This window comes from Carya illinoinensis, chromosome 1 (assembly GCF_018687715.1).
Source record: "Carya illinoinensis cultivar Pawnee chromosome 1, C.illinoinensisPawnee_v1, whole genome shotgun sequence".
NCBI lineage: Eukaryota > Viridiplantae > Streptophyta > Magnoliopsida > Fagales > Juglandaceae > Carya > Carya illinoinensis.
Genome location: NC_056752.1, coordinates 27,339,932 through 27,412,020, shown reverse-complemented (window position 1 = coordinate 27,412,020; position 72,089 = coordinate 27,339,932). Strand labels below are relative to the sequence as shown.

The 72,089-nt window shown below is 38.8% G+C and overlaps 1 protein-coding gene and 1 pseudogene across 1 annotated transcript; both read left to right on the top strand.

Annotated features, from left to right (window-relative positions):
- The first annotated feature begins 17,936 nt into the window (after window positions 1-17,936).
- LOC122314436 (probable disease resistance protein At5g66900) lies at window positions 17,937-22,585 on the top strand. Its single transcript, XM_043130053.1, has 5 exons — window positions 17,937-18,748; window positions 19,334-19,734; window positions 20,319-20,698; window positions 21,070-21,281; window positions 21,416-22,585. The coding sequence occupies exons 1-5, from the start codon at window positions 18,121-18,123 to the stop codon at window positions 22,267-22,269; spliced, it is 2,475 nt and encodes an 824-aa protein (XP_042985987.1). The 5' UTR covers window positions 17,937-18,120; the 3' UTR covers window positions 22,270-22,585.
- Window positions 22,586-30,804: 8,219 nt separating this feature from the next.
- LOC122279089 lies at window positions 30,805-35,260 on the top strand (annotated as a pseudogene).
- The last annotated feature ends 36,829 nt before the right edge of the window (window positions 35,261-72,089 follow it).

The following is a 72,089-nucleotide window of genomic DNA, read 5'->3' as shown; positions in this document are numbered from 1 at the left end:
GCTCATCTAGGTGAATGATTAGATTATCTTCTAAGGCAGAAGACTGTGGAGTGGGAATCTGAGATTGGATATTCTTGATGGCTTGGTTAAGGGTTTTGATGGAGGTTTGGATGTGACCAAAGGAGTTAATATTCTAAATCTTTAGAGCAGTCTTGGTGGCTTTGAGCTTAGAGGAGAGAATGAAAGCTAGAGTACCTTGGTAGTTGAGATTCTAGGCATTTTTTACTACATCAATACTAGCAGGGTCTCTAGTTCAAAATTCTTCAAATTTAAAAGACCTAGGTGCCCTATGAGGATTTACTAAATCAAGAATGATAGGGCAATGGTTTGAAGATGTCCTAGAAAGGGCTTGAAGAGAGGCATTAGGAAAGAGATTATTCTAATCTAGATTGCAAATAGCTCTATCAAGTCTTTCTCGAATGTTTGAGGAGCCATGCCTCTTATTAGACCAAGTAAATTTTGGTCCAGAAAAATCTAAATCTAGAAGCTCAAGACTAGCCATGAAGTGATGCAAACCAGTGGGAATGGAAGAGCTGTCAATAGGTCAGACCCCATGTTTTTCTAATTAGTTCAAGACTAAATTAAAATCCCTTATAGCATGGGACCCAGGAAAGCAACTAAAAAAAGAGACTCAAGTAGATTCCGAAAGGCATGTCTTTTTGTGAGGTTTGTAGGACAGTATACAAGATTCAACAGATGGATTATGACTAGGGTCTAAGTAAACCAAGATAGAGATAACATTTGTGACGCCCCCAAATCCCCACATACGGACACGGGAAAATCGAGGCATCCGGATGATAACAACATGGGTCACCACCCTATCGCCAAGTGCCAAGTGTGTGTATAAGCAACAAGTGTACAAAAGAAACACGCAGCGGATAGCAAAAGTCTCATAACTAAGTACCAGAATTTTTCTTAGTTTTAATACAAAACCGTTCAAAACATACATAATAAAATATTACAAACCACAAATATAGTTTCAAACCAACTACAAAGCAAAAACTCCAACTCAGTACTACTGCGGAGCCACCTCCTCGGGCTCAGCCTCCTCTTCCTCCTCGATCTCTGCACCAAAATCTACGGTACCAAAATGGTGTTGCAGGTAAGTAAAGATCCAAACGCCACAAGATAAAAACATATTAAACTCCACAATATGCATGAAAGAATGCAAACGCACATGTCCCATAAAAAACCACATTTTTTCACGCACGCCAAAAATCTCATTTTGACCCAAAACATATCCTTTAAACATAACCTCGCCATTATCCCAGATAATGGCCCAAAAACCAGACCATCAGAGCACTGTAGGCGGGAATCGCAAGCGGGACTCTATCATCATCCCTGCTCACCACCGTCCCTACGAGTGCGCCGTAGGCGGGAATCACAGGCGGGATTCTACCATCGTCCCTGCTTACCACCATCCCTACGCGTGCACCGTAGGCGGGATTCTACCACTGTCCCTGTTTACCACCATCCCTACACGTGCCTCTGACTCAAACCAGTCAAACCAACTGTTCACATATACCATAAATCATTTCTCGCTTACAAGCCCAGTTTCCATTTTACAAATACATGTACATGCATGCAACTACACGAAAACCCGGTTTTCCCTTTTTAAACATGAACATGCGTGCACTATACAATGCAAACATCAAGGCACAAATATCTCAAACAAATATCAATATCAACCAAACAACTTCGTCCTCAATCCATCCGACCCCCGAACTCCTCGGACTCAGTCCGAAATCAACCAACTAATCCAATAATTTATTGTAAGAGCAAAATATATTTAAATCTAAAAGTAGAGTTTGAAAAATACTTACAGCGCTATAAGGTATTTTTCGAAAGCTTATGGCGTTGCAAACGGCTGAAGAAAAGCAACGTAACAGTGTATTTTACACTGTGGCCGTGGGTAATAAATTACCCACTTTCAAACGGGGACAAACCAAGACATGAAATTGATAGGGAATGGCCTAGAGATGTTTATGAAGCTAAAGGAAGTGAGCTTTAGCTGTGAGTGGAGGTGGAAACGGCGGTGGAAGTGCAAAAAGGGGCTGATCGGAGTTGAGCTTGTGGGAGCTGCTCCGACAACGGATCGAAGCCGAAAATGGGTGAGTTAGGACGACAATAGGTAGGGGATGAAGTGGTGAAGAGATGGTGGCCGGAGGTGGAGCGACGGCGCCGGAAACGGCTCAAAACCGTGCGGCTTAGATGGGCTGTAGGGGGTAATCGGCGGCACAGATGGGGCTGAAAATTGGTGGGGGTGTTCACCGGTCGGAGGGGGACCGAACGGTGGGGGTGGTTTCGGCCACGCCGGCTGGCGGCAGCGGGTCTGGGTGGGTAAACTGGACGGCAACGGGAAGAGGGAGAGAGGGGTGCAGCGCGTGGGGAGGAAGGAGGAAAAAGAAGAAGAAAAGAAAAAGAAAGAAAGAAGAAAAGAAGAAAAGGAAAAAGAAAAAAGGGAAAAGGGAAAAAGAAAAAGAGAAAAGAAATGAAATGAGGTCCAATCCTCAGCTCCAGAGTCCAAAAACTAACCCGACGAAAACGATTTTAAAAAAACATAAAACGACTAAAATAAATTAAACACCACATCAAATAAAATAAAACCAATTTAAATAAAAGAACCAATATATAATTAAATTAAAAAACTCCTTCAGTGAAAATACACGTAAAAACGGGGTATCACAACATTACTGCAAATACGAGTAAGTTCAACATCCATACCAACATGCCAAACAAATAGCAAACCACCCCACTTTCCTTCAAGAGGAAAATGGACAAAATTGAAAAGCCTATTCTAGACACAAAATTAAAAGTGTTTTCATGTGGAAGCAAAGTTTTAGAAAAGATAATGGCATCAAGGTTATGAGCCCTAATGTAGGCCCTTAGGGATCTGATTGAAAGGGGACAACCTATTCCCCTGTAATTTCATGCCATAAGCCTCATGGATTCTCTGGTGGTAGTTTGGACCCTACCATAGTGGACATTGGATTAAGGGGGAAGATGGGCATTTCTTGGATTGAAGATACATTACCAATGATGGACTCGTCAACTTTCCTGTAAGGAGAGAATTTGGTATTTTGTGAACTCTTTTTTGTGGCACCTTTGGTTTTTGTGGGAGGAATAGGGTTGTCCTTTTAGAGGTCATTCGGTCCTTTAGAAGAGATATGCTTCCCATTTTGGTTGAGAGTGGGAGGATTGGATTTTTCTATATCTTTAATCGGAACTAGGGTGAAACTTGATGGTGATCTCTCCAAAGTAGTCCTCCTCTTTCTCATGTAAGATGGGTCAAAGAAGGGGAATGGTACGGCTTCAATACTTGTTAAAGGGCCAGTAAAAGGTTTAGTTGGGGGAGTAGGCTGTTGAGAGGGCGAAGTAGACTGGGTTGGGAAATCAGTGGAAAAAGGATTGATTGCTATGCAGGCTCTTCCAGATGGGTTAGAAGTAGAGACAACTTGTGATCTTTTGCGCTTGGGCTTTGCCAAATGGGTTGATCAATGAGGCCAAATTGGGTTTGAAAGTGCGAGATGATATGCTAGTATACAAAATTGCTCAGATAATTGGTGAAGGATTTTTCTGTCTTTTCCTCTGTTTTAAGGCTGGCAAAAGAATGGTTCGTGTACAGGGGATCCAGGAGCTGAGGTGGCTACAGAGGAAACTGGGAGTTGGGATTGTCCTGTAGCGCTAAGTATTGCATGGGGATTGCTTGAGGATTGCTTGAGCTGTGGAAAATGGTTGACGTAGGAGATTTTGTGGGACAAGGCTTTTATGGTTGGCAATAACCAGATGGTGATTCGACTCCAAAAGATGGATCCCATTTGAGGACTCTGATTTTTTCTGTTGCAACTTTGGATCATCGCCCCATGTTGGGGGAGATCTACATGTGAATGCCATTGCATGGCTGGTTCTCAGAGTGAAGGTGCATCGGGGTGAACCTCACCATTGAATTGCTACTGGCAATTGAGGTTTTCATTGAGCTAAGACTTTTTGGGAGGAGTTGAGCTTCCTCTGCTGCCTGAAGATGTTTCTTTCCCTTTTCGTTCGCATTAACTACACTAGATAACTGAATCCCCCCTTGAAATTGGGAACTTGGGGACAGACTCTGTGGGTTAGGCTCCTAGATCCAAACCGAGGTTAGGGCTGGAAACACTAGTTGATCATTACGAGCAGCTTCAACAAAAGGTTCCTCACGTCTATGATTTCTGCATTGATCTTGACTTTCAGCTCGTAGACCATTTCCATACATCAATTTAGTGACATTGCTGTGAGACAGAGGACAGTAATGGTGCACATGACCAAGGCATCCTCGTAAGTAACAAAAATTCAATAGATGCTCGTACTTGAACTTTACAGTCGCTAGAATTATCACGAAACAAAAAGCAAACAAATCAAGAACAAGCAAGTGGGACATGAGGACACTAAACATCAAGGCTGCAACTCACAGAGCAGTACATGCAGCAGCCAAAGCAGACCTGCAAGAGCCTGCAACACTCAAGGAAAGCATGTAGCTGAAAAAGTAAATAAAGTGTGCTGCAAAGCACAAAAAGAAGAAAGCAACAAAAAGCAGAAAGTGTTGACACAGAAACACAAAACATCAATTGAAGGAACACATGACTGCACAGAAAAAGAAGTCAGGATCTCGATGCACAAGGCACTGCATACACCATGCTGAGATTTACAATCTGCAATGCAGTAGCAGAATAGAAAGATGTATTTTGGAAGTTTTCTTTTTGCATTTTAGTTCTTGTAACAGTGTATATATATATCAGTTCTATGTAACATAAATGAGAATGAGAAAAGAGTTTCTCCACACCACTTGTTCATCTCAGATTTTATGTTTTCTATTTTAATCCATTGTGATATATGGGGCCCATATTCCCAAGCATCGATTCAGGGTTTTCATTATTTTTTAACTATTGTGGATGATTATTCAAGAATCACATGGGTTTTCTTAATGAAACTAAAATCAGATACAAGGCCTATTCTACAATCCTTCTTCCAATTAATTCAAACTCAGTTCAATAGCAAGGTCAAGAAAATCAGAACTGATAATGGCCTTGAATTCGACATGAGGGATTTTTATAAAGAAAATGGCATCATACACCAAAAGTCATGCGTGTATACCCCTCAACAGAATGGTGTAGTTGAGAGAAAACACCAACACCTCTTGAATGTTGCCAGGTCACTCCTTTTTCAAGCTGGACTTCCTACTTCATTTTGGGGAGATGCCATCTTGACTGCAGCCTATATCATCAATAGGCTCCCCACTCCTCTCCTTTCAAATAAAACTCCCTATGAAAAGCTCTTTGGATCACCTCCTTCCTATGACCACCTTCGGGTTTTTGGCTGCCTAAGCTATGCTAGCACTTCTAAGCACCAAAGAACCAAGTTTGAACCTCGAGCTAAGCCATGCATTTTTTTAGGATATCCTGCACACATCAAAGGCTACAAACTCTATGATATGGAAAATCACACCACTTTCATTTCTAGAAATGTAGTGTTCCATGAATCCACCTTTCCTTTTCATTCCTCCACTTCCACTCCTTCTTCTCAAACTTCTTCAGACCTTCATGCTTCCTTCCCTCAGAATTTGGTTTTACCTCCACCACCACCAGATGATTCTTTTTCACATTCTCCTATTCTGCAGTTTGACATATCGCTTCCACCTGAACTACCATCCGAGCCACCTGATCTTGAATCACCCTTAGCTGCCACCTCCCCTGATACACCTCCTGCTTCACCTCATCCTAATGAAATGCATACCACCTTGCCTCTTCGAAGATCCACCAGAGATAGGCACCAACCTGCCTATCTCCATCAATACCACTGTCAGGTTGCAGAAACTATGCCTCTACAAGCAGCCTACTCACATTCCACATTTCACCCACTTAGTCATCATCTCACCTACAAAAATCTCTCTTCATCTCATCAATCTTTTTCAGTTTCCCTCTCACTCTCTTCTGAGCCTAATTCCTACAGTGAAGCTGTAAAATTCAAACATTGGCAAGATGCCATGCATGATGAACTCAGTGCCTTAGAGGAAAATAACACTTGGACTGTTACTTCACTTCCTCCCAATAAAACTGCCATTGGTTGTAAGTATGTTTATAAAGTCAAGCTTAAATCAGATGGCTCTCTCGAGAGACACAAAGCCAGGCTTGTTGCCAAGGGATATACACAAAGAGAAGGGTTTGACTTCCAAGAAACATTCAGTCCAGTGGCTAAACTCACTACAGTCCGTGTCTTCCTTGCATTGGCATCTATTCATAACTGGTCCTTATCTCAAATGGATGTCCATAATGCCTTTTTACATGGGGATCTTGATGAGGAAATTTATATGGAAATGCCACCAGGTTATCACACTCCAAGAGAGCAGATTGAGGGGGAGAAACTTGTAGGCAAACTGAACAAGTCTCTTTATGGACTTAAACAAGCTTCAAGACAATGGTTTTCCAAATTTTCTAACTCCCTCACCTCTATTGGTTTTCATCAATCCAAGTCTGACTATTCTTTGTTTACTAAGGTTAGTCAAAAAGGATTTATTGCTCTCTTAGTATATGTTGATGACATCATAGTTGGAAGCAACTCTCAAGATGAAATCGACTCAATCAAAGCTCACCTTCACAGCAAATTCAGAATCAAAGACCTTGGACCTCTTAAATATTTCCTAGGCCTAGAAGTTGCCAGATCATCCTCTGGAATCAACATCTGTCAAAGAAAATACACCCTTGAAGTCTTGGAAGATGCAGGGTTACTTGGCACAAAAGCAGTCTCTACACCCATTGAATTGAATCACAAGCTAAGTCACAACTCGAGTGAGCTTCTACAAGACCCTACAGCCTATAGAAGGCTTATCGGAAGGCTCATTTATTTGACAATCACTAGGCCAGACATCACTTATGCAGTGAATGTTCTGAGCCAATTCATGGATAAGCCCTCACAGACTCACATGCACTCAGCCTATAGGGTTCTCAGATATCTTAAAGGCTCCATTGGCCAGGGAATTTTCTTGTCCTCAAAATCATCCTTGCACTTAAAAGCATATAGTGACTCTGATTGGGCTGCTTGTCCCGAAACTAGGAGATCTGTCACAGGTTTTTGTGTGTTCATTGGAGACTCATTGATAAGCTGGAAATCAAAGAAACAAGCAACTGTTTCTAGGTCCTCAGCTGAGGCAGAGTATAGGGCTTTAGCCTCCACAAGTTGTGAAATCATATGGCTCATTGGTTTGCTAAGAGATTTCAACATCAAGCATGAGCAATCTGCCCTCTTGTTCTGTGACAATCAAGCAGCCATTCACATTACAAGGAATCCTATTTTCCATGAGAGAACTAAGCACATAGAGCTAGATTGTCACTTTGTTCGAGAGAAGGTCCTAGCTGGAATCATCACTCCAGTCCACATAGCCTCAAAATTCCAATTAGCTGACATTTTCACTAAGGCTCTCACATCTTCTACTCTTCAGTTCCTATTGTCCAAGATGGGAATCTTAAATATCTATGCCCATCTTGAGGGGGAGTATCACGAAACAAAAAGCAAACAAATCAAGAACAAGCAAGTGGGACATGAGGACACTAAACATCAAGGCTGCAACTCACAGAGCAGTACATGCAGCAGCCAAAGCAGACCTGCAAGAGCCTGCAACACTCAAGGAAAGCATGTAGCTGAAAAAGTAAATAAAGTGTGCTGCAAAGCACAAAAAGAAGAAAGCAACAAAAAGCAGAAAGTGTTGACACAGAAACACAAAACATCAATTGAAGGAACACATGACTGCACAGAAAAAGAAGTCAGGATCTCGATGCACAAGGCACTGCATACACCATGCTGAGATTTACAATCTGCAATGCAGTAGCAGAATAGAAAGATGTATTTTGGAAGTTTTCTTTTTGCATTTTAGTTCTTGTAACAGTGTATATATATATCAGTTCTATGTAACATAAATGAGAATGAGAAAAGAGTTTCTCCACACCACTTGTTCATCTCAGATTTTATGTTTTCTATTTTCTGTTTTAACAAGAATGTTGTTTATTCTCGGCAAGCTAAAACCATCAGTTATGGGTGTAGTAACATGAATTTCCACTCGAATACGAAGATATGCTTTTGTAGAAGTACCATCTTTAATCACCGGTTCAATCTCCAGGAGGCTACCAAGGATGCACCCGATTTTTCCAGCATTTTTCTCAGAGATACATTCCAGTGGGAGGCCATGGATTTGGATCCAAAAGGCCGAGTAAGTGAGATCAATTTCATTCAGACTATAACCTGAATTCCACTCTTTAAGGACCATATGAAAACCCCGAAAGTTCCAGGGGCGTTGAAACTCCAAACTGATTTGATGTTCGAGTGGAAAGTATGTTTATTTAAAGGCAATCTAAATATTTTATTATTGGACTAGAATGTTAAAACGTGAATAAAAATTATATAAATTAATTTATATCCATGAATTTAATTTTTATTTATTTTGAGATACTTCTAAGATATCATTTTATGTTTAATCTCGAGTCCATAAAAGAGGAGGACACGGAGCAAAGGGCAACGGAACCGCACATTGACTTGGAGCAAGACGCACGGCGTGGGACAAGGAGCCGCTGAACAAAACGCATGTAACGAGCCTTCTGGATTTACTCGACATGCAAGCTGGGTTGCTGGGATACGAAACGGACTTTGGTTTTTGGGTTGTAGACGCAAAGGAGTCTGGGCAAAAAAGAAAAGGATAAGGCTAAAGGAGAAACAGCAGGTTTTGTCCTACTTTTTGGGGGGTTTAGAGTTTAGACGCAAATTGGATTTTACTTCTGGGGGAAAGGACGGCAGATCTCAGAAAGAGAAAGAAAAATACATTTTTATTTTTACTTTTAAGTTTTCTTAAGGAAAATTAAATCTTAGATAAAGTCTACGGTAGATATTGATTGGTAAAAATACTTTAACTTTATTTCAATTCATAAATTAAGTTTTATTATTTAAGATTATAAGATTGAATTCTTTATTTGTTTTAGATTTTTATAAATTTGAGACAATTATATTAAATGTGATACCTCGTATTTACGTGTATTTTTAATTAAAAAATTATTTCATTTATTAAGATTATGGACTCTCTTGTTTTAAATTTTAGATGATTTACATAGTATTATTTTACAACTTCTAACTGTGAAATTTAATTTAAAGTGTTTTCTTGTTATTAAATATTGATCATTATTTAAATTGCTCTTTATTCTAAATTACTTTTGTAACACCCGTCCTTATGGTGGGACATTCGGAAAAATGATTTTAAGAAAGGAGACAGGAATTACCGTTCGTTTAAAAATTTTTACTTTCATGTTAAGATACGAAAGACTCAATATTTATAAAATACAACGTGATTCTTAATTTAAAAAGAGTTACATTGCAAAATATTAAACTTTATAATTAAAATTCTTTCACATAAAACATTATGCCTAGCCTTCTGTGCTCTTCCCCTTGGGCTGTGTCCGTCTAACGCTTACTACTCGTCTTATCCCTGGGAGGGCACACATAAAAACTAAAATGAGTCGAAAACTTGTAAGCATTACTTCATATAGTTAAAATACAGTAACAAAGGTTTTCAGTCATGCATTCATCACTCCATACATACTATACATGAGACATTCGTTCATTTAAAACATTTCGAGGTGGGGTTTTTCTTGAAAAATATTCTCTTTCGTAAAACATTTATCCATGTCTCGTGTCTTCATTTCTTAAAGAGTCTAAGCATAAATGCATTCTTTCTTAACATATATATATATATATTCTTTCTTATCACCTTCCACTGGCCGTTACACACTATTATGTCTCGTGTACGAGGGTTAGCGGTCTTCTTTTGGACTTGGACTCCTCTCATGGCCACTGGTTGGGAATCCCTTTTCAATCAGGGGCAACATTAGGTACACTACTAGTATTACTTACCTAGCATTGCAATCTGCCCAATCCTTTAGTACCCATTCATTCAGTTGTGATCATTATGTATTTTCATACATTAAAACTTTTAGCCATTTCATTCATTTGTTCAGTTCATTTTGCTCTTTTAGACTTTTCGTTCATTCTTTTCAGTCCATTTATTTCATAAACATCATTTAAAAGCATAAGTTTAAATCTCGACGTTTAAAACATCCTTTAAAATATCAGTCCATAGCATCATTAAACATCGTCTTTCATGGCCTCATTTAAAAGTATCAGTTCATAGGGGCATTTTAAAACATTTTATTCGTGTCATTTAAAACATCACTTAAAGCATAAGGCCTGAGCTTCACATTTCATTTCATAAAAATACATACAATACTTAATACGTATACTATCAATTCACATGCATATACTTAATACTTTGTAGTACATAAAAAAGGGTTGCCAAGAAGGGCCGTTATATACATATACTTGAAAACTTAGCATATTTTTTAAAAACATCTTTCATGTCATTTCGTAAAGGAAAAGCATTTTATTTTCATTTCTTTCATTTATTTAGAAAACTGTAAAAGGGTATGAACATAATACTTACTTGAACTTCATGCCATACTCATTTCATGTAGTCCATTCGTGTGTGTGTTAGATAGCAACCTACATGCATACATATAACCTTAACGCCATTCTCTATCTAGTACATAAGCAACTAAACTAGAAACACAGACTACATTTCACTTAGACACACTATCCTTCTATCCTGTCTTCTATGTCTCCCTTAGCACGTTTCCTCTTTTTGGGAACCACTTGGGTCACCTTTTCCAAATTTAGCATTCTACTTCAAGGTTTAGTAAAAACTTATACAGACTACACTTCACTTGGAACACTCTCCTTATATCCTATGCTTTTACATGCCACTTACTATGCTAAAATTTTCGAGATCCACTTACAGTCAATACCTCTTCCAAACTCAATGTTCTACCTTGAGTGCTCATTCACTAAAGTGAACCCTCATGATTCACCTTAGGGTTAAGATACTAAGACTTTCGTCTTATTCTCCTATTAACCATGTTTCGATGCATCACTCAGACAGACGAAGTCACGCATCCCAATCATAGACGGTGCACCCGTAACTTCCCTCACGCATCCTAGCCCACACTAAATCCTCATTCCCATCCATACATGCCACATGACTTTAAGCCAACTCTGAGGCTTAAATATCGTGTAACCATACTTAGGACAGATTACCCATTATATATGGTAAATCTGTCCGATACATGTGTCTCACCAAATGCACATGTACCTTGCCTCCTTATTACCTACGATCAATTTATAACCCATTGAACGCCTGTTTGTATAAACAAGCTCCATACTCCGATACCAAAATCTACTCAAACCTAATCAGTAGGACTTTCCTACTTCCCGTTCCTTTACAAGGTTCATCCCCACACTTACGCGGCAAGACCCCATTTACACTACACCTACGTCTTGTCACGTAGCTCAAGGCTAATCCCAAGCTACACTGTGACACCCATCACTACTGTAGGGTTATGTTACAACTACTTCCGGACATTGTTCCATAGTTCTTGACGCTACACAATGTGCTCTACACTCCTCAACTATGTCATCCAAAACTTCGTGACATGCCATCCGATGCATCACGACACCACATAGAGTACACTCCACATGAACTTTCTTCTATCCACACTAGGCCATACACCATTATGACGCACGCCAGACGGTGCATCGCTACACAACATGGAGTGCACACCACGTGTACTCCATTCACACACTATGCCACGACACTACTACAGCACATACTTTACACCCGCACTTCACAGCACATTCCACAACACTTCATAGCACACTCCATGGCACACTACATAACTACACCCAACACTTCACCACACAGGGAACTCCACAATCAACCACTAACATCTAACATAGATAATGAGGGAGAGAGAGTTATACCATTGTTGGGATTAACCCGTGTGTTGTTCACTACCCTTCATAGTCAATGGCATCGGAAGGGTCGTACGTGGCGGTTAAACCACGTACGGTGGCTGTCCACTACGTAAGATGGTGGTATGGGCTTAGGGAAGGGCTAAGAGTGGTCTTGGGAGGTTCATGGTGGCTGGGGTGGCGGAGCACTACAGAGCCATGGGTTTCAAGGGCTAGAATGTGGCTTGTGGGTGAGGGAAACGGAAAGGGAGAGCTACGGGGTTGCTGGCTAGTCATGGAGGGTTGAAAGAGGTCCGGTGGAGCTATGGTGGCGAGGAGGAGGTAAAACGGTGGCCCATGGCAGCGGATCTAAGCCGGGGGTCATGGAAGACTCGTGAGAGAGAGTGGGGGAGAATGAGAGGGGTAGGGATCTCGATTGGGCTTGGGGATGGCTAGGGAAAATCGCCGATGAGACGAGGTGGCTGTTGGTAGTGGTGCAATGGTGTGCTGGTGTGGGCAGCCATGTACAACGATGTGGGTGGAGAAACCTGTATGGGTTTTGTGCGATGGAGAGGGGGAGTTGCAATGGAGGAAGAGACCATGGGGGAAAGGGAACTAGCAGTATGGTAGAGCCAGTGAGGTGGTGGTGTAGCTGGGTGGTGCAAGGCGGCTCTAGGCTGAGCTGATGGAAATCGCTGAAGGGGAAGGGGAGGCTGTTGTGCGAGCTGAGGGAGAGGGAGGAGAGAGACGGAAAGGGCAAAAGGCTGGGATTTGGGTATTTAATCTAGGCTCTTCATCTTAGGATTTCCAATCTAATCCAATTGTGGGGAATTAAACATAAAATTAACTAACTTAAAAATAGATATTTAAAGATATATACACATTAATACTAATTTAAACTCAACTTTAGTTTATAAAAAATCTTCATCATTAATTAAATTATAAAGTTTTGCTAATTATTTTTAAGAGAATAAAACCATTTAATTAATTTAGAGTTTTCAACATAATTTAAATCTTATAATATTTTTAAATGACTAAAATCATTTAAATAAAATGATTTTTTACAATTATAATATTTTTGGAGCTCTTCAAAAATATTATAATTGTCTTACTTCAAATCAGGCTTGGTTCAATGACATTGGAACAAGACTCGTGAACATAAGAGAGAGAATGAGTGGGATATTACAATTTTATTGTTTTATTATTGGATTTTATTATTTTATTTTAATTAGTTACTGCGTTTAAATTATTTTATTTAAATTGCCATTTTGAAATTTTTTTCGTTTGATCTGTTTTGAGATTCCGAGTTGAAAGGAGTGGATCTTATTTCTTTCCCTTTCGTTTCTTTTTTCCTTTCTTCCTCTCTCTTTCCTCTTTTTCTCTTTCTCCCCCTCTCCCTTCAGCCCGTGCACTGCCCATTCCGAAACTTGTTTCCCTCTCTCAGCTCAACTAGCCCCACAGCCCACCACCCAGCCTCACCATTGACCACCAGTAGTTCCCCCCACTCTGGTGACCACCTACCTGTCAAACCCAAGTCGCGAGCCTCTCTCTCTCCTCCTGTGGTGGCCCACCCTGAAATGGATTTCATCCATGTGTTCTCCACCCATGCCGCCACCGTATGCCAACTTAGCCACATCCACCAAGCCGCACGACCTCCTAACAACCTCTACCATCAAACCTAGCCCATGGCAACCACTCCTCTGTCTCCCATTGCACTCACACAGCCCCTCTATGAACACGGGTTTCTCCTCGTAACGTTGCAGTGCGCCACCATGCCACCTCACCTCTATTGCCACCAACTTCTCCTCTCACTAGCAAGTCCTTCCCTAGCCTCCCCATACCTAGTCGTGCCTTCACCTTCCCCCTCTCTCTCTCACTCCCCCACGATCTCTCTCCACTTTTTTATGGCTACTCTCCACCATGGGCCACCACCCATGGCGACCAACGACCACCATCAACTCCACCGACCTCAATAAGCCCCTCCATGGCCAACCCAAGCCTCCTGTACCTCCCTTTTAAAATTCTTAGTTTGAAACCCATGACCATTGCTTGGAAAACACTGTCCTCTGCTGCTCCCCCACTTTTGGCATGGCCTTTGACCTTCAAGAATTGTCTTTCATCATTATAAGTAATTTTTTAAATAACTTTATGAGATTTAAATATATTTTTACGCTAATACCTTTTCTACAGTTTATTTGGTTGTGCTGGACCTTGGGTTTGAGTATAGGGTTCAGGTTGGATTGGAGGATGAGACTTTGTGGAAATTGGTTTATGCTTGGTATTTTTGTGATGTGATTGGTATCATGATATTCACTACATAATTTCATGCATGTTCATATGTTGTAACTGAAAGTTGGGTTTTCATGTGGAGAACTGATTTTCGGGTGGTGTATATCACGACCTCAAGCCGAGATGAGGCAATATCTTGGTGGAGCTCCTCTGGTCACTCGAGAGTGTAATATACTGAGTGATGTCCCCTGGATTAATCTCTTAAGAAGAGCATCATTTCCAAATCTTTGTAGCATTGATCCTAGACTTTTCATTTGGGGAATGATGTCATCCACAATCATATTGAACCCTCTCCCAAAAAATATCATAGCAAATGAACTCGTTCTACCAAGAAAATTTTGAAGCTTGGATAAAGAAGAAGGTGTCAAAATCCGTGAATATATGGCAGCATCACCCCCCCCCCCCCCCCCCGGGTGGCGGTAGGAATCATTTTAGTATCTCTTTTGATGTAGCTGTTAGAAAATCATCTTTAACAGCCTCAACAATTTGTAGAAACTCAAAAGGAGAAACAATCGAGATATGGACAGAGGAGAACCATTCTACCATGCCAGATTTCACGGAAACTCTAGCAGCAAAATTTGCAAAGCACCTAAATTTTCCTTCAATCTCCCTGGAAGGTGATGCCCAACTAGTAATTTCATCTATTGAAGGAGAACTCACAGAATGGAGAATCCCTATTATTACCAAGGATAGTGTATCAACACTGTCTTTTCACAAATGATAGTATTTTAAAAAAAAATGATTGATCTCAAAATTGATTTGCACACTCGATGGCGCAATGGCCCGCAACTAACTTTAAGTTTGGTAGCATTCCTTTAGCTAATATCCCTTCTAGCTATATGTATATTGATAGTAAGGAAGACACTCCTTAGAATATTAGTCTGTATCCTTCTTTCCTTCAATAAAAACTTGATTAGAATTAAACAAAAAATAAATAAATAAATAAAGTCAAGTAAAAGTCATTAAATTATTCTCAAACTCATATTATTGTACATGATTAATTATTTAATAGAGTTTATGAACTAATTAAAAGCATGCTTTGTCTTACTTGTCATTACGAAACAAAACAGGTATGTTCAAATAAATTTGGGAATATTAAAATATAATACACCTACTCAGTTGATGAAATTCTTATCCCTTCAACGGCCACTTCCCCCTATTTACATATATACAATTTAGCTCTACAAGATTGCTTCTAGATGAGCTAAGCTAAAAAAGACAGAATGAATCAAGACAGAGATTGCTTCAAAGAAAGATGGAGCGGCCTTCAGTTTTAAATTTGATTAAGGATAATTATAATGATTAAACAGAATTATTCACGTGGATGCGTGGCGTAATGGTAGCGCGTCTGACTCCAGATCAGAAGGTTACGTGTTCGCTTTGACTTTCCCCTTAAAAAAAAAAAAAAATCAAAAAGAGGAAGAAGAAGAAGAAGAAGAAAGTTGATCCAAGGGACCAAAAGGTGCCTACGTCGAGAGAAAGTAAAATAAAGAGTTTTATTACATACAAGCACAGTTATGCACTAATCTGTGTACTAATACTGATTTATTCATACTTAAAATTTAAATTAACACTGTTTTCAATAAAATCTACTTTTTGACCAATCATATCATATTGGTGCACAGATTAGTGCACAATTATGCTTGCAACTATATTTTTCCTAAAATAAAAGATAAGTATAATACTTTAATAATGAAAAGATTATATTAAAATAATAATAATCTTATAAATTGATATAATTTGATGTAGTTTGTTAGATTAAAAAATTATTTTTATTATATAATAGATCTAACAGATTATATAAAATTACGTTAGTTTATGAGATTATTTTAAATAATTATTTTATAGATATAACAGTGTTTAAAAATAAAATATGAGACCTTAGTTTGATATAATATAAAAATAAATTTTGAAAACGCAGGTAATTTTATTCTAATAAAAGATAGAGTACAAGAGTTTAATACATGAGAGATAGATTTGTATAAAATTTAAATATAAAGTTCTGCGTAGGTTTTTCTTCTAAAAAAAAAAAACAAGAATTTTTCTATGAAAACATATAATAAAAATTATTTTATTTTATTTTAATGGAACCTACATTTTTATTAAAAGATATGTTTTAACTATAAAGAAATTTTATAAAAATAAATTCACAAATTGAGATATTTTAATATAATACATTATATTATAAAATTGTTTTTGTTATAAAATAAATTAATACTACAGGAAATTAATTTTATAATTTTTTTTTTTTTTTATTTATAATTATAGTCTCTCTTATGTAAAAGCTGACGTATCAAGTATCTAGATAGAGTGGCACTGGCGCATGCCTAGTCGTTGTTGTCGGAGTGCCGCTGCCAACTCATTCAACGAAAGTTTGAAATACGAATCAGTAAACAGAAGTCTTCCAGAAAAGTGGTGGTTATCGCTACCGATTCTTCCAGAAAAATCGTCGCTTTGCTGCTACGCAATCAATCGTATACAAACGAACGAGTCAACGCGTTTTGTGCGTTTCCCACCACCAATGATATGGACATTTGCAACGAAATGAGAGTATCGTGTGGGCTCAATAAAATTTTGATGTCTAAATTAGATAAATAATCTTAATATAAATATATAAATAAATATGTGTTATATTTAGATGTTATTTTTAGAGATATGGTAATGATAATAACAACCAACCTCTAGTATACATTAAATGGAATGATCATTTTTCTGATCAATTGAATGCGTTATCTATTATTTACAATTTATATCAATAAAATTGATTATTTTAATATATAAAATGTATGGTATAGAATGATGTGTAGCATTCCACATAATTGAATAATAGAAAAAGAAAGTGTCCATAACACATGGACCTTACGAATAATCTAAGATGCTGCATGCTATGAAGCCAACCAAATTGTTTTTTTATTTTTTATTTTTATATTTTGAAATAAAAAGGAGATAAGGTTCATGTTAGAAAAGATGCAGCTATAGCAATGGCTGCAGAATGTTTTTTTATTCCTTAAAAATAAAAATAGTATTCACGAGGAAAAAAAATTGAAAATGCTAGTTGAAACAATAAAATTGATGAATAGAAATGACCGATTGAATTATTTATTTATTTATTTATTATTTAATAGTTAAAAATTAATGAATTATTATTTAAAAAAAATTTAAAATTGTGTAAAAAATGATTAAAATAGAAGAAGAAAAAAAACATTACTTTTGCACGTATCGGTTCACTTTCATCGATTATATATCGATTCCCATATCACTGTCCATTTAGATAAAGATAGCGTACAAGAGTCTAATACATGAGATGATTTGTATAAAATTCAAATATATAAGTTTGATCCTTTATATATATATATATATAATAGATTCTACTATTTCTACTATAAAAAATAAAAAATATATATATTTTTTATTATAAAAAGATACACTTTAATTATAAATTTTCTTTAGAAAAATAAATTCACAAACATAATTTAATGTGCTACGATATATTATAAAATTATTTTTATTATAAAATAAATTTAATTTATTAATTTATGAATTTATTTATATATATATATATATATTTTAGTTATAGGATTTCTTTTCTATAAAAGCTGACGTCTCATGTGTGACGTATATTAGGTGATATTAGTATATCACCCTGGATAGAGCCGCTCTAACGGGCGCATGCCTTTACGTGGTCGTCGCCGCCAACTCATTCAACGAAAGTTTGGAATACGAATCGAACAGATGACTCTTTAAAAAAGACGTCGCTTCGCTGCTACGCAGTCAATCGTGTACTAAAATGAACAATTCAACTCGCTTTGTACTCGTTAAGTTCGATGGAGTTTCAAACTTTCATATCGTGAGATTCACATGCTTGCTCAATAGCAGGAAAACATTATAAATTGCTCCGTGGTTGGCAAGGTTGAGTATTGCGTGTCTTTATTTCAGAGTTTCACGTATTGGAGCTTTCGATTGGTTAGCAAAGCAAAGTTATATATGGCACTAGCGTTTGTCGGATCGGCTGCTCTGGGAGCAGCATTTGGAGAGGCATTTGCTGTGTTGTATTCAGAAGTTAAGGATGTGATAACCAAAACCATTGCATCCAAATCCATTCTCCAACAACTGAAAAGCACGCTAGACGTGTTGGATCCACTGGTTAAAGATATACAACAATCAAACAGAGAATTGGGTCGGTCAGAGAAGGAAACACATGACCTGATCCAACAAATGAACAAGGGCGTGAAGCTCGTAGGTAAGTACTCGAACCTTACAAGGTGGAAACACTTCGGGAGATACCATTATGCAAACAAGCTTTGCAGTTTGGACGAGGCCCTTCGCAGGTTCTTTCAGATTCATATACCAGCATGGGGTTTGAGGAATGGGATAGAGGTTTTGAGGGGGGTGAATGATCTTTGTGCGCAGATGAATTCGGCTGGGATAAACGGTGTGTTGCCATGTGCGGTTCCTGAACCCCCTGATTTTACTGTTGGGATGGATGTGTCTTTGAAGGAATTGAAGATGGAGCTGCTGAAAGAAGAGGTATTGATGTTGGTGTTGACTGCTCCCGGAGGATGTGGGAAGACCACATTGGTTAAAATGCTCTGTCAGGATGAGGATATCAAAGGTACTTCATTTCAATTTCTTTTGGATTCTTACTTGCTTAATGTCTTTTGTGTGTGGAAAATACCAAAAAAGGTTTGAGAATATATATTTTAATTTCCAAAACTATTTGCGTATTATCAAACTAGTAAGTGCAACCTTCAGTGTGACAATAACCATTAGGTATTTGCCAATGAAATGAACAAATTGCACTCACACATGAGGAATCGTTCTAGTGTTGTTATGACCAAATCTTTGTCTCATTAGGTGAAACATTTTAGGCTGCAACTATGTTGGTTTCTTTCTTTCTTTTGGTATACCCTTTGAACAGTCTTAGCATAATAGAAATCTCTTGAACAAATCACACTCCGAAATTATGGCCTTGGAAGGATAAAGAAAGAAGAAAATGGAAGAAACAATTGTCATATTGCGATAATTGGTGGCACTGTCTTAGAAAGTTGCTTTTTTGCTCATATTTGTATCCTTTGCTGGGATTGTGTTGGTAATTTGATTCATATGGCTTGCCATTATCTATATTCCTGCATAGAAATGTTTTAAGACATTACGCGTACTTCACGGGCAGATTTCTTACCACATTGTGTTTGGCTAGGCAAATATGAGATTTTGTTTGTCATGGTTACAAAAACTCCAAACCTGAAGGACATTATACGAAGGATTTTTCGCCATAAGGGTGATCAAGTTCCTGAGTTTCAAAGTGATGAAGATGCAATTAACCATCTGAAGCAACTACTGAATCGAATTAAGCAACAAAATCCTATATTGTTGATCCTGGATGATGTCTGGTCTGGATCAGAATCCCTCCTTGAGAAGTTTATGTTCCATATGACAGGTTTTAAGATTCTAGTAACTTCAAGAACTGCATTTCCAAGGTTTAGCTGTAAATATAAGTTAGAACCTTTAAGTGATGAGGATGCAACAAAACTTTTTCGCCACTCAGCAATTCTGCAAGATGGGAACTCTTACATTCCGGATGATGATACTGTCAAAAAGGTATTTTTGTTACTATGGATATTTGTTTGAAATACGAAATATATATTATTGTAAGAGTAAAATACACAAATCCCCTCAAACTCTCACTATTGATGTTATGTTGTTTATTGTTTAAAATCCTTTTTATTTTTAATTAGCAAGGGGGGGTATTTTCTTTTTTGAGAATTTCAAGACATAATTTAGTTTTTTGAAGGGAAAATGGTGCATTGCAATTTTTTGATAATTTTTCCTGCCCCGGATGGGTATGTATATTTTCATCTAGTTGTACTTTTGCCTTTCGGGAAAGATAAATTTATGAGGGAAGCAATACATTATAGCATTTTCTGTCTTGATAAGTGCATGATGCATACCTAACAACCAAAATCATGTTTGCATCCTTGTAGATGTCTTTCTGGGAACTTGTTTTGTTTTTTATGCATCAATTGTCCATTAAGACTTGTATATGGAGAAAATGCAGAGATACAAACCATGTTTTCTTATGTCTAAACTAGTAATGTTGTTTAGATACCTACAGCCTTGGACAATGTTACCCCTTTAAACAACCAATAACTGATTTCTTCCTTTTTTGTGGCCTTGAACCGCAGATAGTGAAATTCTGTGGGGGGTTTCCACTAGCCCTTGAAGTGATTGGTAGTTCCCTTCGTGGCGAGTCTGCAGCAACCTGGGAAAACAGAATGCAGAACTGGACTTCTGGTGATTCTATTCTTGATTCTGTGCCGAAAGATGATCTCCTTAAATGTCTCCAAAGCAGTCTAGAATTCTCAGATAAGAAGGTCAAGCCCAAGTATGAGGTCATCATGAAGGAGTGTTTTATGGACATAGGTTCATTCCCAGAAGACCAAAGGATCCGTGTTGCTTCACTCATTGATATGTGGGAAGAATTATATGAGCTAGATGAAGTTGGCACCATTGCCAACCTTCTTGAAATCAGTTCCCGGAATTTGGCTAGTCTTGTGGTCACAAGGTATGCTGGCTTTTTATATTTGTCCTATTATTTTTTTGGGGTTTGATTTCTTCAGTATTCACTTCTAGTTGCTAGTTGCAATATGCCATATATACACGATCAATATATTCTAATTTCTTACAGTTAGATAAACTTTGAAGTTGTGTTAATAAGAGGAAAAAAAGGAAAGCCTATTACAAGAAAGAAATTCAAGAAAAGGAAAGTTGTTCCAACAGGAACCAATGAGGGATTTACCCCTATCCAATTCATCCTGTTACACAATCTCATATTGTTAACTTCTCTCCAATATTTTTAGTCCTGGAACTTATATTTTCTTGTGTGAAGACAGAAGAACTTGAATATCTTCTAAGCATCTATTTCTTATTTACCAGGAGAGATGCAAGTGAGGTAGGCAGATACTATGCTGAAGACTTTGTCTTACAACATGATCTTCTTAGAGAGCTAGCTAACCATCAGTGCAGACAGGAGCCAATAGAAAAGAGGAAAAATTTGATTTTGGACATTAGTGGAAACAATCTTCCCAAGTGGTGGACTGAACAGAAGCAGCAACATATCAGCTCCCACCTATTGTCTATCTCAACTGGTCAGTTCATTTTTCTCACTTTTAAATGCTCCCACACACATGAACACAGCCTTGTTTGGCAGAATCTTGTTTTTTTCTTTATTTATCAGAGCATTTTTGGTTCCTTATCACGACATATAGGATGTTGTTTGCAGATGAAAATTTCTCATCAAGTTGGTGTAATATTCAACCACCTGAAGTCACGGTTCTAGTTCTGAATTTTCAAACAGAGAAGTACACCTTGCCCGAGTTTATAGAGAAAATGGAGGAACTAAAGGTTCTTATAGTTACCAATTATGGTGCGTTTCGTGTTGAATTAGGTAACTTTCAGCTACTTGGGTCTGTACCCAATCTAAAGAGAATCAGATTGGAGAAGGTTTCAATTCCTTCCATTGGCAAGACTCTATCAGCATCAAGGAGTTTGGAGAAGATATCCCTGTTTATGTGTCATATTGGTCATGCATATAGGAATTCCAGTATCCAGATCTCAGATGCACTGCCAAATCTAAGGGAGATAAACATTGACTACTGCATTAATCTGGTGGAATTGCCCGCTGGGATCTTTGATATTATCAGCCTTAAGAAACTCAACATCACCAATTGTCATAAGCTGTCTAAATTGCCAGAGGGGTTAGGAAAGCTAAGGAATTTAGAAGTGCTAAGGCTTAGGTCATGTACTGAGTTGTTGGAGTTACCAGAGTCAACTGGAAGCCTCCATAACTTGGTCGTTCTTGACATCTCTGACTGCCTAAGCATTAGCAAGTTGCCAAAGCACATTGGCAAGTTGTGTAATATGAAAGAGTTCCATAAGAAAGGGTGCTTGGCATTGCATAATCAGTTGCCACCATCAATTCTGGATCTTGAGCACTTGAAACTTGTGGTATGTGACGAAGGGATGGCCAAACGATGGGAGTCTATTATCAAGGAGATTCCCGCGCACCACTCTGGTCCACAGATAAAAGTGGCGGAAAAAGATATCAACTTGAAATGGCTTCGTAATCATTTCTGAGAATGGTTTCCGAGAAAGCCATAGTTTCAATCCTATTCCTGCTAGGCTATGTGTGAGCACCCTGTTTCAAAGTCAATCTTGAGGAATAAGTTGGTTTTGTAAATGCACGCATTTTTCAATAATATTATCACCATATGATGATTGAAAGATAGAAAAAGAAAGTGTCCATAACACATGAATAACGAGCTGCAAATGATTTTGGCCTTCTCTTGTAGAAATATGCATTCTTTCTTACTATGAAGTTTGAACAATACAATTAATTTGATCTCGCAAATAAAGAGGAATTGAATGCAATAAACGGCTACTAAGCTCAGTTCTATGCCATAGAGGAATGATGGTAGTTCCAAGATGTATAATTTTCAAAAGCACGATGCCGGAGATAGGGGTGTAATTGTTTCCTCTGGGATTATTTTGTTTGGAATTTCTGCTCTGCTTGCTTTCAGTTTAAAGAGAAATGAAAATGAGAAGAAGCTGAAACATAAATTGTTTCCACTTTTCGGTTAGTTGGCGAAGCAAAGTTATGGCAGGGGCATTAATCGGAGAGGCTGCTTTGGGAGAAGCACTTGTAAAGGCATTTTCACTGTTGTTTGGAACAGTTGAAACCCGTCTGTTCGAACCCACTCTGAAATGCTTCCAATCTTTGATGCCAATAGTCGAAGACATAATACGATTAAACAGAGGTCTGGAACACTGTGAAGAGGAAGCGAAGAAATTGATTGATCAAATGAAAAAGGGTGAGAAGCTGGTTAGCAAGTGCTTGAAAATTCAGTTGTGGAACTACCGCAAGAAACTCCATTACGCAGGCAAACTCTTGGAGTTAAACATGGAAATTCTCGGGTTCATTCAATCTGATTTGCAAGTATTGAATTCGAGGACTCAGTTGAAGACTTTGGTGAGGGTGAACAATATTAATAATCACATGAATTTGCTCGTTAAGATTTCTCGGTTGAGTTGCGCCGCTCCTCTGCCCCAAGAGTATAGTGTTGGGTTGCATGTGTCTTTAAAGGAGTTAAAGGTGCAGCTGCTGAAGAAGAAGGTGCCGGTGCTTGTATTGACTGCTGCTGGAGGATGTGGGAAGACCACTTTGTCAGGATGAGGAAATTAAAGGTACTGAAGATCCTTTTGGTGCCATTTTTGCCAAGGGAAAATATTATATGCGCAATCTCTAAACTAAGTTTTGGATCTTTTATACTAGGAGTGTACCGTTGGTTTTACCATAAAGAAAATTTAACTACTCTCCCTATGCATCTTTCCAGAATCAGGCTAACCTTTTGCACACACGTGCACACTCGATTGTCAGAAATAAATCTTTATCATTAGGTAAAACATTTTCTAGTTGGCTAGGCTCATTCTTTTGTTTTACTTCTGTAGCAATCTTTCTAGGTTTTTTCTTTTCGCAATATATTGTACTTTGGAATTCGTAAATTACTGCCTTTGAAGAGTAGCAATAGGAAAAGGGGAAAAAAAATAAAGCAAATGTCATATCTTCATAATTGGTTTATTGTCTCATAAAATTGCTTTTGCTCATCTCTGACTCTATGCTGGAATTGGGTTTGGGAATTCCGCTCAATAGGGTTTTGGGTTTTGTATATTTTTGTTTGCAAATGTTGAAAGAGATGAAATATGCTTTTAGTGGGAGCTTTCTGACCATATTGTATTTGGATAGGCACATGTAAGGACAATATTTTCTTTGTCCCTGTTTCAAAAACTCCAAACCTGAAGGTCATTATACAGAGGATATTTTCTCATAGGGGTGAGCAGAAGCTTGAGTTCCAAAGTGATGAAGATGCAATCATCCAGCTACAGCACATGCTGTGTGTTGAGGGAAAAATGAGCGTATTGGCATATTCTTGTGAAAACCTGTGTAAAATAGTGTTGTAACAAGTATTGTTGCGGAAAGGCTTGAACCGTGCTTGAAGTGTGCTCGTTATTGGTCAAAGCAGATGTCTTCGCTCGACCCTCGCTCAACAGGGCGCTCGAGCGAACTGTGCCGCTTGACACTCGCTCGACATTGAGCTCGAACGAACTCAAGCAGAGTGGGCCGCTCTACACTCGTTCGACACTGAGCTCGAGCGAAACTAGGCAGAATGTGTCGCTCGACACTCGCTCGACTCTGAGCTCGAGCGAACTCAGGCAGATTGTGCCGCTCGACCTTTGCTCAATACTTCGCTCAAGCCAATGTTCCAGATCACTTACAATTTAGGGTTTTGAAGCGCCTCCTTTGATTGGAACTATTAATAGAACAACTTAACTTATGTTCTAGTGTGGTAAATCAGAGCAAAAACCCTAAGGGCCTCCAACAACTTCTTAGAGCAACCTCTCCCCCATTTGGTTGATTCTCTCTTGGATAAACACTTCTTCACCACAATACACTCAAAATCAATTCTTACATGAGTCCATTGAAGTGGACATATTTGTTGGCCGGAAGAGTCCGGAGCTGCTGTTGATGCAGAGATCGACAGGTTCTCGTGGGAAGCTATAGAAAGGTTGGAGTTCCGCATTACATGCATGTAGAGATCGAGTGGGTCACTCATGGTATTGCAAGCCAAGCTTAGCTACTACAAAGGTTTTGTGAGTGTCTCTAAATTGGTTGTAACGAACTAAAATTTCTATAGTGGATTTGAGGTGGTGTCTTACACCCAGAGTGGTTTTAGATTTTGAAGATGTTCTTCAAATGAGTTTCCCCTCCGTAATCAAAATTATGTGTTGATTATTTGTGTTATTTGATTCATTTACTAACTGCTTGTTTGACCAATTTTCAAAGGGCCATAAAAATTGGTTTACACCTATTCACCCCCCCTCTAGGTGTAGTGTTATGTTGAACCACTGTTTTTTCAATTGGTATTAGAGTGGGTTCACTCCACTAGGATTTAGTTCCTGAGTGTGATCCTGCTGTAGTGGTCTAAATGAATAGGTCTCAATCACTCACATCTCCACCATTTTTTGATGGAAACAACTATGCGTATTGGAAAGTTCGAATGAGAGCTTTCCTTAAGTCTGTGGATGAACGAGTGTGGGCTTCTGTAACAAAGGGATGGAAACAACCGGTTGCAGTCATTGAGGGAGTCCAAACCCCCAAGAGTGTGGAAAATTACTCTAGGGATGAAGTCAACGAGTGTAGTTGGAATAGCAAAGGCCTGAATGCGATGTTCATGGCCGTGTCCTAGGAGGAGTTCAAGAGAATCTCCATGTGTGAAAATTGCAAAGAGGCATGGGACATTCTTGAGGTTACCCATGAAGGTACCAAGGCTGTAAAGAATTCTAAACTTCAAATGCTAACCACCAACTTTGAAGAACCTAGGATGAAGGATGATGAAACTTTTGATGGCTTCTATGGCAAACTTAATGATATTGTCAATTCTCGTTTTAATTTAGGGGATAGAATTCCTGAGAACAGAATTATGAGAAAAGTCCTTAGATCTCTTCCTGAGAGGTTTCGTCCCAAAGTCACTGCGGTAGAAGAAAGCAAAGACTTGGACAACATGAGGATTGAAGAGTTGGTGGGTTCCTTACAAACCTATGAACATACTCTTCCTGTGGATAAGAAAAACAAGTCCTTAGCCCTCAATGCTATTAGAGAGGAGTCTGGTGAATCTTATGATGAACTTGCAATGAGTGACAAGGACATAGCTTTTTATGCTAAAAAATTCAGGAAGATGTTTGCTCAGAAAAATCCAGGACAGGAAAAGAGAAGGTTCAAAGGTTTCAATGGGGGTTCAAGTTTAGAAAACTGAGAAAGGAGCTATAAGCAAGACATTAGAGCTGCCAAGGACAACATTCAATGCCATGAATGTCATGGTTTTGGTCACATTCGATTTGAGTGTGCAAATTACAAAAAGGCCAAATAGAAAGCTAATGTTGCTTCCTTGACTGATAGTGAGTCTGAGTCGAGTGACTCACAAGAGAATTCTTCCATGAAGAAAAATCTCAACTACATGGCTTTCCTTCCTCTGTTGTAGGGAAAAGTCATAGCAGTGAATCTGTGGTTGAAATTGAGAGTGTTTCTGAAAATGAATCCGGGAATGAAGATGACTTGCAGGAAATCTATGAGAAGTTGTATAAGGAATGTGTGAAATTGAGGAAACTCAATTGAAGAAATAGATTTATGCAAAAGAGAAAATGAAGGACTCCAAGGCAAACTAAGAGAAGCCATTGGTCTAACAGATGAGTTACGAAAGAGGAATGTAACTTTGGAAGATAAAGTGACAACTCATGAAAGTGAGTTAACTTTGTTAAATACTAAGTTGCAGAAATTCTCCATTGGGACAAACCAGCTTGACAAACTCCTAAGTTTAGGAAAGTCCTCTAGTGATAAGAGTGGTTTAGGCTACTTTGAAGAGAATCCTGATGCTCCTTCGAGCTAAAAAGCCTTCTATAAAAATGTGAGAAACACAATGTTTGTTCCTGAAATGATTGAGAAAAGAAAGGCTCATCCATCTGAAAAGGGTAAGAAGCCTTTGCAAGTGCAAAAGTCAGTTCCTCCTCCCAAAAGACAAGGAGCTCGCAACATGAGCCCCATATGTCATCACTGTGGAAAGATAGACCATATTAAACCAGACTATTTTAAATTAATGAGTCACTTTGTGCATACTCCTTCATTCGTTAAGAGTAGAACTGCTTATCCTTCTAGAAGGGGTAAGAATTACATGAATGGCCCTAAGAATGTCTCAACCTTCTTGAGATAAAGAGTTCACAAAGCAAGCCTCGTGTGTCATGATTGTGGTAAGATTGGTCACATCCGACCAAACTTTTTTGAGCTTAGGAGGCACACCAAGAGAATTGAAAAGCCCTACTCAAGAAAAGGGGTACCAAGGTGGATCATCCAAAAGGAAAAGACGCAAGCCACACATGATTTTGGTGCTGTAGACTGACAGACATGCATTACATGCATTTTTGTTTTATTTTGTGTTGATTTTTTTGTTGTCTAGTTTCTTTGTCGTTGTTTGCTGCTCGTACATGGACTCCATGATTGCGCTATATAATAGTGGGGTTGTTAATTCTAAAATCGAGGTGCATGTGTCTTTTGAGATTTGTATCATATACCTAAGTTTTACAAAGGTTTGGAACATGAGTATCTCTTGTAATCTGTGACTGGCATCACACACTTCACTCCAAACTCGGTCAATTGACATTTCGCCACTTGTGAGTTTATTGGGGAGGCAATCAAAAGTGGTAGGAAGCTCTACCTACATATAGAATTGACCACGGGTTAGATGACCTCATCATGGTTCACTTGTGCAAAAATATGGTATATCAAAAGGAAAAGAAAAAGTGATGTGTTATAAATTAAAAAAAAAAAAAAGGAGGGTGAAAAATAGAATAAGTTCTTTGTTTTCTTGAACATACTGAAACAAGTATTTAAACAGAAAGATTCAGGTCCTAGTAGCATTGGGTTTGACTTTCTGTGTTTTGAAAGAGCTTCCCAAGCACTTATGATTTCATGTTCAACCCAACCCCGCTCATGCTTTACGGTTGAAATTTCTTGATTGAGCAAGGACCGCTTTAAACACGCACGTCTACATTACTTGTGATACTTTGTTTTTACTTACGTGATTTATGAGAATATGATGCTCCTCTACATTTGATATGTACTCTTGGTGTGAAAATTGACATTTCCAGTATTTGTCCAAGTCATGTGAGTGTTGTGTGTTTCCAAACTGGGCAAAATATGCATTTTTGGAGGTCTCGCTCGACCCTCGCTCAACACCGCTTGAGTGAAAACCGCTCGACAGGCCGCTCGAGGGTTTTAAGTTCGCTCGAGCGAAGACCTGTTATAAAAACCAGCGTTGCTCGATCAATACCCAGTTTCTTGTTTTTTCCTTCTTCCCGTGCGTTTCATCTCCCTTTCTCAAAAATATTCATTTTAAACTTGGTTTTTCTTCCGAAATCACCTTCAAATCAAGGTAAAGCCCTTTCTCTTTTGTTCTTTCATGATTTGGTGAATTTCTTTTGGGTATATTTCTGTTTGTTTTGCATATAGGTTTTGGATTGGGGTTATTTGAGAAATTTCTTGAAAATTTTCATTTCTTTTGGTTTATTGAAACTCTTTTGGAGTTATGGTTGCGTATTTGGGTGTATTAAGGAGGCTTTTGAAACTCCCATGGGTTTTTGCCCGAGTTTCTCACTTGGATGCACTCCAAGTGTTTGGTAAAATGCCTCAATGTTTTTTTTTTTTCCCTTTTTCATCATGCATTGGCATAGCATTGTTCCCATACCTATTTCATGTCTATCCTAGAGTTGGGACGTCGTTTGACTTAAGAGTGCATTATGTTTGAAGGTGGTTTATTTTAGAAGAGGCATGGGTCATGCATATGGGTTGGCATTGGCATGCATATGGGTCATTTTGGACTAGACATGTATCATTGATTTGAAAAATGAAGAGTGAGACATGGGCATGCACCGAGTCTTGCATTGTCGATTGGCATTGTTGTGTTAGCATGGTTGGCATGCATTCATCAGGTCTTCACATTGCCTTAGCTTTGTCTAACGTCATTGACTATGTCTACAGCCAAAACCATGTTTCAACGTCTTCGTCCTCGCCACAATTGTTAGGGACCCCAGTCAAGTCCCTAGACAATAAGTCATCCACGCCAATGGTGGTCTTGTGATGACCGGATCCTTGATCCTCTCTTGCTTGGTTCTCGAGCAATAGTGGTCAAGATGACCACTTGGGTATGGTGTGGTTAGGTGTTTGGGCAAAGATGGGTGTATGGAGTGACGGAAATGGGCAAGGGATTGTGGTGGGTTCAATGGTGAGGGGCGCACGACACTAGAGTGGGCTAGGGTTGGCGCCACTTGGAAGATGGGGTTTAGGGTTTGGAAGATGTATGACGGACGGCTAGGATGGAGGTTTAGGGTTTTGCTTGACTTGAGGAATTCTAGGAATTGAGTGATTTTAGGGATAGGGTAGTTTGAGTGATTTGAGTAGATGGAGGATAGGGTTTTGGGAGGATTCGTAAGTGGTAGGAATCCTCGAGGATTTGGTGGGGCTAGTTTGGTAAGTCAAAGTGGACTTGAGAGATTTAAGGGATGAGAGATTTAAGGAATTGAAGATGATTGACAATTCCTTAAATTAAGGGATGAGGGATTTAAGGGATTAGAGATGATTATCAATTCCTTAAATTAAGGAATTGGAATTGGAGTGATTTTAGGGATAGAGTGGTTTGAGGGATTGAGTGATTTGAGTGGATGGAGGATAGGATTTTAGGAGAATTCCTAAATGGTAGGAATCCTTGAGGTTTGGTGGAGCTAGTTTGGTAAGTCAAAGTGGACTTGAGAGATTTAAGGGATGAGAGATTTAAGGAATTGAAAATGATTGCAAATTCCTTAAATTAAGGAATGAGAGATTTAAGGAATTGAAGATGATTGACAATTCCTTAAATTAAGGGATGAGAGATTTAAGGAATTGAAGATGATTGACAATTCCTTAAATTAAGGGATGAGGTGTATGGCCGGCTATGGAAGGAGGGCTTGGTCAATTAGGATTCCTAAATTATAGGAACCTTAATTGACAAGATGAGTGGGCGGATTAGGCAATTCAAATTAGGCAAGGATTGCCAAAATTTGAATTCAATTCCCAAAGGAAGTGAATTTCGGCCAAGGCTAAAAAGATGGAGCAAACACTTTATGGAAAGTTGACAAACACAAGTGTTGGGAGATTTTATGGATTGGATGGATTAGAAGAGCAAAAAATATGAAGAACAGTCAAGAACAATGAAGAACACTCAAGAACAACGAAGAACACTCAAGAACAAAAGAACAAACTTATGAACTTGAATGAACAAAAGCATAAACAATACTAATTCAATACTTGATTCATGAATTGCACAAGAATTAAATAAACCTCATATATTGAAGAACTCAACTTGGATTCATGAATTGCACTAAGTTGCAAGAACAAGATAAATGAATTACACCTATTCACGAATTGCAAGGTGTGATCCTCTCTTTGGGATTCACGAATTGCACCCAAAAAGCCTAAGTGCAAGGCACCGGTTTGTGATCTCTCAAACAATAGTCTTCCGTCTAGAAGTTTGCCAAAAGATGTAAATGCAAAGACTAAGGGTCCTATTTATAAGGATTACAACTTGGAAACCCCCAATAGGTCCCTTGGAAAATAAATAATTAAATTAAAATAAACAATAAGCAATAACATAGTTGGCATGGGCCAAGTTGACCCATGGCATGCATGAGCCCATGGGTGGGCTAGGTTGGCCCTTCTCTTCATGGGGTCCTATCAACAACCCCCCTGCACCCGCTCAAGCCCACTTCCGTAATGCACGAGCCCAGGAGTTGTATTCTCATAACTTCTCTCATCGTACTCCTATAGTCGAGCGTGAAGTATCTCTAGGTGAGCTTACCGAGACCATCATTCCTTGCATCTTTGAGTCTCGCCAATGGCAGGCTTTGACCACTGGTCATCCCACTCCTTCTATGGAGTTGGTTAGGGAGTTTTACTCCAACATTCATAATGTGTCTGTTGATGACTCGTTTGAGGTCAGTCTCCGAAACATTCTTTTCCGAGTAACTTTGGACATGAAAGCGGATCTGCTAAATGCCACTCGTGTGTCCTATCCTGTGTTTTCCTATACACAGACATCTCCTCCTAGTCCACAAGTCATTGCTGGATGTCTTTGTGGTCGGCCTAGTAACTGGGAAGGGACGACCCCTCTTTCGACTGCTCGTTTTACACCTGATCACCTCATTCTTAGTAGAATTGTTCTTACTAATTTAGATCCTACTGGTCATAATAGTGATGTGGGTCTTGACCGTGCTACTTTGCTATATGCCTTGATCAATGGTGTCTCAATTTATCTAGGAAGTCTTCTGTGTCGGGTTATTATTGAGGCGTATCGGTCCTCCAAAACACTGACTGGTTTGCCCTTAACTTGTTTAATCACCCGATTGGCCCTCTCCCAGTCAGTCGTTTTACTTCCTCAGGAGCCTAGAATTGAACTTAAGGCTCCTATTGGTCATAGGATTGTCCAGCTTAGTCGTACTCACACCACCTCACACCCTCTCCTTGTTGAGCACCCTTCCGCTCCCTCCTCTCAGCCTTCAAGCTCTCGGCCATCCAATTCTCAGCCGTCTGCCTCGGCACCATCCACTTCAGCCCTAGGTTCAACTGAGCCCAGCTTTCAGCAGGTCCTTGAGTATCTAGACCGTCTTGATGCCCGGTTCGATACTATAGATGCTACAGTTCATAGCCTCGATGTTAAAATTGATAATCTGTAGCAATTTGTGACCCAAGGTTTCAACGACATCGAAGGGCAACTTAATGAGGATGATGAGGATGCAGATGGTGATGATTGAGACCCTTTGCCTGTTGTGACAAAAAGGGGGAGTAGTACAGTACTAACTCAGGGGGAGTGTGGAGTGTTACTTGTACTAACTCAGGGGGAGTGTGAGTTGTTCTAGTAACACAGTGTTAATAGCACATTTTTTGGGGGAACAACAGCTTTTGGTTGTCTTTTGATTTATATCTCATGTTAGCTACTGTTGTTTGACTAATGGTTCTTGAACTCAATTTCTGATTTGTTGCTTGATGAAATATTTCTTTTCTAAAACCTGTACTTGACATGACTATTCATGAATTATGATTTGTGAATTGCAAACACGTTTTTGTGCATATGTGTATGGGTATGTTTAACCGTTTGCTATGTGTGTGCAGAAATATTTCAACATGTTCAAGAATATGGATCTAGGGATGGGTGTGCTAGGATTAAGTCATATGTATAGGTTAGAGGTTTTGTCACAGAAATGCCGAAGGGGGAGATTGTTGAGGGAAAAATGAGCATATTGGCATATTCTTGTAAAAACCTATGTAAAATAGTGTTGTAACAAGTGTTGTTGTGGAAAGGCTTGAAGCGTGCTTGAAGTGTGCTCGTTATTGGTCAAAGCAGATGTCTTCGCTTGACCCTCGCTCAACAAGGCGCTCAAGCGAACTGTGCCGCTCGACACTCGCTCGACACTGAGCTCGGGTGAACTCAGGCAGAGTGGGCCTCTCGACACTGAGCTCGAGCGAAACCAGGCAGATTGTGCCGCTCAACCTTCGCTCGAGCCAATGTTCCAGATCACTTACAATTTAGGGTTTTGAAGCGCCTCCTTTGATTGGAACTATAAATAGAACAACTTAACTTCTGTTCTAGTGTGGAGAATCAGAGCAAAAACCCTAAGGGCCTCCAAGAACTTCTTAGAGCAACCTCTCCCCCATTTGGTTGATTCTTTCTTGGATAAACACTTCTCCACCATAACATACTCAAAATCAATTCTTATATGAGTCCATTGAAGTGGACATATTTGTTGGCCGGAAGAGTCCGGAGCTGCTGTTGATGCAGAGATCGAGAGGGTCTCATGGGAAGCTATAGAAAGGTTGGAGTTCTGACACTATATGCGTGTAGAGATCGAGTGGGTCACTCGTGGTGTTGCAAGCCAAGTTTAGCTACTACAAAGGTTTTGTGAGTGTCTCTAAATTGGTTGTAACGAACTAAAATTTCTATAGTGGATTTGAGGTGGTGACCTGAAGTGGTTTTAGATTTTGAAGATGTTCTTCAAATGAGTTTCCACTCCGTAATCAAAATCATGTGTTGATTATTTGTGTTATTTGATTTATTTACTAACTGCTTGTTTGATCAATTTTCAAAGGGCCATAAAAGTTGGTTTACACCTATTCACCACCTCTAGGTGTAGTGTTGTGTAGAACCACTGCTTTTTCACTGTGGAATGAAGTTAATGAAAACAAATATATATTGCTAATCCTGGATGATGTCCAGTTTGGATCGGAATCCATTCTAGAGAAACTTTTATTTGGTTTGCCTAATTACAAGATTCTAGTGACTTCAAGAACTGCTTTCCAAGATTTAGGTTCACATATAAGTTAAAACCATTAAATGATGATGATGCGATGGAACTCTTTCTTCATTCACCAGGCTTGGGAGCTCCTCTTACATTCCAGATGGAGAAATGATTAAAAAGGTAACATGCCAATCTGCGTTATTATTAGCAATTGTACATTTTTGGGGAGGTATGCTTATGAGTGAAGAAATCCATGATAGGTTTATTAAGTGAATTTAAAAGTATATAACACCCTGCCTACCTACAAAATCATGTTTGCACTCTTGCGTTTGCTTGTTTTATTTTTGATACACCAATTGTTTCCAAAAGTTAAGAATATAAAGAAACACTAGACATACAACCATCTTTTCATATTTCATGATGATTAACATGGTTTAGATAAAATGAACTTTGACCATTATTAACCTCTTCAACCTTCAACAAATAACTGATCCTTGAATTGCAGATAGTGAAAGGCTATGGGGGGTTTCCTCTGGCCCTTAAAGTGGTTGGAAAATCACTTTGTGGGCAGTCTGCCGTGACTTGGCACCTTAGAGTGGTGAAATGGTCTCGTGGTTGTTCCATCCTTGATACTGATATTGACAGTGACCTGCTTGAGTGTCTTAAAAGCAGTCTAGAATTCAAAGATAATGGGATGATCTTGAGGGAGTGTTTCATGGACTTGGGTTCGTTTCCTGAGGACCAAAAGATCCCTGTTGCTGCCCTCATTGATATGTGATCAGAACTATATGAACTAGTTGAAGATGGCATCCATGCAATTGCCATTCTACATGAAATCAGCACCCAGAATCTAACTAAGCTAGTGGTCACAAGGTATGCTGGATTTTATTTTTATTTTTTCGTTTTGGTTTGTATAATTTGACTATTCTTCTTTTCATTGGATGGTCATGGAACTTATATTCTGCTGTGCAAAGACTGAGGAACTACAACCTCTTCTAAGCATTTGTTTTCACTTATTATTTGCCAGGTAGGATGCAAGTAAGGTTGGCAGCTACTACAGTAAAGACTTCGTCTCACAACATGATCTTCTTAGAGAGCTAGCTATCCATCAGAGTAGCCAGGAGCCATTAGAGCAGAGGAAAAGACTGATCATAGACATAAGTGGAAACATTAATATTCCCAAATGGTGGACGGAATAGAGAGACAGCAACCTATCGATGCCCAACTCTTATCTATCTCAACTGGTTGGTTCATCTGCTCACAAAACACCATCACACACATTGATACACAATTTGTGATGTATAGAATATTTTCCACCTGGTCACAACATATAGGATATGTTTGCAGGTGAAAAGTTCTCCTCAAGTTGGTGCAGTATTCTACCAGCCAAAGTTGAGGTTCTAGTTCTGAATTTTCAGACAAAGAATTATGGCTTACCTGAGTTTTTGGAGAAAGTGGATAAATTAAAAGGTTTTGATTGTCACAAACTATGGTTTCTTTCCAGCCAAATTAGGTAACGTTCAGCTACTTGGGTTTCTACCGAATCTAAAGAGAATTAGGCTACAAAAGGTTTCAATTCCTTCCATTTTGAAGACCCCACCACCATTGAGGAACTTGGAGAAGATATCCCTTTATGTGTAATATTGGTCAGAATTTTAGGAATTGCAGTATCAAGATCTCGAATGCATGGTCAAGTTTGATAGAGATAAACATTGACTACTGCAATCATTTGTTGGAATTTCCTACGTGGCTGTGTTATATTGTCAGCCTTAAAAAACTCAGCATAACCAATTGCCATAAGCTGTTTGCACTGCCCATAGAGATTAGAGAGCTGACGAGTTTAGAAGTCCTGATACTTAGGACTTGTACTAGTTTGTTAGAGTTGCCGGAGTCAGTTACAAGCCTCCAGAACTTACGCATTCTTGACATATCCAACTGCCTAAGCATTAGTAAGTTGCCAAAACATATTGGCGAGTTGCGTAATTTGAATTAGATCCACATGATAGGGTGCTTGAGGTTGCTTAGTCCATTGCCGCCATCAACTATGGATCTTGAGAAGTTGAAGCTTGTAGTTTGCGACAAAATGAGAGCCAAGTTATGGGAGGCTATCCAAGAGTTCCGCATGGATGGCACCCGTATAAAGATAAGGATAGTTGAGAAAGATATCAACTTGAACTGGCTTGCTAATCGTTTATGAGAGTGGGAGTTGCTTCATTTAGGATAAATGTTGGTTACTTGATCAGGTATAACGTTATCTCGTCTTTGTTCCTTTTCCCTTTCTATTACATCAAGAGTATGAAACCGGTAAATTTGAGGAATCATTTGCACTCAAAGGGTAAGTTGGCATTAGAAAAGGGATAGAGGCACTATTTTAAGACAATGAACTTCGGCATGCTTGTGTTGATTGATTCTAAAATAGTTGTAAAAGAGTTATAGGTGTATCATTATCCATGTTTGGGCAACTGCTGAATTTACTTATGTTTTGTATTGTGTGAATTCAATCTTGTACGATCAGTTGGTTTTGTAGAGGCACCACCAATATATTGCGATATATTTGTTTAGTGCAATGCTATGAATGATTTATATATCATCATTTGGTTTAATAAAATAAGAAAAATTCAATGCGGCATCCTCACACTTTTTCACACCATTTAAATTTGTGATTTTATTCTTTTACCTTCTTTTATTCTACACTTCAAAAATTCTGGTGTGTTGAGTGTGAGACTGCTACACATGTCTCATAAAATAATGTCTGTATGAATTGTGAATGATTTTCACAATATTAATTATCAATGAATTTTCTTTCGCAGAATTTTAATTTTTCTTAAATGAAAATTCAAGATGTTTTTTCATCTTCCTTTATGAAAATTTAAAATAAAATAAAAAAGATTAAAAAGTTAATTTTATTAGTGTTTGTCAAATATGTTCATGCTCAATGGAGTGCTGAATATCATTTTTAACTCACTAAACGTCTATGCCCCAACACAACCCAAAGAATAAGAATGTAATGCAGAGTCCAAGCATTTCATCCAATGGATTTTTCAATAAATATCAGTGTCCAATATGAAGTAATCAAAAGTTTTAATTAATAAATAAATCTACAAGTCAATTATCTAAATAAATTAAGAATTGTAAAGTAATTTACAATCCCTCCTACCTCCTCAAAAGTTATTAATCATTAGTTTTGAAGAGAATGTGAGAGATCATTAGCTCATGAGAAGGTATAATAACAAGAAAAAGAAGCGTGATCCGAAAGAGGCCACACAAATATATAGAAGAGATGGTGAAAAAGAAATCAAAAGTTGGCAATAACATCCGTGAATCTTTTTTTTTCTTTTGTTAATTGGTAAAAAGCAGTTGAAACAGATCTTATTCGAACTTGTTGGGTTTGGAAAATATAAGATTGATGGTGGGGGATGTTTGGTCCGAGCATGGAGGATGTGAGGAAAGAAACCATTGTGTTGGAAGCCATTATTAAACATTTTTTTTAAAGGAAGGAGGACGGTACTTCCGAAACTTTATTGATAAGCTCTCACTTGTGGCAGAGGAAAACCGTGGTTACAACCCGAGGCTTGGGGTTATAAATATTAAAATAGACCAAAACCCACACCTTAAAAAATCCTTAGAACTCAACCATAATACAATTGCCACAAAGAAAACAAGAAAATAAGCATGAAGTAGCAACCTGCAAGAAAAAAAACCTGCACGAACATATAGTAAGAGAAGAATTAACCAAGTGCAAAGTAAGACATACCTCGAGAGAAAAAAACAGGTGCACAAAGCCCACTATCAACCTCTTCGAGGTTTCCGAATATAGGGAAGACCTCGTTTGTCCAACCGAATGTTACCTCTAATGTTAGCAGGCAACTTAGATTAAAAAGACCATGAGCTAGTTTGACCTTTAGCACCCATTTTAGCAAAACCATTAACAACCAAATTACTGTCTCTATAGTAGTTAACGAAACAAACATTAAGCCTAGCTAGCCGACTTTGTACTTCATCGCCATAATCTTCCATATACCATAGGCCATATCTCTGAGATCTCAACCAGTTAAGCACTAACACGACATCCAGTTCAATCTCCATAATAGTCCCAACGGACCAATGTGTCGAAGTCCATGAAGTAAACCCATCAACTCTACATAATTGTTAGAATTATGCCCTGTAGCTGCTAGAAACCCTCAAACTAGGTCTCCTTTATCATCCCTAATTATTCCACCCGCACCCGAAGGATTGAGATTATCAAGAGAACAACCATCCACATTCAACTTTACCAAACCTTGTTTAAGACGCTTCCAAGTGACCAGAGTGGCAAAACATTTAATGGCATATTAAAACATTGTAAAATACCTTCATCATGCTGAGTGAGCACATTTACTTAATTTTTAAAGCAATCCAAGACACCCAATATTTTATGAAACGCCAAACCTATTGAATCGATTCCATCGAGCCTTCCATCCTGGCCTTACAACGAAGCCCCCATAAGTGCCAAGTTATGATAGCTGGAAGGAGACCCAGCAATTGACCAGGACGAGTAGAAATTCTTGCCCACCAATGCCAACAATCCACCCTCTGTCTCCATGAGTGACCTTCCATTCAAGGTACTCCAAGAACTACTGAACAAATTCTCCATATTTTTCAGCAAAACCCCATTTTGCTAGAACATGATTAAGATCTTCATAACCATAAATTGAGCAACAATCGCATTGGGACACAATAGGAATACCGATTTTGCAAAATCTATCATCCACCAGAAGACATTCATGTATGGCCTTCAACATAGTAATCGATTTTTTTTTTTGAAAGAGTAGGATGCCAGACCCATTTTCTCCAAGGAAAATCAGGACCCTTCATACGAATACAATTCCATGCACTTCTTGTAGAGAATTTCCCATGGGCATTCGGGGGCCATATCAGCACATCATGCCCATTTTGAATCCTACCCAGTTGCAAAATAATTTCCCCAGCTGTTTGATGCTTAACCAACTGAGTAAAAAGTTCCAAGTTCCAACCCAACCCAGTTTTACATTCTTCCAATTTAAGATTCGGCAAATAAAAAATCTGAGTATTATCACATAGAGGAGCATTATCAAACTAGTTATCACGCCAAAAATAAAGTTGTCCTTCCCGAGCTTTCCATTTAGAATGAGCTTGCACTAAAGGAATACTCTGCAAAATCATCTTCCCAAAAATAGACCATTTCTTTGGATCCACCATAGAAATATGTTTGTCACCAACATATTTAGCATGAAAAAAAGTGGACCAAAGAGATGTACCTTGCAATAGATTCCAAGCTAACGTCATGTGAAGAGATGACTGCACTTCTTGAAGACTACAGATTTCCAGTCCACCTTTGGAAACTTTGTGATACCCCGTTTTTACGTGTATTTTCACTGAATGGTTGTTTTTAATTTGAATAATATATTGGTTTATTTATTTTAAATTAATGTATTTTAATTGGTTTTTAATTTATTTGATGTGGTGTTTAATTTATTTTAGTCGTTTTACGGTTTTTAATATTGTTTTCGGCGAAACTGTTTTTAGCTTCCGGAGTGAAGATTGGACCTCATTTCTTTTCTTTTCTCTTTTTCTTTTTCCCTTTTCCTTTTTCTTTTTCTTCTTTTCTTCCTTTTCTTCCTCTTTCCTTCCCGGTTTCTCTCTCCCCGCACAGCTCTTCTCTCTTTTCTCCTTTCCGTCGCCGCCACTTTGACCACCCAGTTCTCCGCCGTCCGGCCACCGTTTAGTACACCACCACCACCATTCTCTTACCCTTCCACCAGAAATCATCCACACCAATTTTCAGAGCCATCGGACCAGCTGTTAGCCGCCACGCATGGCTGGAAGTCACGGCCCCTGCCCTGTTTTTCTCCCCTGTCGCCGGTTGCTTTCGCAGCCCAGAACCGCCGCTCGCCGGCGGCATGGCCTACACCACCACCCAGTTTTCTTCCCCTCTCACCGGTGAACATCCCCACCAAGTTTCACCTCCATCCGAGCCACCGTTAGCCACCACGAGCTCTTCCAAGCCACACGGTTTTTCACCGTTTCCGGCGTCGTCGCACCACCTCCGGCCACCATCTCTTCACAGCTTCTTCCCCCACCTCTTGCCGACCTAAACCACCCATTTCCGGCCTCGATCCGTCACCGGAATAGCTCCCACGAGCTAGCTTTCCATTTTGGGTAATCCGGCCTTCAACCGCCGTTTTCGCCGCCACCCACGACCAAAACTTGTTTCCTTTAGCTTCATAAATATCTCAAGATAATTCCCTATCAATTTCGTGCCTTGGTTTGTCCCCGTTTGAAAGTGGGTAATTTATTACCCACGACCACAATGTAAATTACATTGTTACGTTGCTTTTCCTCCGCCGTTTGCAACACCACGAGCTTTCTAAAAATACCATATAGAGCTGTAAGTATTTTCCAAACCCTACTTTCAGATTTAAAAATATTTTGCTCATTCAATAATTATTTGTTGTTGGTTGGCTGATTCCGGACTGAGTCCGAGGAGTTCGAGGGTCGGATGGATGGAGGACGGAGTTGCTTGTTTTATTGATTTATGGTTGGTTGATTGTTTTGTGCATTGATATTGCATTTACATGGTGCATGCACGTGCGTTTTTATTTAATTGAGAAAAGCCTGTTTTATTGGCTTAAGTGGATTTTCGGGTGCGTGTGTATCACGATCCCAAGCCGGGATGGGGTATTATCTCAGTGGAGCTCCTCTGGTCACTCGGGAGCGGAATAAACTAAGTGACGTCCCCTGAGTTGTCGCTGGGCGACGACGGGAACGGGGGCTAGGGGATGCTTGGCTACGAACACGCTGGGCGCAGAACTGGGCATCGCTCTACGCATCGACTCTGTGGCCCTTCGTTGGCGAGGGCTAGAGGATGCTTGGCTACGAACGCGCGGGGTGCGGAATTGGGCATCGCTCGTTTAGGTGTCACATGCGTGGTCGTTACCTGCGGTGTGGCACTGGAGCCAGGGTGTGCTGATGACCCCTAGGGGAGGTCATGGTGCATACGGATTAATTGGTTAATGGATATGAATTCGATATGGGCCAAATGTGAATTTTAGCATGATATTTGGAAAGGATATGTTTTTGGGCCAAATGAGATTTTTGACGTGCATGGAAAAATATGATTTTATGGGTTTTGAGATGTGGTTTATGAGACATGTGCATTGGGCATACTTCATGCATATTGTTTGAGTTTTATATATTTTTATCTGGTGGTGTTTGGATTTTACTTACCTGCGGCACCATTTTTGGTACCGTAGATTTTCGTGCAGAGATCGAGGATGAGGAGGAGGAGGCTGAGCCCGAGGATGCAGCTCCGCCGGGGTGCTGAAGTTAAAGTTAAAGTTTTGTTATTTGGTTTAAAACTATATTTGTAGTTCGTAATATTTTATTATGTATGTTTTCATCAGTTTTGTATTATATTAAGAAAAATTCAGGTACTTAGTTATATGACTTTACTATCCGCTGCGTGTTTCTTCGTGCACATTTGTTGCTTTTACACACACTTGGCACTCGTCGATAGGGTGGTGACCCGCAATGTCACCATCTAGACGTCTCGATTTCCCTATGTCCGGGCGTGGGGATTTGGGAGCGTCACAAACTTGCTTACAAAGATCCTCCCATGAGCGCTATTTTTTCTTTGCTTTACCATCTTTCATTCCCAGGAAAAAAGTGCTTATGATTCTTTGAATTTTCTCAAGAACAGCTTTAGGAATCCTTAAGATTGAAAGGCTATGGATAGGTATACTTTGAAGCACATGTTTAATGAGAATCAACTGCGCCCTACTGGATAACAATCTGGCTTGCCATCCCTCCAATCTGGCCTGAACTTTGGCAAACAAATCATCAAAATGAGCAATCTTTAGTCTTCCTGAAATAATAAGAACTCCCAAGTATTTGAAAGGAAAACATCCTTCCATAAAACCAATGAATCGAAGGAGTTCCCGACGTCCAGACAGTGAAATCTGCGAAGAGAAAAATATAGAGGATTTCTTTTGGCTTACTACTTGCCTCGACCATTGTTCTTAAGTTTTCAACACTTTAGTAATAGCTTTCAATGAAGTCTTTTCCCCCATTGCAAAATAATACCATATCATCAGCATAAAGCAAGTGAGAAATAATAGGGGTTCCCCTCGGATGATAAAATGGAATGATCTTGCCCATTTTAACTTTTTTTTTTTTTTTTTTTATCATTCTTGAAAAGATTTCCTCTACTAAAATGAACAAATGAGGTGAAATAGGATCACCTTGCCACAACCCTCGACCACCTTTAAAAAAAAAAACCTTTGGAGACGCCATTCATGACTATGGAGAACCAAGGAGTAGTAATGCATTATCTAATCAACATGCAAAACAATTATGAGAACCCAAAAGCTAGAACTTGCAAAAGAAATGACTAGTCCACACTATCATAGGTCTTTGCCATGTCAATCTTCAAAACTATATTCCCACCATGAGATTGTTTATTGATAGAGTGAATCATCTCTTGAGTCACACTAATGTTCTCAAAGATGCAACGACTTGGAAGAAAGGCTCATTGTTCAGGTGAAATAATTTTAGCAAGCAATGGGGAGAGACGATTAACCATAATTTTGTAGCATATTTTATAAAACATAGTACATAGGCTAATCTACCTAAACTTATCAAAACTCTTCAGATTTTCCACTTTTGGAATTAAAAGTGCTTAAATATTCTTAAAAGCTCTTTAATGAAAACTCAGGTTGTTTGGGTATTACATATTAAAGTATTTTTAATCTCAAATAAGCTAAAAAGTGCGTTTGAGGAAAAGCATCATTTTGATGTTTTTTCTGAAAAAATGATGCTTTTCCTCAAACGTGTTTTTTCGGATAATGTGGAACGTAATTCAAATTTTAAAAAGACTATCAATGGAGAAAAATATCCATACAAATTTAAGATTATTACAACTTTCAAGGATATGATTATAATATTTAAAAATTCAAATAACCATCATTTCTACCTCGTAAAGTATTTTTAAATTTTTTTTTTCCAAACAAACGTAACATGTTTGAAAGTGTTTTAAACATATGGTTAGCAGACAGTAAATAGTTTTTTAATAGTAGAACTTATTACTTAAGTTATAACTTATAAATCCTAAAGTTATAAGTTATATTTCTCACCGCAATCCCAAACATGCATTTAATTTTCATGTATTGGAGCTTAATTTGGATTGGTTGGAAGCAAAGTTATGGCACTAGCTTTTGTCGGATCAAACAGTATTTGGAGAAGCATTTGCTGTGTTGTATTCAACGGTACTTAAGGGTGTGATAACCCAAAACCCTTGCTTTTTTTTTTTTTTTTTTTGATAATAACAACAGCTCATTCGTAAAGAAGATACAAAGCAAAATCCATTGGTACATAGTTACATGGCAGAATCTAAATGAACTCAAGACTGAATAAATTCTAGACATGAATATCACCATTGCAAAGTATCATCAATAAAATAAGCATATCTAGTAAGAAGATGAGCAGCCTTATTCCCTTGACGACCAACATGAAGAACTTCATAGGAGTTGAAACAACGAAGAATGTTCTTAATCTTAGTGATCACAGACCCTTGCTTGGAGTAGTTAACTTCCTTAGAACAAATAGCTTCAACAATATTAAGTGAGTCACCTTCCAAAATCCGATGCGACAAACCCATATGAAGTATGAATTGCAAACCCCTCAAAGCTGATAAAGCTTCAATATCATCCACGTTAGAAACCCCATACTCTTTGCGGCTTGCAGCCATCAAGACATCCCCATGATCATACCGTAAAATAACACCAATACCAACTGAATTAGACGAGAGAAACAAAGCTCCATCAAAATTAAGCTTTATCTTTCCTTGTGTAGGAGCTTTCCAAGAGAGCGCCTTTTCTTTATACAACACTACATGACACTTCTTAACATGAAGATAACTCTCAATGTACCCAATGCAATTATCAATTAATTCAAGAAGACAACAATCAGAGTGCTGAATTTTTTTTTTGATTCCTATACTTCCAAACACCCCATGAAATGGTAAGAAATATAGGTACTAAAGTAAAATAAAATTTCATCAATACCCAAACCAACTCTGAAAAGCTACCAACTTAATGTAGATGATGCAAAATCTATGGACAGCAAATTGCCCAAGCCCCATGCACCATCGGACAGCCACAAAGAGCATGAAAAGCATTCTCCCCGCACAGCTTACAATTAACACATAAATCTGAATCAAGAATCCCTCATCGCAACAAGTTGTGTTGTGTATGTAAACTATCCTTACATGCCCTCCAACTAAAATTCTTCACTTTACTAGGAAGCTTTAAATTCCAGAATTTTCTCCAAAATCATGTAAGAGCTTCCAAATGAGAACTTTTAGGTCTAGCAGGTAAAGAGAACAGGTTTAAAGCTAAATGATACCTAGCGTTTATAGTGTAAGCCCCATTCCTAGTAACCAGTCACATAATTCTATCATCTACCTGTCTGGATAGAGGCAGCCACATTAGTAAGAAAAATTGAAAACACCAAATTCCTATTCCACAAAGATAAATTTGGCATCAATAAATAATCAATAGTGGTTTCAGGCTAAATAATATGCTGAGAAGATTGAGGTAGCAAAGGAACATTCATGGGCAGCCATCTATCTAGCATGATACGGACTTTGTCACCCTTACCAATATTTCACATACAACGAGCACACAAAAGCTTCTTAGAAGCAAAAATGCTTCTCCAAACAAGGAAGGCTTCCTTGATAAACTAGCATGCAAAAATTCCACATTAAGAAAATACTTGGCTTTAAACACCCGTGAGAACAAAGATTGAGTTTCAGTTAACAACCTCCACTCTTGTTTAGCAAGTAATGCCAAATTAAGCATATTCAGATTTTTAAAACCCATCCCTCCCCTAAATTTCGAATCACACATTTGCTTCTAACTCAACCAATGCATCTTACATTCTGAAATTCTTTGTCCTCACCAAAAAGGAGCAAACATAGTCTCTTAGGCACCAAAAAACAGCTCATCGTATACGTTGGTAATGCTTGAACCACTACTTTAATTAAAATTTCCCTTCTGGCTTGAGATAGTAACTGTTCTTTCCACCCCTAAAGCTTACCCCACACCTTCTCTTTCAAATCTTAAAAAGTAACAGTTTTAGACCTCCTAACAAATGAGGGAAGCCCCAAATACCGAGAATGATGCTATAATGAAGAGACATTCCCAATAGCCATAATAGCTGAAATATCATCCTCACCCACATTAGGGTTGAATAGCAACTTAGTTTTATCCAAATTCAATTGTTTCCCCGAAACAGATTCATAAGAGGCCAAAAGCTGTCTCAAAGCCTCATTTTCAGCACAAGTGGCTTGACAAAATAATAAGCCATCATCCGCAAAAAATAAATGACTTATAGTAGGTGCCCGAGAACAAACCTTAACACCATGAATTAGCTGACAATTAACAACATACCTCAACAAAGATGATAAAGCTTTAGTACACAACACAAACAAGTAACGCAATAAAGGATCTCCTTGACGCAACCCACGAAAAGGAACAAAGGAAGAGGTAGGCACCCCAACAAAACCCGATATAAAACTGAACTGATACACGACTTCACTAGACTCACCTAGCAATGATGAAAACCAAGTTTCAACATAACTTGCTCCAAAAAACTCCACTTTACCCTATCATAAACTTTACTCATGTCTAATTTCACAAACATCACTCCTCGACGTCCTCTTTTTCAATTCTTAATAGCATGGGCAAATTCATACACTACCAACACATTATCCATTATTAACCGCCCCAGCACAAAGGCACTTTGACATTTAGAGATCACCATTGGTAAAATGTTTTTAAGCCTATTAACAATGACTTCAGCAATGATCTTATAGACCATATTACATAGACTAATAGGCCTAAAATTCTGCATAGTTTTAGATTTCTTCTTCTTAGGAATAAGCACCACTAAAGTCTCATTAAGATGGGAGGGAACATACCCATTACACAAACAACATAAAATAGATTTAGTCACCAAGTTCCCAACTATAGACCAATATTTTTGAAAAAATAAAGGGGACATACCATCAGGACGCGAGACTTTCATAGGTTGCATTTGAAATAATCCACATATCACCTCATCCTTTGTGTAAGGCTTAAATAACTCCTTATTCATCGCAATGGATATGCGCAGTGGTATAACATCAAGAATAGCTAACATATCACAAGGGTTTGAACTAGCAAACAACTCTTCAAAATAATTATTAACAACAGTTTCCAAAGCTCGTCCCTCGTGCCAAACTCCTTCATTATCACGTAACTTGCTGATATAATTTTTGGCCCTTCATTGTGATGCTTTTCTATGAAAGAATTTGGAGTTCTGATCCCCAAAAGCCAACCATTACACACGAGAACGCTGCTTCCACATTAATTCTTCCATTTCCAACAACATGTTAATATCTTGACGTAACGACTTAATTAAAGCCTCAGAAGAACCTGAAGAGGAATCATCAACCGCTCGAGACAACTCTAATATTTTATTCTTCAGTTGAGTGTTAATCTGCCCAAATTGGACAGCATTCCACACTTGCAAACCACTTCAACAGGAATGAAGATTGAAATATCGACCACAAAATCTTTTCTTTCCATCTAATTCTTATACATTACAAAGATTGAAATATTCTGTCCACTGAGATTATTTTGTTTGGAATTTCTGCTTTGCTTACTTTCAGTGTAAAGAGAAATGAAAATTAGAAGAAACTAAAACATAAATTGTTTCCACTTTTGGGTTAGTTGGCGAAGCAAAGTTATGGCAAGAGCATTAATTGGAGAGGCTGCTTTTGGAGTAGTACTTGGAGAGGCATTTTCACTATTGTTTAGAACAGTAAAGGATGTGACAAGCAAAGCCCATCTGTTCAAACCCACCCTGGAAAGCCTCCAATCCATGCTAGATTCTTTTACGCTAATATTCGAATATATAATACGGTTAAACAGAGAACTGGAACACCGTAAAGAGGGAACGAAGAAATTGATTGATCAAATGAAAAAGGGTGAGAAGCTAGTTAGCAAGTGCTTGGAAATTCAGTGGTGGAACTACTGCATGAAACCCCATTACGTAGGCAAACTCTTGGACTTGGAAATTTTCAGGTTCTTTCAAGCATTGAATGCGAGGAATATGTTGGAGACTTTGGTGGTGGTGAACGATACTCGTAAGTACATGAATTTGTCCGTTAAGAATACTCGGTTGAGTTGTGAGGTGCCTCGGCCCCTAGGTTATATTGTTGGGTTGGATGTGTCTTTAAAGGAGTTGAAATTGTAGCAGCTAAAGAAGGAGGTGACAGTGCTTGTATTGACTACTGCTGAAGGATGCAGGAAGAGCACGTTGATGAAAATGCTTTGTCAGGACGAGGAAATTAAAGGTACTTTGTCTCAAAATCTTTTTGGTGCCATTTTTGCCAAGTGAAAATATTATATGCACAATCTCTAACCCTTTGCACACATTTGCATACTCGATTGTCATAAATAAATTTTTATCATTTTTGTTTGGCAGGCCGTTGCGTGCTAATCTAGGCTCATTCTTTGGTTTTACTTCTGCATCAATCTTGTAGTTTTTTTCTTTTTGGCAATATCTTGTACTTTGGAATTACTGCCTTCAAAGAATAGCAATAGGAAAAGCAGGGGGAAAAAAGCAAATGTCATATCTTCATAATTGGTTTATTATCTCAGAAAATTGTTTTTGCTCATTTATACTCTATGCTGGAATTGGGTTTGGGAATTCTGCTCAACAGGGCTTTGAGTTTTGTATATTTTTGTTTGTAAATGTTGAAAGAGATGAAATATGCTTTTAGTGTGAGCTTTCTGATTATATTGTATTTGGATAGGGCACATATATGGACAATATTAATTTTCTTTGTCCCTATTGTAAGAATAATAAAATACAAAATAGACAACAGTGGAAATAATAAATTGCATACCTCCTGCCATGGTGATTCAAGAACGAGTAAGTGCCTAAAAGAAAACCCACTTAAAGAGAAAAAAAAAATATTTGAATAAGAAGAGGATCTTCTGGCCATGCCTTTTAATTGCCATACTGATGGTGTACACTGGCCCTCTATTTATAGGCTAGGCTAGGGACCCTCTAATAGAGTTAGACTTGAACTATTCCTCTCATTAAGAAATAGGCCGGATAGGGTTTAATCATTACTAGTTGTTCAAAATGAAACTCTTAACACCTAAGTTTAAATTTAAATTTCTTAACAGATAAAATCTTATCAAAACTTGATAGGCAAAAGGGTCACTTTAAATAGAACTCTAACATTCTTCCACTTGACCCTCATGCCGCACAAGTTTCCATATAAGGTTATAGAAAACCAAATATGGTCAAACATTGTTATTTCAACTAGTTATAGAACACTCCCACTCAGATAAAGAATATTATACACAAATTATGGTGGTAAAGCCTTTATAGAGTCAAGCCATCCCTTCCATATATCACATGTACAATATCCCTTAAGTACCATATGAGCAAATAACTTTATGTACGAACTTCTAACACGTCATTTGGGTCCTAGTTTACATAACCCCCCCATGGATAAAAATAACATGTGCAAAACAACTTTATTCTCTAAAATAAAACCAAACCAAATATTGTATGTCTATAGACCAAATAAAGAGAAACTAAACATAAAATAAGTTGACAAGTCCCATATTGTCCACATGACCTTTGAACTGCAGTACCGGTAAGCCTTTGGTCATGGGATCTGCAATCATCAACTCAGTACTTATGTGCTCAATAAACACCTCATTATTCTTAATGCTCTCTAACACTGAGATACTTGATGTCGAAATGCTTACTTCTGCTACTGGTTTTATTGTTTTTGGAGAAGAAAATTGCAGCAATACTATCACAGAAGTTTTTTAGTGGCCTCTCTACTAAATCAACAATCTTACAACCTTTGAGAAATTTCCTCAACCATAATACATGTTGTAGCTTCATAGCATGCTATGAACTTTGCCTCCATAGTAGACGTAGCAATAATAGTTTGCTTACAACTCCTCCAGGATATATCACCCCCTGAAAGTAGAAAAATATATCCTGAAGTAGATTTCTAGTGTCTACACATCCGGTAAAATCTGAGTCTGAATAACCAATAATTGGTTGGTTTGTCTATAGGTCAATCTATAATCCTTGGTTCTTTGTAAGTACCGTAAAACTTTCTTTGTAGCTTTCCAATGACCCAATCCTGGGTTAATTTGATATCAACCAAATAATCTCACTATGAAACCAATGTCAGGTTTAGTGCAGACCAATGCATACAATAGGCTTCCGACTGCAGATGCATACGGTATCCCTTTCATTTGCTCCTACTCCAATGCATTTTAAGGGCATTGGATTTTACTAAATACATCCCATTTGACAATAGGTGCCACCAAGCCTTACAACTCTTCATGTTGAATCTCTCCAAAACCCTTTCAATGTAGGCCCTTTGAGATAGTCCCAAAATTATTTGTTCTCTGTCTTTATGAATCTTTATGCCAATGACATAAGAGGCTTCACCTAAATCCTTCATTTCAAATTTTTGAGAAAGAAACTGCTTGGTGTAGTAAAGCAAGCCTAAATGACTGCTTGCAAGCAAAATCTCATCTACATATAGGACTAAAAAAAAAAATTTACTCCCACTTACTTTAAGGTATATGCACTGATCAACAAGGTTCTTAATAAATCAAAATGAGTTAAAAACCTTGTGAAACTTTATATACCATTGGCAGGAGGCATGTTTAAGTTCATATATGGATTTTTTTAATTTGCAAACTCTCTTACTGTTTTCTTTAAAACCCTTAGGTTATAACATATATACCTCCTCTTCAAGATCCCCATTTAAGAATGTCATTTTCACATCCATCTGATGTAATTCTAGATTAAAATGAGCTACTAATGCCATGACTATTCTGAATGAATCCTTCTTAGAAATTGGAGAGAAGGTTTCATGGTAGTCAATACCTTCATTTTGAGTAAATCCTTAGCTACAAGTCTTGCTTTACGTCGTTCAACATTAGCAGAAGCATTCCTTTTGGTTTTATAAACCCATTTGCAGTTAATGACTACTTCTCCATTAGGTAAGTCAACGAGATCTCAGACTTGATTTTTAGCCATATATTACATCTCATCTTTCATGGCATCATACCAAGATGTGGACTTATCTCCACTCATGGCCTCTAAAAATGAGCTTGGATCTTCCTTAGGTTCAACATCAAAGTCAAATTTTTGAAGGTAAACCATATAGTCATTAGAAATTGCTGGTCTCCTTACTCTTGAGGATCTCCTCAATACTAATGTATCTGTAGTTTGTAAACTAGGAGTAGGTTCTACTGGAACCTGTTCTTCATGAATAGACTATTCTTGAAATGATTGTTGTTCAGAGTAATCAATTTGATCTTCTCTTAGCATAATCATACGTCCTTCATATGAAGGAGCTTTAGTTTGCTCTTGTGCTTCCTCAAATTGTAACTTACGAGGATAAGCACCCCCACTACGTTCAACATCCGTAAGGAATTTGGCATTTCTGCTCTCAACAATTCTAGGACTATTCGAAGGATAATAAAACTTGAAATCTTTGGAGTTTACCAAATAGCCAATGAAAAAATCACTTAATGTTCTTAGGTCCAATTTCTTTATGTGAGGATTATAAATCCTCACTTCATTAGGACAACCCCATATGTGTAAATGACTCAAAGTTGGTTTTCATCTAGTCCATAACTCAAAAGATGTCTTAGAGACAGTCTTGGATAGAATTCTGTTCAAGATATACGCAGCAGTTTTCAAGGATTCACTCCACAAGAATAATGGTAGTTTAGAATTACTAATCATTCTTCTTACCATGTCCATAAGCGTTGAATTCCTCTTTTTAGCTACACCATTTTGTTGTGGTGTGTTGGACATTATGTATTGTGCAATAATGCTCTCTTCTTCGAGGAATTTTGCAAATGGACCCATCATTTGTCCATTTTCTGTGTACCTACCATAATTCTCACCTCCCATATCAGATCTTACAATCTTCATTTTATTTTCCTTTTGTTCCACTTCTTCAACTTTACAGGTTTTGAAAGCATCTAGTGCCTCAACCTTTTTATCTAGAAGATAGATATACATATACCTTGTATGGTCATTAATGAATGAGATAAAATATCTATGACCATTTAGGCAGGGAGTAGGAAGGTCCACAGATATCAGTGTGTATGATTTCTAAAATACTCGAACTCTTTGTGGCACCTTTAGTGGTCGTGTTGGTCTGCTTTCCCTTTATATAATCTACACAAGTCCTAAAGTTAGTAAAATCAAGAGTTTGTAAGACTCCATCATTCACCGACCTTTTAATTCTCTCTATGTGGATATGTCCCAATCTCCTATGCCACAACATGGATGAGTTCTCATTCCTGATGCTTCATTTAATACTAGAATCAATATACAAAGATAAATAATTCTTCTCAAAATTGTGATCTAACTCAAATTTAAATAAACCATCGACTTTTATTCCATTACCAATGTAAACATTATTCTTAAAAATGCTGAAAATAGAATTAACAAATTCAAACTCAAAGTCAATCTTAGTCAACTTTGAAACTGAAACCAAATTTATGGAAAAATTAGGAATAAAAAAAATACATATTCAAGGTCTAAAACAAAACCAGTTTTTAAAAATAATCTAAAGATCCCAACAGCTTCCACTTGTAAATGCATCTTGTTTCCTGAATAGACATATTGTTCACTTAGTTTTGGCTTCCTTGTTTTGAGAAATCCCTACATGATATTAACAATATGGATTATATAACCAGAATCAATCCACCATGTGTTTAGAGGAGCTTCTACAAAAAATAATTCATGACACATTAGAGATAGGAGATTACCTTTCTTTTCGACCCATCTTTTAAACTTTTGGCAATCATTCTTTATATGCTCTTTCTTTTTACAGACCTAGAACCCTTATTGCCATTTTTCTTGACACCTTGTGCTTATGCCGTTGGGCATCCTTGCCTTTCTTGGTCTTTCCATTAGTATGAGTGGCCATATGAACACTTTCAGGCCTCTCATTTTTCAATCTCTCATCTTCTTGAACAGACATGGTCAATAATTCATTAACTGACCATTCCTTTTATGTGTGTTGTAAAAGATTTTGAAAGGACTATATTCAGAAGAGAGAGAATTCATAATGACATGTACCAAGAATGACTCAAACATCTCCATCTTTATAGGGACTTAAGTTCAGTTGCCATGTCCCTCATTTGCACAATGTGCTCACGTACGCCTTTAGTACTATTAAAAGTCTTACTTGATAGTTTCTTAAATAGGGTGCTAGGTAAAGCCTTGTTGGAGTGAACAAGATGTTCCTCAACAACCTTTAGGAATGCTTTAGCCTTATCAATTTCAGGAATAGAACCTTGAATGCTCTTGTTGATGTAAGATTTCGTGAACAACAAACATAAGCGATTCGATTGTTCCCACCATTCATTTTTAGAAATTTGTGCTGGCGTACTTGATTCCTTGAGAGCGGGCAGTTCGTCCACACAGAGCACCACATTAAGCTCTAAGCAACCCAATTTTAGAAGAATATTTTATTTTTAATCAGAGAAATTATCACCATTTAGCATCGGAATACAAATAATATCATCAAAATATGAAGTGGGAAAAGTTAATGCTGCAATAACAACGAAACACTTGAATGCTATGAATTTTAACTTTATTTAAATCAACCAATGTCAATTTAATCAATAGTAAATTTTAATCAACTATAAATAGTGGTTGTGTCATATAAAAATTTACTAAATATCTAAATAATAAGACTAGAATAATTTAATGTTAATGAATAAATTCTCCATACCTTTGGGCATAGGAAAATTTACCACCAACACGAAACCAACTATCTTATTCTAATTAAACAACAAAATAATAACCTCCATTTGGGGTTGGGTCACTAAAATAATGATTTAATCACAACATAGATATTAGTATATCTTTATGAAGTTAAAACTTTATATGATTATCGTTATAAATTAGGATGCTTTGGCTACTCCTAAAATACTCCAATAATCAACCTTATATGATTATTTTTCAATAGATAAGGATGCTTCGGCTACTCCCAAAATATTTCAAATAATCATGACCTTTAGAATCTTACCATACGAGAAACGGTAAATATTGATCCACCAAAAACAAGCCCAAAAATAATTTTTTTAATTAATAAAATATTATTTAAAAGTGATATTTTGTTCATATAAATTGGGCTGGTTAAAAATGTTATATGTGGATCAACACTTATTGAACATATAGCCCATTTCGAAAGTTGACCTTTATAGGATACCTTGAAAAAAACAAACTGTTAAGATCTAAAGGTCTCATAAGGGCAAATCTATTAAAAGTCGAAGGCCTGATAAGGCCAAGAAAGTTTAAAAGGCCGAAAGGCATAATAAGTCGTTAAAGGCCTAATAAGGCCAAAAATTGTTAGAAGATCAAAACAAACCAAGAGTAAAGGCCTTATCGCACTGTTTCCCTTTTCTATTTTATTTTGAACAATGCATGTTAGTGCCTTGATGAATTTTTCCATAGAAATAAATAGTACTACTAGGTAAGTTCTCAGGAAATACTCTTCTTTGTTAAACAAAATTTCAAGGTTCCCACGAAAGATTGGAGGGCCTTATTGGTCCCACTTAAATTCCAATCTCTTAGACAGAACCTCCTTAGACTGTAAGCATCCACACTTCCACAACAAGAGGCCATAAAATTCTCATATGAAACCAAATTTGATCTCACAAAGAAAACACAATAATATTGCAGTATAAATGAATAGTAATACTAAGTAAGTTCCCAGGAAAGATTCTTCTTTTCTAGACAAAACTTTGAGGTTCCCAAGAAAGATTGGAGGGTCATATTGGTCCCACTTAAATTCCAATCTCCTAGATAGAACCGCCTTATATTGTACGTATCTACACTTCCACAGCAAAAGGCCATACCATTTCTCATATCAAACCAAATTTGATCTCACAAAGAAAACACAATAATATTAGATTTTCACGCTCAAACGAGAAAATACATATATCTCAAAAATCTAAATCAACAGGCATGAAGGTGGCTCTAATACAACAAATATTTGAGTAGGAAGAGGATATTCTGACCTATGCCTTTTGATTGCCGTATTAATGATGTATATATGCCCTCTATTTATAGGCTAGGCTAGAGACCCTCTAACAGAGTTAGACTTGAACTATTCCTCCCATCAAGGAATAGGATAGGGTTTTTTTTTTTTTTAGGGCCACTTGTCCATGGGTGACCACTCTTCTATTTTATTGAAAAACCTCACTTATAACAGAGGAATACCATGGTTACAACCTGACACTTGGGAATTACAAGAATTCAAAAATAAAACTCAAACCCAAGCATCCAATTACTGACTCAACCAGTTTAATAAAAACAAAACAATACAATGCCCACAAATAAAACAATGACCCAAAAACCAGAGAAGCAGCAAAGATTGTCAACATAAAACCAATTACTGAGGCAAACCAATTCAACTTTGTATTTGAGGTAAACCTAGCCTATCAGTACGAAGTACACCTCTCAATAAGTGAGGTATCAAAGCCCAGGAATCCCAAGTACTATTAACCCCTTGAGATCCCAACCAAGCAAGCAGATTAGTAGCTGAATTTCCTTGTTTATAAACATGTCTCAATCTATAAGTAGCTTGCTGCAAAAGAACCATAAGCTCCTCCTAGAATTCTTCAAGGTACCAAACACCACAAGTTGATGAGTTGATCCAATTTATAACCACCTCTATCTCCACTCTAGTAATTTGTTTATGCCAAATAAGTATGAGACCATGTAATAGAGATAAAAACTCAGCAATTGTGTTTGCTCCATGTCTAATGGCAGCTGCAAATGCTGAAATCATCCTTCCTGAAACATATCTGATCACCCCTCCAGCACCTGCCATACTAGGATTACCTCGACTACTCCCATCTACATTTAACTTATACATACCAGCCTGTACTTGGTCATTGCCAAGCAACAAACATAACAAGTTTAAACATTGGGGCCTTATATGGAATATTCATATTCGCTAGAATTTTATCATCCCGTGAACTCAACGGTTTTACAGCCTGGAGTTTTTCACTTAATCTCACAGCCCAATATATTATTTGCCTCCATATTTCCTCTGTATTTATACTTCTTCCTTCCATTCGCACACTATATCTTCTAAGCCATAACTGCCAAGTGACTATATGTGATGACCCGCTTTTACGTGTATTTTCACTGAAGGGTTGTTTTTAATTTAATTAATATATTGGTTTATTTATTTTAAATTAATGTATTTTAAATTGGTTTTTAATTTATTTGACGTTGTGTTTAATTTATTTTTTCGTTTTACGGTTTTTAATATCGATTTCGGCGGATCTGTTTTTGGTTTCAGAGTGAGGATTGGACCTCATTTCTTTTCTTTTTTCTTTTTCTTTTTCCCATTTCCTTTTTCTTTTCCTTCTTTTCTTTCTTTTCTTTCTTTTTCTTCTTCTTTTTCCCCGGTTCCTCTCTCCCCACGCGCTACTTCTTCTCTTTTCTCCTTCCCGTCGCCGCCCCTTTGACTGCCCAGTTCTCCGCCGTCCGGCCACCGTTTAGTGCAACACCACCACCATTCTCTTCCCCTTCCACCAGAGATCATCCCCACCAATTTTTAGAGCTATCGGACCAGCCTTTAGCCGCCACGAGCCCCTGGAAGTCACGTCACCTGCCCTATTTTTCTCCCCTGTCGCTGGTTGCTTTCACATCCCAGAACCGCCGCTCGCCGGTGGCGTGGCCTACACCATCTACCCAATTTTCTTCCCCTCTCATCGATGAACATCCTCACCAAGTTTCACCTCCATCCGAGCCACCGTTAGCCACCACGAGCTCCTCCAAGCCACACGGATTTTCACCGATTCCGGTGCCGTCGCACCACCTACAGCCACCATCTCTTCACAACATCTTCCCCCACCTCTTGCCGACCTAACCCACCCATTTCTAGCCTCGATCCATTGCCGGAGCAGCTCCCACGAGCTGAACTCCATTCAACCCCTTTTTGGCCTTCGACCACCGTTTCCACCACCACCCACGGCCAAAACTCGTTTCCATTAGCTTCATAAATATCTCAAAACCTTTCCTTATCAATTTCGTGCCTTGGTTTGTCCCCGTTCAAAATTGGGTAATTTATTACCCATGGCAACAGTGTAAATTACACTGTTACGTTGCTTTTCTTCTGCCATTTGCAACGCCACGAGCTTTCAAAAAATACCATATAGCGCTGTAAGTATTTTCCAAACCCTAAGTTTAGATTTAAATATATTTTTCTCATTCAATAAATATTTGTTGTTGGTTGGTTGATTCCGGACTGAGTCCAAGGAGTTCGGGGGTCAGATGGTTTGAGGACGGAGTTGCTTGGATTGTTGATTTATGGTTGGTTGGTTGTTTTGTGCATTGATATTGCATTTACATGGTGCATGCATGTGTATTTTATTTATTTGAGAAAAACCCAGTTTTATCGGCATAAATGAGTTTCGGGTGCGTGTGTCTCACGAGCCCAAGCCGGGATGGGTTATTATCTTGGTGGAGCTCCTCTGGTCACTCGGGAGTGGATAATACTGAGTGACATCCCCTGGGTTGTCGCAGGGCGACGACCGGATCGCACAATACGGTAATGCTGTTGTGTCGACTCCGTGGTCCTTAGAGTGGCGGGGACTAGAGGATGGCCTAGCCAGGTACGCGTTGGGCACGAGTCTGGGCATCGCTGGTTTAGGTGTCACACGCGTAGTCGTTACCTGCTGTGTGGCACAGAGCCAGGGTGTGCGGATGATCCCTAGGGGAGATCATGGTGCATGCATAATTGGATCGTTTTTATGGTTTTCGGATGCGGGCCATTTTCTGGAAAAATGGCGAGGTTTGGCTTTGAGGCTTTGTGATCCATTTTTTGGGAAAATGGTGGTTTGAGCCATTATCTGGGATAATGGCGAGGCTTGGTTTTAATCGATATGTTTTTGGGCCAAATGGATTTTTGGCGTGCATGGAAAGATGTGGCTTTACGGGTCATGTGCATTGGCTTTTCTTTCATACATGTTGTTTGAGTTTTATATATTTTTATCTAGTGGTGTTTGAATTTTACTTACCTATGGCACCATTTTTGGTTCCGTAGATTTTGGTGCAGAGTTCGAGGAGGAGGAGGAGGCTGAGCCCAAGGATGCGGCTCCACCAGAGTGCTGAGTTAAAGTCTATGCTTTTTAGTTGGTTTTAAAACAATATTTATGTTATGTAATATTTTATTATGTATGTTTTGAATAGCTTTGTATTAAACTAAGAAAAATTCTGGTACTTAGTTATATGACTTTGCTATCCGCTGCGTATTTCTCCGTACATATTTATTGCTTTTACACACACTTGGCACTCGTCGATAGGGTGGTTACCCGCGATGTCACCATCCGGACGTCTCGATTTCCCCGTATCCGTGCGTGGGGATTTTGGGGCGTCACAGGTGGTATCAGAGCGGTTTGGGTCTGGGTAAAACCACATGTCCCTTAGGTAGTACCATAATGTTTTTAAAGTTGTGTTTAAAAATTTATTTTAATTATAGTTGCTATTTGATTTGTTTTATTTGTTTTGAATTATTTGAGCTAGTTTGCTTGTATTTGTTTATTTAGTTATGTTATTGCATTCTGGTTTCTTTTTGGTTCTTGTTGTGTGGTTTGGTTTTGGTTTTGGTTTTATGTTGGTTTTATTTGTTTTTCTTAAAGGGGGTCAAAGGTTGTGTTGTGGCAAGAAGGCGGTATAATCGAGGATATTATTATTAGGCATGAACATTTAGTGTAGTAGGCTTGAATTTTTTTTTAGCGATGTGGTTTGTTTGTATGATGTTGAGGTCTGAAGGGAATGTCATAGTTTAGGCAATCTTTGTAAGGTGGGAACTCACGTAGCAATGAGGAGAGGAATTAGCTTTAAGTCGCTTAAGATGATTGAGGTCAAGGTTTTGTAGAATTTATGTAACGAGGCTATAGTATAGGAGAGTGTAGGTTCAACGAACTTGAAGGATATGTTTAAAGGAATTTTATTTAAGGTTTTGGGGTCTTTTACCTCTATGACCTGGCAGCGCTTTAAGAAAGAATTTAATGATCGCTTCTTTCCCGCTTCCGTGAGGCGGCAAAAAGCAAGAGAGTTCTCAAGCTTGGTCCAAGGGAGCATGACTGTGGAACAGTACGCCCGAAGATTTATAGAACTTGGGCGATTTGCTCCCCACCTCATCGCCACAGAGGAAATGCGAGCCGAGCGTTTCCAGGATGGTCTACGTCCTTATATACGCCGTATGGTGGTCAGCAACCGGATATCCACTTTTCAGGATTTAGTGGATGTGGCCACTCTTGTGGAATGAGAGAATAATTTGAGTATGGGCTCCCCTCCAGGACAAAAGAGGCGGAGTTTTACTGGTGAAGGAAGTAGTTCGGGTTCGCCTCAGAAGTTTGTTCAGCGGACCGGGACTCGACCACAAGCAGCCTCGGGAGTGCGTATGGGAGGACGGGTGCGAATTTGTAGAATTTGTAATAGAGCTCATGAGGACGAGTGTCGGCTAAGTGGTGGACCCCAGTGTTACCGATGCGGCCAAGTGGGACATATTGCTCGTGAGTGCCCCGTTAGAGTTCAAGAAAGCCGTGGAGGTAGACGTGGTGGAAGAACAAATCCAAGACAAGCAGTACAAGCCCGGGTTTATGCTGTCACACCCGGAGATGTTGATGATGAGGTGCCAGCGACCCATGATGCTGGAGTCATGGCAGGTAAGGGTCTAATCTAATCTTTCATGATGAATGCCTTTTGTGGTTTGTTTTTTTTATATTATCGAGGCTTGGAGAGAATGGCATGATCTGGGTGATCTTTTAGGGAAGTAGAATAATTGAGTTCTTTGGTTCTATGGAGTTTATGAAATGGTCTATAATGTAGTAGGTTGTAAGTTCAACAAATTTCAAGGATAGATTTTATGAAGTTTCAGCAAAGTTTTAAAGTTTGGGGCCTTATAGATTTTAGGAAAATAAGTTTATGGTAATTAAGGTGTTAGGTTCGACAAGCTTTGGAGGGAAATAATTAAATTTCGAATTTTAGATTTCATAATTCAGATGAGTAATTTGGTGGCAATTTTTTTTTTTTTTTTGAAATGGAAACTTTCATTGATTAAAGCATGCTATTACAAATATCTAAGATAACAACACGTCTAATACAAGGTGGTATTTCCTCTAACTCATAGAGATCACAATCATTCAGAAGGGCATTCTTGGCTAGCAAGTGGGCTGCCATATTTGAATCCCTCTTTGTGTGACAGAACTTCCATCTAACAAAATCTTGTAACATGAGCTTAGTGTCTTCGATGATTAAACCTCCTTGGCTCCAATCCTTAGCATTTTTCTGCATCCCTTCAACCACTTTGAGTGAATCACCTTCGAAAAGGACTGACCTGAAACCAGCTTCTTTACAGAATATGACAGCCATCATCATTGCATAAGCTTCAGCAGTGAAAGGGGATAGGTTCAACTCTCTTCTGGCTCGCATTGTCCCGAGTACCTGGCCACTGCAATCTCTAATAATAGCCCCAATCCCTACTTGGTTTAGTGGTTGATTGATGGCAGCATCCCAGTTCAGTTTGTATTCTCCCACAGGTGGTGTAGTCCATTTCTGAGGACACTTAGATGTCTCTGCAGCCCTGCAACTCACACGATCCTGAATTGCCAATTTGTAACAGTAGAAGTCATCCTGGGCCTTAACTAATATTGAGTTGGGATGCCTGAAAGTCTTCCCATGCACCACTCCATTTCTTCTTGTCCATATAAGTCTCATAATCGAGCCTACTTCCTCAATCCTTGCTTTTGGTAACTTATCTGTTATTTGCTGCCAGACTTCCTTGAAGGATCCTGCTTCTAGAGAGAGTTTTTGGATTGGCTTGCTTGCTTGACACCAGACATCTCGAGCTGCACTGCAACTCCAGAGGACATGGTCTGTTGTCTCCTCTACAAGGCCACAGATTGGGCAGGTACTTTCAGCAACAATCTTCCTTCTTTTCAAGTTGGCTAGAGTAGGTAGGCCTTCGTTGCAAACCCTCCAAATGAACACCTTAATCCCATTTGGGACCTACAGCTTCCAAACACCCTTCCATAACTCAGATTGATCCTTTGGTTTAGAAGGGCCAGCCTCAGGATTAGCATGGATTTCTCGATGAAGATGGTAGCCACTCTTTACTGAGAATAGACCATTCTGAGTGCAACCCCAAATCAACCTATCACCCCTACTGCCCAGAGTCATTGGGACAGTTTTTATCACCTCTATGTCTTGCTGAGTGAACATTTCATGAAGGCTGTGATCATTCCATACCCTTAGAGAAGGGTTGATTAAATCTGCAACAACATTTCTTTGGGTTGGGGCACCAGCCTCTATCCTTGGGGCAAGGAAGTGGGGTCGAGGGAGCCACCTATCTTCCCAAATTCTTACCTGTTTTCCATCTCCTATTCTCCATAACAAGCCTTCCTTTAGCAGTGAAAGTCCAGCATGTAAGCTTCTCCAAGCCAGTGAGGGCCGAGCCCCAACTTTTGCCTTTAAAATGGATCCATGTGGGAAATACTTTTGTCTGAGGATGGTGGCAGGGAGAGATGTAGGGCTTTGCAACAGGTTCCACCCATTCTTTGCTAAAAGAGCCATGTTGAAACTATTGAAATCTCTGAAACCCAAGCCCCCCTGATCTTTTGCATTGTTGATTCGACTCCACTTTATCCACTGCACTTTAGTTTGATCCCCACTAAAGCCCCACCAAAGCTTCCTTAGCATCTGGTCAAGCCTCTTGGTGATGGACTTTGGTAGAAGAAAGATTCCCATTGTGTATGTGGGAATTGCCTGTAGTACTGACTTGAGCAGCACCTCTTTTCCAGCTGCTGACAACTTGTCTGTCTTCCAGTTATTGATCTTTGACCACATTCTATCAATTAGGCCATGGAAACATGCTACTTTTGTTCTTCCTACCATGGCTGGTAATCCTAAGTATTTTCCAAATGATGCTGTAGGAGTTACACCTGCAATTCGAGTTATGTTGGCTCTGCATTCACTTGTAGTGTTTCTGCTGAAGTAGATTGCGGATTTCTCCTTATTCAAAAGCTGTCCTGAGGCCTGCTCATATGTAGTCAGCATGCCTAGCATTCTTCTCCATTCCAGTGTACTTGCTTTACAGAATATCATACTGTCATCAACAAAGAACAAATGGTTTATCTTGGTTGGTCCTCTTCCCATTGGAATACTTGATATTTTGCCCTTTGATTCAGCCTGAGTCAAGAGGTTTGATAGAGCCTCAGCACATATGATAAACAGGTAAGGGGATATGGGATCCCCTTGCCTTAGGCCTCTAGTTGGCTTGAATGTAGTCTGAGCCTCTCCATTAAGCAGCACTGAGTATGAAACAGACCTGATGCAGTTCATTACCAGTGTAACCCATTTTCTGTCAAACCCCATTTTGCACATTACAGCCTCTGGAAAATCCCACTCCACCCTATCATAGACCTTACTCATGTCGAGTTTGAGAGCCATATAAGCTGACTTTCCTTGTATTCTTGTGGACATGGAGTGGAGGGTCTCATAAGCCACCATGATGTTATCTGTTATGGCCCTACCTGGAACAAAAGCACTTTGGTTCACAGAAATTATGTCAGGCAAGATAAGTTTAAGCCTATTTGATAACACTTTAGCTACCACTTTGTAAATGACATTACATAGGCTAATTGGCCTATAATCAGAGACTTTGGTGGGGTTCTTGGTCTTTGGAATCAGGGTAATATAGGTGTCATTTACCCCTTCCAAAGAACCTGTAGTATTGAGAATGTTGAGCACAAATCTTGAGACTTCCTTCCCTGTAGTGTTCCAATGTGTTTGAAAGAAACAGGCTGGAAAACCATCAGGGCCTGGTGAACCCATGCCTTTCATTTGGAAGACAGCATTCTTGACTTCCTCTTCTGTGAACTCCTGGAGAAGCAGTTCATTCATTGCTGTAGAGACTCTGTTGGGCATATCCTTGATGCAATCCGCTATGCCTGATGGGGAGGAAGATGTGAAAAGGTCTGAGAAATATCTTGTAATAACCCTTCCAACTTGGTCTTTGTTTGAAACCAGGCGGTTCCTGTGGTCCATGATCTGTGAGATCTTGTTGATTTTCCTCCTATGGGATGCATGCAGGTGGCAGTAGGTAGTATTTCTATCTCCATTTTGTAGCCAATGTTGTTTGGCTCTTTGTTTCCATTTCAGGTCCTCTGCTGCTAGATCTTGATCAATGTCACCTTTTAATTTTCTGATTGGGTCTGATTGGTCCCCTTTGTTTAGCTCTTGAAGTTCTTCCAGGGTTTTCAGTTTCTGTCTAATTTCTTTAGGGGCTTTCCTTATAACTTTTGCATTCCATTTTCTCAGCGCAGTAGCACTCATAGTCAGCCTACTCCTCATGGTCTCAGTAACTGTTCTTTCATGAATTGGCTTAGCCCAGGCTTCTTTAATAGTAGCTTCACATTCCTTTCTTAGTGACCAGGCTGCTTCGTATCTAAACCACTTAACATGAGGCCTTGGTTGATCTTGTTGGTAATTCACATCAATGAGTAGAGGGCAATGGTCTGAAGTCATGGTTGGTAGGACACAACAGGATGATTCTTTGTATTTTCCTAACCACATTGGGTTTGCAAGGGCTCTATCCAATCTTTCCTTTATAAAAGAATCTTGCTCTCAGTTGTTTGCCCAAGTAAAGCTGGGGCCCTTTGTCACTAGTGAATTCAATGAGCACCATTCAAGAGTGTTCCTGAATATTTCCATCTGGTTATATGGCCTAGGACCACCTCCCATCTTCTCATCTTGACATACTATTTCATTAAAATCCCCACAACACATCCAGGGTGTACTGTCATCAGGTTTGAGAGACTTGAGAAAATCCCAACTCAGGTGCCTTTTTGAGGTTTCTGGGTTCCCATAGAAGCCTGTAAAAAGCCATGGTTGTTCCATTCCCATTCCTACCATTGCACTGATATGCCATCTCGAATAATTATAAATTGAAACCTTGTCCCTTGTCCTCCATAGAAAAGCTAAACCCCCACTACTTCCTCTACTATCCACTACCAGACAGCCATCATAACTCAGCATGTTACACACATCTTCAATCCTCACTTTCATACACTTAGTCTCCATGAGAAATATCATGGTTGGGCTCTTTTCCTTAACAAGGAGGTTAAGGTATCTAACTGTCCGAGGGTTCCCAAGCCCTCGGCAATTCCATGCTAAGATTTTCATTGAGTTTGGCAGGGCTGGGACCCAGCCTCTGCCTTAGGAGTTGAGCTTTCACATGTACCCTCCCGCTTCCCAAATTTCTTTCTTTCATGACTTTCTGTTTTTATGTTTTCCAATCTCCCTCTCTTGCTTCCGGTTCTTAAAAAGTAATTAGATATGTCGCCCATGGCACCCCTCTCATTTCCTGCACTTTTTTGATTTTGTGTTCTAGTTAGCCTCTTCCATTTCCTAGCATGTTGAACTGTTGTTTCAGCCTCAAAGCACACATTTTCTTTTTCTGTGTCAGGTCCTTTACCTCGATTCTTTTTACTGCTCAGTAGACCCCTCTCTCCACTTATCACTCCATCTAGGTCCTCTTGGGTATTTTTCATGTGATTAAAAGATACATTTAGAGCCAGCTGGTTTTGGTTAAAGTCAAGATCCATATCAGTAAACGTACCTGGCATGCTCTTTAGTTCAGGCTCTATACCAACCGAGCTTGACTTAGTTTGAGGATTTGTCCCTGTGGTACCCTCCTGTTGACTTTCTTCTTGATTTCTTTTATGGTCCTCGATGATACAGCTTGGTTTTGTACTGACGCCCAAGCCTTCCTCTATTCCCCGCCTACCATGCGAGACATGATTTGATGTTACCGGGATTCCCTCTTCACCTTTATGCTCCTGGTCTGCTGTCACCTTCTGCAGGCTAGGTTCACTGTTTATCTTAGACTCTGCCCTGTCACCTCCCTCCTTCTCTCCTTGCAGACCACCGTGAGGGTGGTGTTTACCTGGTGAACCACCATATTTTCGCCCCTCAAAGAGGTTAGAATGCATGGGTTGAGCTCGTAGCCAAGCCCCGAACTACATTAGTTTTGGATCATCACTTTGTTGTTCATCCCGTGACCTCACACAATTTCTACCTTTGTGCGACAAGGTTCCACACTGGAAACAGAAGTTTTGTAACCGTTCATACTTGAAGGAGATCCAGTGTTGCTTCCCGTCAACCCCAAGCCATTTGCCACGCATCAAGGGTTTGTGTAAATCTACCGCCACCCTAACTCTCAGGCATCTACCCCATGCTCTTCCATCTGAGCCTGCATCGACTCTTATCACAGGCCCTATTGATGCTGCGAACTTCTCACCAAATGTCTCTGTCATGGTAACTAGTGGAAGGTTATGGAGTTGAACCCAAAAGGGTTCATAACGGAACTGCAGTGCATTGATGGACTGGCTTTCGTCAACTTCTTGTATCGCTAGTAGGCATCTATCGAAGAACCAGGGACGCCCCCCCAGGACCTTCTCCTTATCCTTCACTTTTTGGAATTCAATCAAGAAGCTCTGGTCTCCGAGTTCTTTGAAGCTGACCCAGCCTTCCAACCTCCATAATTGTGACATGGTGATACGGAAAGCTTCGCTGTTAACAAGCTTTTCAGCCATTGCCTTCGCTACAAGGCATTGCTTGCCCAGACCTTCAGAATCTTGGTTGGCACCCTGCGTTACATGAAAGCATGAGCTTTCTTCCGTTGACAGTTGCAGTTTTTCCCATCTTTTTGTCAAGTCCTCTGTTGCGTCCATTGTAGCCCAGTAGGACAATGAACAAAAATTACTACAAACACACAGCTCACACAAGTGAGACCCAAGCCTTTGAGGATCAAAGGCACTCTGGAGCCTTACCGTTTCTCACAAGAGAAAGGAAGGCACTCGCTCCTGTACGTCCTTCCAACGTCCCCAATTTGGTGGCAATTGGGGCTTTAGATTTTACAAGCTTTTAAGGTGAATGTTTTGGATTAAAGCCACCAATCTTGAGAATTTCAGAAAATGATTTATTATCTATTAATGTTTTAGAATTTGAAAGATTTGGGAGTCAATTTTTCTATTATGGGATGTAAGTTCTTTGATCTTAGAAGTTCTGGAAGATGATTCTTATTTGATTTAAGGTTTTAGAATTGCAGAGTAGAGGGATTGACTTATAATAAGAATTGAGTTCTTAGTTTTACAGACTTAGTGCTGTAGCTTGATCTACTCTAGTGAGTGATTAGTTTGTAACCATTAAAATGGGGTTGATTAGAGTTGAGTTATTGATATGAAAATTTTTCTAGAGTAGATTTCTTTGAGGATTGGAGGTAATGATCTAGTTCGTGTATTTCTTTGAGGACTGAAGATATCGAGCTAGTTTAGGAAATAATTATTGTTAACTCGAGATTGTAGTAGCAGATTTTAGGAAATGATTTTATCAATTCGAAAGATATAGGTCCATCAGGGTGTTGGAAATAGTAGATTTTGTGTTGGTATTGAATACGATTGAATTTGAGGCTATATGATCCGTAGACTTTTGGGAATGGATTCTTAGCAGGTTTAAGGTCATTCTCGGTACCAAACTTTAAGCAATGGCTAGTTGCTGATTTAAGGATATAAGCTGAGTAGATTCAGGAATGATTCTTGTTGAGTTGAGGATATAAGTCCAGGTGATGGAAATGTGATAATGGATCACTTGTACGTTTGAATGATTTTTGGTGTTGGCTAAGAGTACATGAGATCGATGAGTAGTAATGATAAGTGCGTATGGATTCCGGGGAGTGCAGGTCCTAGTCTCATCTATTTTGGCTTGGTAAGAGTTGAAGAGGAATCTGTGTGGTAATATTAAATTCAAGAGATTTTGGCTTTGAATTGTTTGGTAAGTTGAACGGATGTGCAGTCGAACCGGGTTACCCATTGGGATGATAGTTTGAAACGACTGTTGTGTTTATCTTGAGAAGCAATTGCGACTTGAAGTCATAGGAATTTAAATTTGGGAGGCTATACTTTTCTTTGGAGATCAAGTATCCAGTTGGGAGAATTGGGAGTATGGTTATTTAACTTGAAAAGAGATCGTTAGGTCACCATGTGTGGTGTATGAAGTAATAAAGCAGTAGGATCCATGAGTGTTGTTTAATAGTTTTTGATGGATTGAAGATTTAAACAGTATGGCCTGTCTTGAGATTTATTTGTGAAGTGCTATTGAAGGAATTAGTTGTGCTAAAACTAGAGTTTTTGAGAGTACAAGTAGGTGGGTGAGTTACCAAGAGCGTTTCGATTATGTCTAGGTGATGTCTATGGTAGTTTATAATGAGTTAGTTATTGCAAGATTAGATGTTATTCATAATATAGGTAATGAGTTTGAAGTATGGGATATCGGATAGAAGTTATAAGCGCTCTCGTTGGTTGGCTGGGAAGGACTTGGGCCTTTTGGAGATGTTCCTTATCTTTAGAAGAGACAGGTGTATTTTGGGATGATGTTATGTGTTTTCAAATTGGGGCCTGGAGGTTGATTAGTACTGGTTTCTGTCATCAATCAATGGATGTATTTTTGCAGAATGTTGATTTTCGTTTGGGGCAGCGATGGCCAACTGAGGAATGAGTGGAGATTTGTGGTTTTTGGAAGTATATGATTTTCTATGGAAAAGTGGTAAAGGTTTTCTTGTGATTAGGTGTGGATTGAGCTTATACTTCATGATATTAATTTTTGAGGATATAGCCTTTATGTATTTTGGTGAGTTATCAGAGTGCGCGCGAAAGCATGATTTTTGGAGATTCTTAGAAGTTCAAATTTTGTGTTGATTTTGAAGGATTAGTAGTGATTCGAAGTTTTAATGGGAGATTAATCTTTTGGTCGTGCAATTTGGTTTATGGATGGTTAACTTTGGAAGTGACTATTAGGTTACCAAAGTTGGAATGAGATGAAAGTTTGGAAGGTAAAGCAGAGACGTCATTGATATTAGTAATTTATGGTGAGAAGATAATAACCATTGGGTTTGTTGGGAGTTGTCGATGATAGGTATCTCTCAATTATGTTCAGAGTTGTATCCTGTATCTTTTTGGCGCTGATGTTTGATCTTGCAAATTTCGAGGACGAAATTTGTTTTTAAGGGGGGAAGGATGTGATAACCCGCTTTTACGTGTATTTTCACTGAAGGGTTGTTTTTAATCTAATTAATATATTGGTTTATTTATTTTAAATTAATGTATTTTAAATTGGTTTTTAATTTATTTGATGTTGTGTTTAATTTATTTTGTCATTTTACGGTTTTTAATATCGATTTTGGCGGATCTGTTTTTAGTTTCCAGAGTGAGGATTGGACCTCATTTCTTTTCTTTTCTCTTTTTCTTTTTCCCTTTTCCTTTTTCTTTTCCTTCTTTTCTTTCTTTTCTTTCTTTGTCTTCTTCTTTTTCCCCGGTTCCCCTCTCCCCGCGCGCTACTCCTTCTCTTTTCTCCTTCCCGTTGTCGCCCTTTTGACCGCCCAGTTCTCCGTCGTCCGGCCACCGTTTAGTGCACCACCACCACCATTCTCTTCCCCTTCCACCAGATATCATCCACACCAATTTGCAGAACCATCGGACCAGCCGTTAGCAGCCACGAACCCCTAGAAGTCACGGCACCTGCCCTGTTTTTCTCCCCTGTCACAGATTGCTTTCGCAGCCCAGAACTGCCGCTTGCCGGCAGCGTGGCCTACACCACCCACCCAGTTTTCTTCCCCTCTCACCGGTGAACATCCCCACCAAGTTTCACCTCTATCCGAGCCACCGTTAGCCACCACGAGCTCCTCCAAGCCACACGGATTTTCACCGATTCCGGCGCCGTCGCACCACGTACGGCCACCATCTCTTCATAGCTTCTTCCCCCACCTCTTGCTGACCTAACCCACCCATTTCCAGCCTCGATCCGTTGCCGGAGCAGCTCCCACGAGCTCAACTCCGTTTAGCCCCTTTTTGGCCTTCAACCGCCGTTTCCACCACCACCCACGGCCAAAACTTGTTTCCCTTAGCTTCATAAATATCTCAAGACCTTTCCTTATCAATTTCGTGCCTTGGTTTGTCCCCGCTCGAAAGTGGGTAATTTATTACCCACGGCAACAGTGTAAATTACACTGTTACGTTGCTTTTCTTCCGCCATTTGCAACGCCGCGAGCTTTCAAACAATACCATATAGCGCTGTAAGTATTTTCCAAACCCTACTTTTAGATTTAAATATATTTTGCTCATTCAATACATATTTGCTGTTGGTTGGTTGATTCCGGACTGAGTCCGAGGAGTTCAGGGGTCGGATGGTTTGAGGACGGAGTTGTTTGGATTGTTGATTTATGGTTGGTTGGTTGTTGTGTGCATTGATATTGCATTTACATGGTGCATGCATGTGTATTTTATTTATTTGAGAAAAACCCAATTTTATCGGCGTAAATGAGTTTCGGGTGCGTGTGTCTCACGAGCCCAAGCCGAGATGGGTTATTATCTCGGTGGATCTCCTCTGGTTACTCGGGAGTGGATAATACTGAGTGACATCCCCTGGGTTGTCGCAGCGCGACGACCGGATCGCACGATACGGTAACGCTGTCATGTCGATTCTGTGGTCCCTAGAGTGGCGGGGACTAGAGGATGGCCTGGCCAGGTACGCGTTGGGCGCGAGTCTGGGCATTGCTCGTTTAGGTGTCACACGCGTAGTCGTTACCTGCGGTGTGGCACAGAGCCAGGGTGTGCGGATGATCCCTAGGGGAGATCATGGTGCATGCATAATTGGATCATTTTTATGGTTTTCGGATGCGGGTCATTTTCTGGGAAAATGACGAGGTTTGGCTTTGAGGCTTTGTGAGCTATTTTCTGGGAAAATTGTGGTTTGGGCCATTATCTGGGATAATGGCGAGGCTTGATTTTAATCGATATGTTTTTGGGCCAAATGGGTTTTTGGCGTGCGTGGAAAGATGTGGCTTTACGGGTCATGTGCATTGGCTTTTCTTTCATACATGTTGTTTGAGTTTTATATGTTTTTATCTAGTGGTGTTTGGATTTTACTTACCTGCGGCACCATTTTTGGTTCCATAGATTTTGGTGCAGAGTTCGAGGAGGAGGAGGAGGCTGAGCCCGAGGATGTGGCTCCGCCGGAGTGCTGAGTTAAAGTCTATGCTTTTTAGTTGGTTTTAAAACAATATTTATGTTATGTAATATTTTATTATGTATGTTTTGAACAGCTTTGTATTAAACTAAGAAAAATTCTGGTACTTAGTTATATGACTTTGCTATCCGTTGCGTGTTTCTCCATACACATTTATTGCTTTTACACACACTTGGCACTCGTTGATAAGGTGGTGACCCGCGATGTCACCATCCTGACGTCTCGATTTTCCCGTATCCATGCGTGGGGATTTGGGGGCGTCACACTATAGAAGGGATTATCCTGAGTAACTGTCCCTTCATAGTAGCTTTGGAAGCTTTACTGAACCACGCTTGTACCACTTCATAACAGCTTTGAAACTGTCTCCATGGCATCCCTACCTGTCTTGCACATCTCTCCCATATTGACTTGGCCACCTCTCCCATAGCCAATACATGGTTAAGATCCTCATATCCACATTTTTCACAATAGTTACACTTTGAAACAATAGGCATTCATGTATGTCGAATGTGATTATCCACACTTAAGGCATTGTTAACACTTCTCCACATAGTTATAGCAATATTTTTGGGAAGACTTGGATGCCAAATCCATTGAGCCCGATTTATCTTTTGAGATTTTACCCTTACCACCTCCCGTGCACCTTTTGGTGTAAAGATACCATCTTGCTTAGCCGTCCAAACATGCAGGTCCACTCCTTCTTTTTGGCAACTCAAGTACTGAAAAATTTCCCCAACCTTTTGATTTCCAACAAGATTGATTAGAAGATCCATGTTCGAACCCCTATTCAGTTTACATTCTTTTAACTTCACACGTGGACAACTAGCAATTGGCATCATCTACCCAACTGTCTCCTCTCCCATCCTCTTATCAAACCAAAAGGATATCAAACCCTCTCTCAATTGCCACTTTGAATTCTCTAAAATGGATGGAACTCTCCTTATCAACAATTTCTGAAACCCACTTCCTTTATTCGGATTAATTAAGGAAACATGAACGTTTTTCACATTTTTTGCCTTAAAAAATTTGGTCCACAAAGAATTTTCTATTAATAATCTCCACACAAATTTCATATGTAGAGCTTTCTGAGTATCATGTAAATCCCAAACCCTAATACCACCTTCCTCTTCTGGATTACACATTTTGCCCCAAGCTTTCCAACACTTTTTAGGCTTCCCATCCTTATAACCCTAGAAAAAATCAATAAAGCATTTAGTGATAGCTAGTTGATAAGACAGATTTAGGAACTTGCAAAATAGACAACAGATGTATAGGAATACTACTAAGCACATGCCAAATAAGCAATAATCTTGCTCCACTAGACAACAATCTAGATGACCATCCTCCAATTTTCTCTCGCTTTCCAACCAAATCCTCCAAATAAATAGCCTTTAATCTACCAGCAATGATGGGTACCCCCAGATACTTGAAAGGCAGAGTACCCTCTTGACGAGTGCACGAAAGTGTACTCTAAAAATTGCTTTTACAAGTTTAATTGATAGATTATATGTGTTATTTAGGCATTTTGATTATGTTTTTCCAATTTAAACTTTAATTTCATAATTCCCAAGTTTTGATTCAGTGTCTAATGATTTTATTGCAGGAATGAATTTCAAAATTATTAAGTTGAAGTTTGGCTAATAAGGAAGAAGAGAACAATCAAAGGAGAATTCCATACATCCAAAGTCTAAGAAATTTGAGTCATAAACAAGGAAGGAAAGAGCAATTAATGAGAAATATTCGGAATCTGCAACCTCTTTGAGTATTTTTAGTATTATGGTCATATCTTCCTCTACTGATATCCAATTGAGTCAATTCAAGATGCGTTACAAAGCTAACTCAATGGGCTACATTTGTTAGGAATAGACATTTTCTAATTCGACCATTTGCTAAGCAAAAAAGGGCATGCAATATGCATGTGGAAATCTGGATTATTACCTACTGAGTTTGCATGCGATTTTCTTTCCATATTGGGGATAGCTCATGAAAAGGGGAGGAAAATAGAGAGACAAGAGGTGGAAAAGAAAAAGGCCTTTTGGTTTTCAGGAGAGATGATGCTAGGGTTTGGAGAAATTCATCTTTCAGGAAAAGAATTCTTCTTCTTTCAAATGGGGAGCTAATTCTTTGGTGAGGTTAGGGATGAACTTGCTTGAATGATAATGATTTCATTCTATCAGATTTATATAATAAACTTTCTTGTTGATACAATTCTTGTTTATTATCTCTTATTAGTCTTCCTTGTATTTGGATAATTTTACAACCAATACTTTTCATAGGTTTAGTCATGCTTTCTCAATGGGATTGTTGAGGTGTTTATGATCTGGTTGTTGATCTTATTGGTGTGATTCTCTGCTGTAGTAATGTTATTAAGTATATTGTCATATTTAAATCTATGTCTAATAGGATAGCAATCCGTGCTTTCAAAAGAAGAGTGGTTTTCAAGAATTGCATTTGAAAAAACTAGTTATAAAGATATATTTTCCGATTAGAGAGTTTGGTGCTATGATCTCTAATTCAGTATCCAATGAATCTAATATGAATAGAATTATCAAGTTCAAGTAAAGGATTTCCAATGCTTCATTGCTATTAATTCTAGTAAAACCTTTTTCATTATTACATTTTGGCTCTTTAGTTTATTTCTTTTCAAAAAGGATTTGTCTTACGTTGCTACTTCGATTTTTTTTGTTTTCTTAAATTTTTAATTTCTTTGTTCCTTCTGCTATTATTTTAATTTGTCTCTCTGTGCTACAACTACCGCATTATTCTTTGGGTATAATCATGAAAAGCCATGGTTTCCAAGAGAGCCCTATGCCTTGAAGAGGAAATATAGTTAGAAAAGATTACTGAAGATTTTTCTTTACTCACCCTCTGACCAGACCAAGCTTTATATACCGCCAACGTCTCAGAAATGGTCCAAAGAGATCCTCTACTACCATTCAAAAAGATAACAATGTCATCTGCATACAATAAATAAGAGATTAGAGGAACATATCCAACATGAAAAAAAGCTTTAATTATGCCTTCTTGAAATTTCTTCTTTAATAACCTTGACAGTATTTCTTCCACAACAATCGAAAGATAAGGTGAGATAGGGTTACCTTCTCTCAAACCACGTCCTCCTTGAAAGAAACCTTTTGGAGTACCATTCATTACCACCGAAAACCAAGGGGAGGAGATGCAATGCCGAACAAGACTACAAACCTGCTCAGAAAACCCAAAAGCTGACAAGACCTGAATGAGGATTTTCTAGTCAACACAATCATATGCCTTAGCCATGTCAATTTTTAGAACAACATTCCCACCTCTGACATGCTTATTAATGGACTGAACCATCTCCTGAGTCAAGTTAATATTCTAAAAAATGCTTCTTCTTGGAATAAAAGATCCTTATTCTTGAGAAAAAGTCTGAGGAAGCAAAGGGGACAATCAACCCACTAAAATCTTCATATAAATTAAAAAAGAAATAAAATTGAACAAAGACTTATGGGATGGAATTTATCAAAACCTTTTGGCTTCTCAACTTTCAGAATCAATACCAAATAAGAAGATGAGAACAATCTGGGTAGGGGATTACTTTGAAAGAAGTCATGAACAGCAGATACCACATCTTCAACAACAATCTCCCAACAAGATTTATAGAATCCTAAGCCAAATCTGTCTAGTCCCAAACTACTATCAATAGCACTGGAAAAGACAACTGCTTGTATCTCTTGGATTGAAGGAAGCTCAAGAATACTCTGATTATCCAAGGAACTCACCACAGAATCAGCTATACTAGACAT

Bases quoted from the DNA above. Each gene is read 5' to 3' on its own strand.
- LOC122314436 (XM_043130053.1), top strand. From the start codon at position 18,121: ATGGCACTAGCGTTTGTCGGATCGGCTGCTCTGGGAGCAGCATTTGGA. The intron at 18,749-19,333 runs GTACTTCATTTC...GTGTTTGGCTAG, and splicing joins TCAGGATGAGGATATCAAAG to GCAAATATGAGATTTTGTTT. The intron at 20,699-21,069 runs GTATGCTGGCTT...CTTATTTACCAG, and splicing joins GCTAGTCTTGTGGTCACAAG to GAGAGATGCAAGTGAGGTAG.